The sequence below is a fragment of the Diadema antillarum genome, unplaced genomic scaffold (genome assembly GCF_040938485.1).
Source record: "Diadema antillarum isolate AM-2024a unplaced genomic scaffold, OU_Dant_1.0 seq00000546_RagTag, whole genome shotgun sequence".
Taxonomy (NCBI): Eukaryota; Metazoa; Echinodermata; class Echinoidea; order Diadematoida; family Diadematidae; genus Diadema; species Diadema antillarum.
Genome location: NW_027271492.1, coordinates 751,824 through 823,912, shown reverse-complemented (window position 1 = coordinate 823,912; position 72,089 = coordinate 751,824). Strand labels below are relative to the sequence as shown.

At 38.8% G+C, this 72,089-nt stretch overlaps 3 protein-coding genes across 3 annotated transcripts in view; 1 reads left to right on the top strand and 2 right to left on the bottom strand.

Annotated features, from left to right (window-relative positions):
- LOC139734722 (aminoacyl tRNA synthase complex-interacting multifunctional protein 2-like) overlaps positions 1-4,873 on the top strand; it is a 7,791-nt gene extending 2,918 nt beyond the window's left edge. The window contains exons 3-4 of the mRNA XM_071645515.1: positions 2,140-2,377; positions 4,210-4,873. Coding sequence (XP_071501616.1) covers positions 2,140-2,377; positions 4,210-4,607 — 636 coding nt within the window. The 3' untranslated portion in view covers positions 4,608-4,873. The remainder of the gene's footprint in view (positions 1-2,139; positions 2,378-4,209) is intronic.
- Positions 4,874-19,170: 14,297 nt separating this feature from the next.
- Positions 19,171-28,256, bottom strand: LOC139734721 (phosphoribosyl pyrophosphate synthase-associated protein 2-like). The gene is made up of 8 exons (XM_071645514.1): positions 28,210-28,256; positions 25,895-25,961; positions 24,303-24,475; positions 23,828-23,943; positions 22,350-22,554; positions 21,726-21,796; positions 20,811-20,957; positions 19,171-19,842 (listed from the first exon to the last, which is right to left on the bottom strand). The coding sequence occupies exons 1-8, from the start codon at positions 28,244-28,246 to the stop codon at positions 19,684-19,686; spliced, it is 975 nt and encodes a 324-aa protein (XP_071501615.1). The 5' UTR covers positions 28,247-28,256; the 3' UTR covers positions 19,171-19,683.
- Positions 28,257-67,628: 39,372 nt separating this feature from the next.
- Positions 67,629-72,089, bottom strand: part of LOC139734720 (uncharacterized) — a 4,591-nt gene continuing 130 nt past the window's right edge. The window contains exons 1-2 of the mRNA XM_071645513.1: positions 71,616-72,089; positions 67,629-70,331 (exon numbers count right to left, since the gene is read on the bottom strand). The exon at positions 71,616-72,089 is cut by the window's right edge and continues 130 nt beyond it. Of these exons, the coding sequence (XP_071501614.1) occupies positions 69,256-70,131 (876 nt within the window). The 5' untranslated portion in view covers positions 70,132-70,331; positions 71,616-72,089 and the 3' untranslated portion in view covers positions 67,629-69,255. The remainder of the gene's footprint in view (positions 70,332-71,615) is intronic.

Sequence of the window (72,089 nt, the reverse complement as noted above, 5' to 3'; positions counted from 1 at the left end):
TACTGTTACCCCCATGAAACCTGTGTCTAAGTACAGTATGACTTTGTCTAGTAATATCTGTTTTGCTTTATTCATATTGAAAAATTTTGCCCTAATTCACGCAGAAAATCCGAAGTACGAACGGAACGGATGCTTGCGAAGGTGAATGAGTGTGCAGCGCTTGGCTAGTCGACACATTACAATGGGGGTGGCAGCGCTGTGCGTAATTTCCCGCGTAGTGTGTTTGTGCAGGTGACAGAAATCGGGTTAAATCTACAGAACATGAGATGTAGTCTAGGACCTTATCATTCCTTGACAACATTATTTCAGTTGATTAACTGTGTACAATATGTGTATATGCAAGCACCCGGTTGCAGACAGCATGTGGCAAGCGACCGTAACAATCATTTACGTTATTACAATTTTGTACTACCTGCGAAGGAAATGCACCAGTCAGATTAGAACCATCATCAAAAAATGAGACGGAATGTGGAATGTATTACTTGGTTGTTTCTGCTCCTAAACATACCAGGTAACAGTTATGTTGTTCATAAGGCTGCTACATATCTAAATAATGTCTCACATACAAAAGCATATGGATAATAGATTGTAAATGATATTTGGTGAGAAACAAAAGCTTGAAATCACAGGAATTCACACTGCTGATGACGGCAGACAGTGAAGGTCAACAACTCAAATTTTTGTTAGTAGTCTGTCATGTGATAGTTCTGCATAGATTGTACATGTTCCCTATGGCAGCAATTGTGACTGGGTAGTCTAACTTTACTGCAAAAGTGTGTCAGGACTGCTCAAACAATGAACAAGATTCTTATATCACAAAAATGGGCAGAATGTCTTCTTTCTGAAACCGTCCCGCCCCAAGTTTGTGTGACCTTCTGTTCCTGAGATATCTCATATGGAAGAAATGCAAGGCGGCAAAATATGCTTGAATTCGCCAAATTTGGACTGTTCGCCATAGACAAATGTGACCCGCTACAACAAAATGATCGTAAAGTCGGGCGAGGTCAATTATTTGAAAATTGCATGATATAATTCCCTAATCTTTCTGCTTTAAATTGATATATAACACATTTTATAAAAATAGTCGGCTGCGGAGATATCGATGTTTAAAAGAGAGCATGTCGAGACGTCTGAAAAATCACTGTTTCGAGAAAAGCGCCCTGAAAGTCTTCCTTTCGACGCAATCGCGATCAAGGGACACGCAAGTCAGTTTTCACCTCTGGACAATCGAAGGTAAGCCCTAGCAACCCCCGAAGAGTTCATTCAAGCACATCAGCGTTGGCGGTCTCCTCACCAACCAATCAGTGACCAGCATGTGAGAAGCGGCTGAGCATCGCCCACACGCACCAGTCGACTGGGCAGTGTGCGAGTTTCACGCTTCGGTTAGCAGCAAGCAGCAAACTGACTAATGAGATCACTCTGGTCGTTGTTAGGGGCGGAACCTATCTGTGGCGCTCAATCCAAATTTTCGAACCAGTTTCCGCTTCGTTGAAACGCCAAAAAACATGGCTCAGAAAAATGCTATTTTTGGTCTTTCCTTTGATCATTTTGCTTCAAACTTTCGACAGATGATAGAAGACATGTTATACTCCAATAATATATCAAAATCAGAAAATCGTAAGTTTTGACCAATTTTAATGCTCTGACTTCAAACTCGATTTTCACGGCTTTGACCGTGCGCGACTTTAGGACCTTTTTGTTGTAGCGGGTCACAAATCTACTCATAAAGTACTTTTTGATGAAAAGTGCATCACTGCTACAAATGTTACAATAATGACATATAACATAAATAATTCCAGAAGTGTACACTTTCAGAATCCAGATTTTGTGGAAAGATGAGTCAATTTTTTACCCATTTTACGTGCTGTAGCGTTTGCGTGGAAGCGCTTTTTTGCAGATGCCGGAAAGTTAACAATATGTTAAATATAGACATGATGATTACAGCAATAAGAAAAAATATACACAGCTCCCTGAATTGCATTAGAGATATTATCTTGACCATTGTAGGGTCATAGAGGGGACCTAACTTTTGGTCCTGTGATTGAATAGTAAGGGTTTAACTTAGTCTGAGTATTTTGTCATTATTTCATTAGAAGCATTGTTACCATGAATTGGTAAGTTTTTTGTCAATTTTTACAGAACTCTGGCTGTCTTTGTGATGTGGTCATCTATGCCAATCCCAACAACCCACCCTATTCACTGCTGGTTCTCTACGAGCTACTGAAGCAGCAGTACCGGTGTATGACTAGGGTCCATGCACACTCCTCTGTTTCATCAGTCCCAGAGAAGCTGCTCAGATACTTCGAAGAAAATGGTATCCATGCAGCCAGCAATAGAGGGGACAACCAGTTGTCTCTCACGCTGATCTGGAAAAATGGTGAGCTAGTGTGATTAGAACTCTCCTGTTCCTTTAAGTACACCTGAAACAATAGAATGTGTTTGGCATAGAATTTTGAATTACAGAAAAAAAAATGGTCTAAATTGAGAAAAAAGTGAAGAGAAGACAAAGAGATGTGAAGAATGAAGATAATTTTACAGTTAGTTGCGGTGTATTATGAAGATTTATTAAGCAGCAAAAACAGACTATTTTCTGCCTTTTAATGTGTAAACTTTTTGAAAGATATGGAAGCACATATAAATGGGAACCTCTATTAATGCTCATGTTAGCATAAAGTTCTGATTTCGTTGAGTAAAAGACATCTTCATCCATTTCATTTTAAGATTGATCACTCTTGTTGAATAATATACATCTCTAGAGAATAAAGCTTCTTTCATGCATCACTTCTCTCAATTTCTTAGTTAATCGTTTGTTTGTTTGTTTTTTTATGTTCTCCCACTAGATTTAATCGAATTATTGCAGTGATTTAACAATATTAAGTACATTCTCTTGTGTGTCATGTAATTGTGCTTATTTCTATGGTCTCTCTGACCGCACAACTTATACAGGACAGTAACAGTGTAGTGCCAGATCCCAAATCACACTTTCAGACCTCCCAACCATTGAGATTTTAGAAGAAAGAATCTGAATTTTGACCACTTCCAGCTCTTGGTTCAAGGAAGTTTCCCATTCTTATGCCTCCGCCACGAAGTGTCGCCGGAGGCATTATGTTTTCGGGTTGTCCATCCGTCCGTCTGTCCGTCCGTCCGTCCGTAATCAATTTTGTGGACAGCGTATCTAAAAAAAACCGTTAGAGGTATCCTAATGAAACTTGGCATGTATATGTATGAGGTGGCGAAGTTGTGCCTTTCAACTTTTAGGTGCTCAAGGTCAAAGGTCAAGGTCAAATGCTCAAAATTTCACTATTTCCCCTGTATCTCTGTAATGGCTGGAGGTATTTTCTTGAAACTTGGTGTATACATGAACTGCCAAATAAAGATTCCCTCGAGAGAGTTTTGGGTCATGAGGTTGAAGGTCAAGGGTCAAAGGTCAAGTGAAAATGTTAAAATTTCACTTTTTTCTCCATATCTCAAATATTTTAAGGTATTTTCATGGAACTTAGTATATCTATATGCATGTACTGACTGACAGTGATCATGTAGGGAATTTATAGGTCATGGGTCAAAGGTCAGGGGTCAAAGGTCGAGGTCAACTCATCAAATTGTCATTATTGCCCTCTTACTTATGCAATGCCTGTAGGATTTTTTCTTGAAACTTAGTGTATGCATGTATTACCCAATACAGATTCTCTTGGAAGTTTCTTGTCAAAAGGTCAAAGGCCACAAGGTCAAAGGTCAAGTGAAAGTGCTAAATTTCACTTCTTCTTTAAACTTATAAAAGCGCGGTCAAAAGTTGGGTACAAATCCCGAAATACCTGCACTCTTATTAGACAGTATAGCCATTCATCCAAATAAACCTAGTTCAAGGAAAGTGAACAATCAGTGCATTTGTGACAAACCTGTCATTTTTAATATTTTGCCAGTTATGTGAAACTGTCATCACACATTATCAAGACATTGTGCTATAGGCCTATTCGGAGAACCATGCATTATGACGGAGGCATACCAGTCGCCATAGCGACATTTCTAGTTTTTTTCATATTAATTATGCCACACATGTTGTGTGAACTACTTTATCTTTCTACTTTTGAGCCAAATCATCCGTATTTTTAAGTCAGAAAGGTTGAGAAATCTGCACGTTATGAGCTCTCATGTACTGTTGAGTGAAGTCATAATGGTTTCATTTCTTTTATTACTAATGTGCTTGACCAGTCACCCATGGTCCAGAGATGAAGGTCAAGGCCAGTAGTCAGACCCCTATTCAGGGAGAGGTCAACATCCTCCGCTACCTGTCACGACTCTTGACCCCCACCTATGACGCTGCCGACATCACCACGGTAACCAGCATCGACGGCTTCCTGGATCTCACCAGCTCCACCATCCTCAAGGGTAGCTCCAAGGAGAAGGCAGCCGCCGTGCGGACGCTAAATTCAACTCTTGGAAAGCGCACATGGCTGGTGGGGGAATCCCCAACGATTGCCGACATCGCCGTATGGAGTGCCCTACACCAGACAGGGCAGAACAGCGGGGCTCCCTCTAATGTCCAGAAATGGCTCAAAGCTTGCGCGGCACAATCTCAATTCAGGACTGCTGTTAGCTCTGTAGCATGATGTGCAGGTGATGCAGATAGTTTAGTGTCAAATCACCAGTTGCTTGCTGATCAGTACAGACAGAAACTGTTTACAGGAATGCTAACAACCCATTAGTGTAGAAGATTGTATCAGTCTCGTAGTCTGCTGACAAAGGGTGCTGACCTCTGTGTGTTCTATTCAGAGACAATACTCCAATTTACATTGCACAAAAGTGATGAGAATGGTGAAATATGATTTTAAAAGTGTTCTTCTCCTACTCTTCTGCTGAAACTGCTTGCCTCCATGGTTAGGCCATTTTTTGGATGAGTTATTCTAATTGATTTTTTTTTTCAAATGCTGATCACCATGATATGAATCGAGATACTGTTGCTATAAAGACAAGTATGTCGCTCATCTGGTGTAAAAGGAGAGATGGGAGAGTGAAAGATACCTACCAGGCTTGATTATTGCTTGTCTGCAAATTCAAAGGAACAAAGACACACAAGTGTGAGCATTTTTACTTGTACAGTGGACTCCCAATATAACAAAATCCTGGGGACAGGCAATTTTCTTTCCCTATGTATTGAAATTTCGTTATGACTGAACAAATAAACAATAAAAAAAAAATAGGGAAGATAATGTTGTGGCCCAAATTTTTATTTTGTTGTAACTGGAATTTCATTATAACTATGTTCTTTATAATGGGATTGCACTGTATTTCGTTATAACATTATTTGAATTATGAAACATGCATCTACCATGTAAATCAAACACAATGATAGTGAATTGACTATGGCTTGTGCATATGCTCAACACAACTTAATAGAAAGTGTTGTGCTTGAGTGTATCTCGCTTATGTGGTAATATAACTCGTCTGAATGGCTGCCAGTCCTAAGATGGCTAGATAACTGAGGTTGTACTGTACTTGAAGAAATAACATGGATAAATGCCTAATACTGTGAAGAAAAGATAGGGTTGTCAGTCAGTGATGTACTGTAAAGGAGAAGGATTTTAAAGGTGCATGGTCCAGGTGTTTTAGTCAAATGCGTACGCGGGTGCACAGCGCAAGTTTTCTATAGAGACCTACGCTATTGACTCCTCTTAAGCGCTTACGCTGTGGCCCACTTCCCCGAGTCCAAAGAAGTCCGATCCACTGTAGTCAGTGGTCCGATCACAGTTCGGCTCATGATTCGGCTGAGGGGGATGACAGTTTTAGCAAACTTCTTTAATGATGTCATAATAAGAAGCACATATGCACGCACCCTGGCATTACTACAGACTGCGTGATGCGCAGAGAAGACATTGAAGGCAACGTTACTTGGCAACGCCAACGCGCTTTTCTCTTGATGACAGCTCAACTTCGGCAATCTTCGTATCGATGCTAGCGGTGATCGGCAGTGTCATCAACAGCGCCCTCTACACTACCGGGACTATGCACCTTTAACATAGTCCTCATGGCTGTGTAGGGCTGCTTAACCTGTTGAACACTAGTCCCAAGTATACTCTGGCAGGTGTCAGTAGAAAATGTATGTTATGGCAAAATCAGCTTGTCCTCAACAGGTTGAGGTGTAACTCCCTCACATAAAGGCAGAGTGTTTGTGATACAGCATATTCAAACACAAAGATACATACACTTGCCACACATACACACACACACACACACACACACACACACACACACCCCAGTGTAGTGAGTCTGAGATCACATTACTAGGATCGTTGTGTTTGCTCATTCTTGGAACATTGCCTGAATAATGCTGTAGAACTATATGGTCACAAATTGGTATTATTCTTAAGTGGGGGTATTCATGGAGAGTGTCTGCAATCAAAAATCCTGTTGTGGTTTCAGATTTAACCAAATGTGTGTGAATTTTGTGAAAGATTTCTGGAGCAGCAAGAAATTGCAGACATTCAGAATTTGACTTCAGCCTTCACCACTCACCTACTCAATCCAATATTATAGTTATGACTATGACTGTCTCGTCGTGTCTTTTTCCTTTACATTGTACTACCTTTGATTCAGTTTCATCTTATTTATGGAATTATCAAAATGAGGAAAATTTGTCATTGCACATGCCCTTTTGACATTTGATGCCAAAACCTTTAGCTAGTTAGGTCATTTTTGTGTGGCCATGCACTGATACTGCAATTAATTGTCAAGCCATTGTGTTTTAAAGGGATGGATATGTACAACTGAACACATAGCTATATAATGCCTCCAGCACTCCTGTACTAGATCAAAATAAATGGAAAATTGAATTGCATAGTCTCTAGAGGGTGAATTACATGTTTTGTGCATTTTTCCTTCAATTTCTCCTGATTCTTTGCTCTTATTTGTAGCACTGTATAAAAAGGGTTCAGTAGATTGGATTGTAATCCCCTTGATATACGTTTGTTTTATTTTAGAGATGTAGTACTCATGACATTGTTACTACAGTGGACTCCCATTATAACAAAGTCCTTGGTACCAGCAGTTTTATTTCGTTATATCAAAATTTCGTTATAACCAAACAAATTAACAATAAAAAACATAGAGTGGGTAATGTTGTAGCCTGAATTTTTGCTTTGTTGTAACCGTAATTTCATTATAACTGTGTTCATTATAACAGGAGTGCTCTGTACAAAGTTGGTGCCCTGCATGCTGACAGCACCTGTTAACATATTATTCTGCTCCCTATTTTCTTGATGAATTTTTTTAAACATTTATTTATTTGTATTATTAATTAATTTTGTTTTTAAAGGGAGGGATATCTTAAATGACATTTCATTTAGAGTGGCAAGTTTGATATCCTCTACTGTAAAAGTGGATATTTTCGCGCGACTAATTTTTCGCGCTCAGCCAGATAAGAAGAGTTTCGCGTGTTTTTAATTCCGCGGTATCAAGACATCAACTACAGAAACATATGGCAAGCAAAAATATTCGTGTGCTTTTATTTTCGCGCTAGTTTCTGATTGCGCGAAATGTGCGAAAATTTCAACACCGCGAAAATTTCCACTTTTGCAGTATTAGAAATATCAAACTCACAAATGTTTGTTCCATCGTCATAATTTGATGTTCACTTTGGAAAAGGTGTTGACATCATAATAAATGTACCTTGCCAATCCCAGAATCAGTCACAAGAATAAAAAGGAATATCCCTGGATCACACTCTCATTTTTCTTCTTTGCTAAACTAGGAGGCATCTGCTAGTTTAATTGCCGTCTTCCAGTAACATTACATGGATGTTGCATGAAGTAGATGTTCGGCGAGGTGATATTGACCCCAGATAGTCGAGATACTACCCCTGATTGCACAGATAGGTCCCTAGTGTGCTGTGCTGGGAATAATACTATAACAATGCTGTAGACATACTGCCTTTCCTGAAGCATGTGTGATAGTTAGCAGAAGTGTAGCTGTAATGTACTTTTTCTACTAGATAAATTCAGCTTTTATTCAGTTATGAATGCAATGTATGAATAACACTGGATTGTTTGTGATTATATTTGTAGACTAGTTGGGTTGATGGTACAATGTATGATGGCTTCATATAGAGTGGTCAAGAACGTGACTCACTTGTAACTTATATATTTCTTTTGTTTTTGCCCGGTATCTTGGATAGAATAACTTTGTTAACTTTTCGATCTCTGCTATGTTCACAAATGACCTACAGTTTTTTAACAATGAATTACTAGTACAATTAGTATGGTACTTTAGCAGTAAAGCTGTTTCAAATTTGTTTGTGCTACCACGATAAGCTGCTGCTGAAGTAAATTGATGTGGTTTTTAGTCTTTAATGAAAAGGACCAAGACCTTTCACACATTACGCACGGTCAGACTGGCAAAAGATTGAGAAGTTTAAGATCACCAGTGAGACGGCAAACTTCCTGCGACATTTCCCACGAAACTTCTCGCAAAACTTCCACTCCAACTAGGGAAATTTCCCCCGTGTCACCCAAGGAAAGTGTGAGTGGACTTCAACTTCTCGATCTTTTGCTAGTCTGAGCCCGCCTATGGTCATTTTCGTTTTGCATCTCTTTTCATCTGTAGGCCTGTTGTTTGCTTCTTCTCTCAATATCTCCCAAACTCCCCTTTGCTGTTATACAGCTTCCTATGAGGAAGACTATTTGTACATGGAGCAGATTTATCATGTCAAAAAATTACAAATTAATAAAGTGACCTTGAGAACTCCTGTTGATGTACTATGTTGTGATTTTATTTCTTTGTATGTGGTTGTCTCTGATTGAAATGCAATGAGTGATGCTTCCACATTTTTTCTTTCACTCTTTGTTTTGAACTGATTGAACTATACAAAGGCAGTCTGAAGCATTAATGATATTCTGTTGCTGCTCTTCAATTGGGATATGAATAACTTGAAAAAAAAAAATCATAATTCCAGCAAGAAGAAAGCACAGTGAAAACAATATTTCATATTCACAAAATGATGCACATATACATCTGTATTTCTCTTTTGAGAACAAAGGGTGCTTGTCTGTGGTGAATTTATGAGGATTTTACACTAGCTGTCAAACAGTACTGCACACAAATCAAAATATGTCACAAACCACAGGTACAATTGTACATGTATCATCCCATACCCATACATGTATCATCCCATACCCACTGGCATTTATACATTATAAGAATCCATGGCAACAACACAAAATATTACAGGAAAACTCCAAGGAAATACATATAAACAAACATGAATCTGCTCTTAACTGACACGCCGTTATAAGGTGTGCTCTCGTGATGAACACCAGAAATATTGACCAAGCTGTAAATTGTATGCTGAAAATTGTACCTGTTAGTAATCTAAAACATAAAACCCAGTAACTTATGAAATTATCATCACATATGTTAAAGACACCTACCAGTGTAACCTGGTATTCACATACATGTGGTCATGAGAAAAGCTCAGAGATTGTATAACTCGTAAACATAATGGTATATTACAATATTGGGATGAAGAATGTGATAGGTTAAAACAAATCTTGCCAAGGCAATATGAAACACAAGCGTAAACAAATGAGAGTACGAGCACAGTGAACTGACAATTCTGTGTTCATAGACATCTGTCCACCCCAGATCATAGACTAGTCACGGCAATGTGCATTTACTTGATAAGGGATGAATTCTACTCTGTTCCAACAAACTATGCACTAGTCGTGGGTATAGCAGACAGATTCATATTTCAGAAGTGCTAGTACATATCTGTAAAGAACATCTGATAAGGTGAAGTGATTGTGAGTTTTATGTGACATAAAGGCATCTTGGTGCTTTACATGTATTGTGGTTGACAGAGAAAGAAGAGTGGTTTGTGGCTGTTATTGTGGATGTAACTTTTATCACAACCTCCTGGGTGATTAATATGATGACTGTTTTAACTCCTGACTTTTACAGCATTAATTTTGTTGCATGGTTATAGTGCCATAGATGATGTACAATGATGCTGTAAAATATTGAAGAAAACAAAGACACATTTTGATGCTGTTTCTGGGGTGGATTCAGGAATCCATAGAGAGAGGGGGGGGGGGGGGGGAGGGGGCGAACACGCCTCCTCCATTATTTTTTCTTTTTATTTCTGTTGTTTTATCCCCCCCCCCCCCCCCAAAAAAAAAGGGGGGGGGGGGTATGTGCCCAGAAACTAGTAATGTCATAATGCCTCCAGTGACACTTAGTGGCAGAGGCATAAAAGAGACACAAACTGTGGAGGTGGAAAGACTATGAAAAATAAGTCTAATTCTTTAGGGTTTTTGCAGAGCAATATGTCCAGAAGTTCTTAGTGGCAAAATGCTGGCATTCAACTATCAGCAACATGCTGGAGTGACATAATAGAAACATATTTCTGTCCTATTAAAAAAAAAGTACAAAAAGCTCTTTGTCAATGCATCACATAACAGAGATTGCCAAGTCACTTGTGTTAAGACTTGCAGAATGGACAACTGCAATTCACTGAAAAAAATTCTAAACGAAGAAAACATATAATCACACAAAGCTGGAAGCCACAGTCTCATATTTCTGTCCAATTTGCCCTTTTTGTTTCGCTAGTTATAATTCTCACAAAACATTCCGATACATGCTATGCAGAATCAGCCGACATTTACATCCTAAACGAACATATTCAAGGTCTTCCCACATATCAGTACATCATAAATAGTATTGTTGTGCCCAGAGTTAGGCAAAAATATCATTCTATATACATGCACACTATTCCATGTCCAGTGATATATTGAGCAGACCAGATGACCAGTGAAGGACAAGTGGTCAAGCACTGTCTGGCCAGCCCATTACTGGATTATGGAAACAGGCAGGTTGCAAGTTTTATGTTTTATGACTAAAGATCATGAATGTTTGCTGATCAGTCAAGATATATGATGAAAGAGGGACTGATTGATTTTGCCGACAGGACAAGAATATTTGAAGACAATAATGCCATTCAGACGAAGGCTGTTTTGGTCAGAGTAACTTTGGAGGAAGGATCGGAGGAAGGTCGCAGGAAAGGTCGGAGTAGTGCCCGTCTGAACAAGGTCGGAGTAACTTCATCCAGTCGGGGGAACTTACCACGACCTCTTCCTAAGACCTACCACGGCTAGCTGGTTGCGGACAAGCCCTCGCCCTCTATGACCTTACAAACCTTGCGACCCAAGTAAAAATTCTGGGGTCAAATCGCAATGTTGACATTTTGCGAGTACACGTGCATGTGCAGTACAATTCTAACCTAGCCGAACGTGACAAAGAAGCTAGTGCTGAGAAATTTTCATCAACAAGAATGGAGAAGGCAAATGCCGCAGGTAAAAAATGGGCGAACTGGGGAGAAAAGGAGACAAAGGCTTCGATAGCAGTGTGGAGAGAGTCCGAAATACGGGCCAAAATGGAGGAAAAATCAACAAAACGGAAGGAGGTATGGGAAGAGATGGCAGTGAGGCTGCAAGACTTGGGATTTCTGGCGAGGACGGCCAATCACATTTACGTAAAAGTGAAAGAGCTGAAGAAAAATTATAAGGTGGTGATTGATGGTATGGGGAGATCAGGGGCCAGTGATCCAGATCTTACTAGGTTCCCATACTACTAAGAAATACATGATATCATGGGGCATCAGCCCGTCATCAACCCACTAGCTACCACTTCCGGAAGTTACACCGACCCTCCGCGAGAAGGCAAGACGATGCTCCCAAGGAGTCAAATGATGATCTGTTTTCAGAGATTGAAGCCCTGAAAGAAGAACTAAGGGACCTGGAAGCGCAACAGATACCATCTTTCAGCACTGTCCCACTACTGCAACAAAACTTGTGTGATGGGAGTGCATCGTTTATTGCTTGGCGCAACCAATTGGAGAGCCTATCTGCATCAAGTAGATGAGGAGAGGAGAAGAAGTGACTACGACTGATATCAACTGTTGCAAGTTGAGGCATCGGAATACATTTTCAACCTGCCGGACTTTGCCAAACTCTCATTTGGACAGTTGATGAACAGTCTGGAGAGACGATTTGGAGACAATCGTTGATCTGCTTCCTTTCTCGCTCTGTTGGAAGCAAGGAAGCTGGGGAAATCAGAGTCAATCACAGGGTATGTCACAGACATAAGAACCCTCACCAACAAAGGCTATCCGACTGCCGATTCGGTGACAAGAGAGATAACATTTCATCAGGGGACTGGGCAGTTAACAACTCATGTTAACTGTCAGGATGCGGGAGCCAACAAAAGATTAGTATTATTTGTGAGGCTGATCATGTCATATTTTGCAAATTTGCAGAAGCCTGAACAAGTTGAGTGTACTTAAGTCAAGAAAGAAAATATTGTAACTTGTAGTGGTAGAAAAATTAAGCATCCAGTGATACTCGATCTATAGTAGTTGTATGTTACGATTGTTTGGTCGTATGGTTCATACGATTAGTTAAGCTTGCTTACCAATTTGTATATCACTGTATATATGTTTAGTAGGTATAGACTATTTCATATACATCATTGTAATATATCACAAACATGTATTCTTTGTTATTGTAATGACCATATCTTGTATTTATGTGTTGTACTCTCATACCCCGGAATGGGGTTGGAAGAGTCAATAAAATCTATCTATCTACACCCCTGAAAGAAGTGAGAGAGATTGTTGAGATGTATCAAAGCTTGAAGGAGGAGGAGGCATGCCAAACAACAGGAGCAAGAGTTAGGCATAGAAAGGTAGTGACAGAAGAGAGACTCCAGGAATTTAAAGACAAGTTAACTTCACAGGTTTTGAAAAAAGTGGACAATCTGGCATCTACCTTGTCTTCAATATCCATGAACATGGGAGGACAAGGAGGCTAGGGCAGGTACCGTGCTCGTGGACATGGCCAAGGTCATGGACGTGGTTTTGGATATTATCAAAATCAAGATATCACTGCACTACGGAGTGCAGCCAGCCAGAAAGAGCCAAACGATGGTGAGCAGAAGCAACACCGAGCCTCATTGACATCGGAAAACTAGTGATGACCGAGTTTTCCGGCCTTACGCTAGTCACACCAGTATTAGAGATTGAAGTGAAAAAGAGTGGAGCAGTTGCAATGTCTTCATCCATGAAAGGGAAAGTAAATGAAGAGTGCTAATTTGCTGATTGACAAAGGTTCTGCAGTAACAATAATTTCTGAGTCTCTGTACAAAAGAATTCCCAGTGATTATCGACCTCCACTCACCAAACCTTCAGACAAAACCGTACTGAAGACCACAGATGAAAATGTAACGAGTGTTCTCGGACAAACAACCTTTCATTTCGACATTGCTGGAAAAGAGTTCACATGGGATGAATATGTAGCAATAATTAACGATGATGCAATAATAGCATTAATCGGATTTGATTTTTGGTATCATTTTGACTGTGTTGTGGAAGCTTGATGAGGATTGAAAAATGGATTGCTGGAAAGATATGAGCTTGATAACAGCACTCCAATTATTGCTGCTAGATGTGTGACACTAAAATCTTCAGTTGTTGTTCTGCAAACAGTGAAATTGTGATAGCTGGAATTGTCAAAAAGGACACAGAGGATAATAACAGTGATATCATTATCAAGCTCTTGCCTGCTGGACTTAGGATCAATAGAATCAGTGTTGGCTGCTGCCATGTTGTGTAATAAAGACCAGGTAAAATCAAATGTTCCATTACGACTAATGAGCATGCCATCTTAGAGTGCTTTATTGTGGAAAGACCAAACTATTGCTTATGCCAGTGATGTGATCGACTTACAGGAAATTGATTATTGTGAAGATAGCTCAAGCATGCTCATTCATCGCATTAGTGGTGCAAACGTCATGAAAGCAGCGTAGCCAAAGCCCACCCCCATCGAAAAGACAGATGATACTCCAATACAAATGCACAGAGCTCTGAATGAACTTTATGAACAAAGTTCTTCAGGACTCAATCATTCAAGAAAACATAAAACTCTCAACATGCCCATTTCTATAATCCAGTAACTGTAAAGGGCTGGCCAGACAGTGGTTGACAACTCAGCCTCTTCTGGTCCGCTCAATATATCACTGGACATGGAATAATGTGCATGTATACAGAATGTGTTTTTGCTAAACTCTGGGCACAGTCACAGTTTCTTTACCCACGGAATACAAGGCTGGCCTTCAATTATTTGACAGATAACTGCACTGAACTGAACCGACACAACATGCAACATCATACCTGCATGGCGTGTTTTAAATCACATTACAGTCAGGTCTGCCATCAGTGTCCACACACAGGAAATATGTTAAGCGGCCTTCAAAGACAGCTGGATGCTCTGAATCCATGCTTTTTAACTCATGCTGTATCTTACAGGGAATCAAATTTACTGGTCGCTGTAGAAAGGGGACCCTTACAGAGACGCGGCCAACAAGATAGATTTGACCGTATCTTAAAAAAGCCAAGCACATCTGTAACCAATACCATCAAAATTAAATATGTTCGGCAATGTACGTTTTGGCGAAACACATTTTGTAAAGTGATCACTAATAGTAATCATAAGCTGAACCACTTCCACTTATTGCATTGCTAAAATACTTTTCTTTGCACCTTAACAACAGCTGGTGCAAATGAATGAAGCAGTTTACATAGCAAAATGGTGAGAAAAACAAGTAGTACCAAAAACACACTTAAAAGGTATTTTTCAGACTTGAAAAAAAAAAATCAGCATATGAAGGGGAAAGAAGCGGAATATATGTCGTACAAGAGAATCATATTTCTAACACAAATCAACAAAATGTTTAGAAATATAATTTATCCATTCTGACTTTCATGCCATTTTCCCAATGTCAGAAATTAACAGCTATGTTTGAATAACCACCAACCCCCCTAAAAACAACAAAGCAACAAACCCTTCATAAATAACAATAAAACATGTTACATTGTAAAATTTAAATTGAACAAATATCACACAGAGGAATGAGTATAGTAGGAAAGGTATCACACATAAAAGCAAATAAGCCACTCCCTCATAAAGGTTTATCTTTTTTAAGTACACAGCTGCAAATACAGTCTATAGCTAATTCTCAATATCCCCCCCCCCCAAAAAAAAGGAAATCCAGCATCCCCCCCCCCCCCATTCTGGTAATTCACTACAAGTTACAATGGTTTTACACCTTAATACATTACATCTAAGCAACACGCATTGACTACCAGTGTAATTTCAGCCTAATACACAGTCATTTATATGCAAAAACAGGAAAAGATAATAACAGAATGTTTCTACTGGATCAAGTAATCACCTGCCATACACTCCACTTTCTTTTGTTTCGTTTTTTGATTTGCTGAATCGTGGAAACAATAGTGCTCACATATACCAATCATCCACAAACTTGAGCAAATATAATTAAGCCTGTATAGCAGCTACTTGAGGGAAACATTGAGGTAGCCTATACTGTTATTATGTTGGTGGTCATTGAGATTTTATAAAATAATTTCTGTCACATGCATGTATCTTGAAATATGTCATGGCAATCTGTCAAAAGAGATTACTGTACTGTTTCATCTCAGAAATAATAAATGCAAAAAACAACAATCACAAACAAACAACAAAACAAAACTGTCATAATTTCGGGTTTGCTTTATACCAGGTGAATGATTTCTTTGGCCCATAAAAAGGCCTTTATGGTAGTTTTGTAAATATCAATTTACAAGCATCAGACAGTCAGGGCCAGTCTGTAACCATTATGCACTGTGCTATACTGTAAATGCCATATATTAAGTGCATCTAAACTTTTACAAATCTGGACTTTTCAATGATTTTGCAAGTGGTTAAATTCGCGATCTTAGAGTACTGTACTGAACGGAGAAATGTATATGTGCATGTCACATTCATATCAGGATCAGAGTCAATATTTTCATGTGTCTTTAAATTTGCGAATAGCACTTGACTTGCAAAATTCGCAAAATAAAAACCTCACGAAATACTCGGCGTATACAGTACTGCCTACCAGAGACCTATTTGGTGGCCACTGATAAGTACCTCCCATACAACACAAATTTCTCTAGGGAGGAGTTTGCAATACAATGGACTCCCGTTGTAACAAGGTCCTCGGGACGGGCAATTTTCTTTTGTTTTATCAAAATTTTGTTATAACTGAACAAATAAACAATAAAATACATACAGTGGGTAATGTTGCGGCCTGAATTTTTACCTCGTTGTAACCAGAATTTTGTTATAACCATGTTCGTTATAACGGGAGTGCACTGTAGTTACATAAAATCCAGTCACAAAAGACGGGTTATCACTAGGGTTAAAACACATTGGCCAGTTTCATTTACTCATTCCTATGGAAGATAAGTGCACCTGTTAGCTTTTTGTTATGTCCATGCATTAAACCACACTTTGCCAAATTCTTTTCTTAATATGCAATTAAATTCCCCTCCCTCACACACAAAGGGGGGGGGGGGGGACTTTGGCTGCATTGAAAGGTAGACAAACTGGGCAAGATGTAACAATGCAACATTCTCACTAAAGAAAAAGCAATTGTGACCCAAGCAAAGTATATGGACAACTTTGGTATATAATATATGATACTAGCTCTTTTGGCAATTAGTTCCAGGACAATCAATGAATGAAAGTAAAATAAAAGTTACAGCAAGAAATAGCTTTGGTGAATACATGCAGCAAATACTGTTCAAAATTATCTTAAAGATACACCTACAGACACTGCAAATGCCTGTAAACTTTGACCATAAGCTGCACAAGATAAATGGTATGGCGATACACCATTGTAAATAGCTGTCAGTTTCAAAGCGCACATTTTCTTGCTTGTTTGCTTGTTACCTCCGCCAAGGGAGGAGGTTATGTTTTCGTTACCGTAGGTTTGTGTGTTCGTTCGTTCGTTCGTTAGTTAGTTAGTTTGTCCGTGTGCAAAATAACTCCAAAAGTAGTTAGCGGATTTGGATGAAACTTGCAGGAAAGGTTGAGAATGACACAAGTACCAAACGATTAACTTTTGGTAGTGATCCGAGAATTTTTGGGGGATTTATGAAGGATTTTTGATATTTTGGCAGGTAAGGTCAATGAACTTGGGAGTTCAGGCTGCACGTATTTGAGGTTTGCATGCGCGCACTTAAGTGCGTGCTCTAGTTTTTGCTAGGGCGAGGCGCGCCGTGCAGCTGAGGGTTTATGAAGTAACAAAGGCTTCTATATTGGGAAATCGGGTGACTTTCAGCACACTATAAACACTTTCAGCATGGTGCCTAATTACGTATGGGTGGAAATCACTGATATCTCTGTGGAAGAACAAGATCAGTGGTGGAAATGAGCTGCATGCTTGGCGGAGGTCTGCGCTCTTAGAGTGCTTCTCTAGTTTGTTTTGTGCTGATTATTCAATTCAAATCAACTTTTTAGTAAAGTTTTCTTTCATTAACCATTAACATACTTTTAAATTGGATTATATTGTAATATGGAGGTAATACCTACAAATAAAGGAACAATAGAGCACATGAGGCCTCAAATCATTATGTGCTGCCTCAACACAGCCTCTTCTTGGCAATATCTGCCAAAATGTTTTAAAAAAAAGAAAACTTAGCACAAACACATGGAAAAGTAAACAAATAACCCCCAAACCTAGTACCTCCAGCTTTGTCTAGGGAGGGTTGAGTTATAATAAATAATAATCATAATGCCACATTAGCAAGTATACAGAATTCTCTGAATTCTGACTAAATGCTATTAAACTTTTTCATCAAACTATGTTATTATAGAAATCACATTAACAATGCAATGCTCACATGTCAATTAAATTCTTCATGAGGACAGTGAAACGTCTAACACAATGAATGAATGAACATGAGGAAGGACATAGAAATTGATGAAAATCAATTACAAAGTAGATTTTAGTTCAGCTTAGTTTGTGGGCTATGTACCCACACAGACAGCTTTGATGTATATATACGGGTCTAGGGCAATTACCCCCTGGGCAATTACCCCGCACCCTTCCCCTGGCCCTAATCCTAATCCTAATCCTGAACCTAATCCTATCCCTAACTCAAACTCCTAACCCTAACCCTAACCCTAACCCTAATCGTTACTCTAAGCTTACCACTAACCAGTATTTAGCCGGGGGGTAATTGCCCTCTCGGGGTAATTGCCCGGATACGATATATACATATGAGTACAAGCAAAGGGAATAAGTTTGGATTATGTAGATGAGCAGCACAGTCACTCACCTCAGTATCAACTGATATTGACTATCAAGACACAAACACAGATCATGTGTATAAGGACTCTTGAGAATAGTGCAGCAGCTGGCCAAAATGTTCTGCAGATTGTCACATGATATGAATAAAATTATGAAAATTCATTCATGTGCCACTCTGTAATCAACATACGTGCACCACATCACTTCTAAATATGTGGGATCAGGATGCAGACATAGGGGAAGTCCCATTCACTTACTGCACTATGAATCTTACATTCACTCAATTCTCCCTATTGCATATAGCTCTCCGAATCTGAACGCGTGTGGCGCTTCAATTTTTTTATCTTCAATTCTTGGGAAAGAAACGTTCTGTTATGAACGTGCAATGTGTAAATGTACACTTTTATGCACATGGAAAGCTGAAGTAACTACTAGTGTTCATATATCGTATCAAATTCTGTATTATAATCTCGCGAATAAAAGAATTATTTTCTAATCTAAGCTACACAGAAATTCTCCGAAATTGGTCATCAGGTCGATCCATGTATGCTTCTGCATGACGAGTTCTTTGTGTTTTGAATGTACGATCAAAGATACTACTCTACATAGTCTCGTAGGATCTTGATGGTACGATTTTCCATAACATCAAAACCAAAAGTACACGTCCCAGAAGCAATCAATTAGATATCGGTAACGCCATGTGATATTTGCTTGATATCGGCTATATGCAATAGGGAGAATTGTGACTTGATGTCGGGCATTTCAAGAAAGCTGTGTTGACAAATCAGAAGTACATATTTAGTCATAGATAACAGAGTGACCCTACACAAATACTCAAAATACTGTATTTTATTTTCAGAAATAGACTCTTTTTCTATATTTGACAAGTTTGAATCTGTATGTGTCTTAAGGCCACCAAAGTAATACAAAGTATCACACAACTTCAAGCAGCCTCCAAAGTGGTATTTCTCTTGATTTGCTATTCCTCCTTTAAGAATGTCGGTTCTGATTCTGGCAAAACATATAGACTTGATGGAATGAAAGATTAATACACATCTGCTGGCACACAAAAGTCTTGAAGTTAATTGAAGGGTTATCAAACCCTGTCAAACCATCCAACATCACTATGTAATGGCGTGTCATGGCTAACATAAAGAAAAAGCATGCAGATTATCTCTGCAAGTAATACAAGGCATGAGCAATTGTATGGTGTCCAAACTTCATGATGCTGCTACAGACAAGAACAAAGACAGCTTTCTGGTTTGCTGAAATTGAAATCGAACTCCACAAAGAAATACTGACTTTTCGCCATGCTATTTCACATGAGGGCATTTTCCTACATATACAAGCACACCACTGCTACCATGGCAACACATGGCTATTTCCAGCATTATGTAACAAGCACACAGGGGTCGACCGTTCCTTCACTGAATTCACAACTGAAACAAAACACGCACAAATATTTCCAGACACACGAAGAGCGGAAATTATCACCCTTCTCCATCAATCCTCCAGTGGGATGTTCCTGAAGAGGTAGGACATCGATTCGCCATAGTGTATTCTGCGGATGGATTCAGAGAGGAGCAGGGAGATGTCGACAGTCCGTAGCTTGTTGCACTGCAGCCTCTGCAGGTCATGTGACACTGTGTTTGTGACAATCACCTGCAGAAAAAAATATAAAATAAAACAAAACTTCCATGTTATCTTTGTTTATTTCTCCTTCTTTTTTTTTTCAATCTCTTTGCACAATTTTATTCCACAGGCACATATACACCAATACACTAACACACACTTTTTTGTTTGTTTTTGTCAATCGTTTATTTTTCTTTCTTTTTAATATATATGAACAGTAATATACAAGACACACACACACTCACGCACACACATACACACACGCACGCACACTCACAGACCAGAGAGTTTTGTTTTGTTTTTGTCAGAAATTACAACACCTTCATATATGAGTTTGTTATAGGTTTACCACTCTTCACTTGTTAGTAGACATCACTAGATGAAATTATTTCAAACTATGCAACATCTCTGGTACTTATACATGTTTTAAAGTCATGTAATAAATTATCATAATGAATAGACTTCTCTGCTGATAATAGTGACTGAACTCAATCCATTTTTAAAATTCTTTCATCAATAAAGTACATACTGTGAGTATAATGGTATACAAACATGGAAGTAATAAATGGGGGCAAGAAATGCGTTTCTGAATCATTTAATACTTGCGTGCATTTCCACCACAATGCAAGAGTGTTTTCACCCCAAACCAGGCAATAACACTCTCTTGCAAGCTCTACCAATTTACACTAAAACTACTCTGAAGATGGCTATTTTTTTACCATTACAACAGCACTGGTGACTCTTGAGATAAAACCTGCTATCTAGTATAGGGAAATGACCAAAAATGCATATAATCTAACATTTCAAGGGGTCTTAGACTTAAACTTGCCTCCACGATAGAAGATTACCTTTCTGGGCAATGACAATCACTAACGTGTAACTTGAATCGAGTTTAGCAGCAAGACTCAAAGAATGTTTTCAAGGAAAAATAAGCTCACTTCCACTACAATCTATTTCTTTTAGAATCCACATTGCTGCGAATGCACTTTGTGTCTTACCTCATCTATACACGAATCCTCTATGATCTTAGGTGTGTCAGACGACAGTAGGCCGTGTGTAGCCACGATGTAGATTTTGTAAGCCCCTCGCTCCTTGAGAACCTCTGCTGCAGCCACAAATGATTCGGCTTCATCGATCATGTCATCCTGTTCGACAAAACAACACCATGTCTCTTTGATATTGTCTATTACTCAATTAAAAGTAAGCATACATCATCTCTTTCTTAATCTATTATTTTTTTAGTTTATTTTAGAAAATATCATGTATAGATAATGACATATGATGAGTGAATGCACTATGAGTGCAAGTCACAAAAAAACAATTTCACTTGCTATTTTTCTCTTGAATTGTTCACAATCACCCCAAAATATATGGCCAAAACCAAGTTCTTACTATCCCTTTGTGGTTAACAATTTATGCCGATTACAATCATTTGAGGCACAATGTTTGACAAAAATGGCCAAAAAAAATCAACTCTCAAGACAAGGAGAAACTGTACATGTGTCGTTCACAGTAGTTAAATTTTGAGCGGGAATTTACAAGCCTGTGATTTTGATGATTTTAGGTTATATATCAACTTATATTTCTGAATCTTAGAGGGAAGAATGGCATGTCACTTTTCGCTTCAAGATGAGCCCCAAGTATCAAGAGGCACACTCTCTTCTAGCTATGATAACTAGCACTGACTCAACAAGAAAATAAATGAGTGGGAATGTGTAGACAGCAGTACTGCTGCTGAAGGCACCACCTAGGCTGAAGACTTGTTCGCTATGCTGCTTTAACATTTAGGATTTTTGACTGGCAGAAATAAAACATGGGTCTAATTACTCTAGCAATTTTGGTCAACTATGGTATACATCACAATTGTAGTTTTTCTGTATATCTTTCTCATTCTGTCTTTCATTGTCACTCACCACAATGATAGCAATTCTTCCTCCTACGTCTCCAACGACATTTATGGGTGGTTTTTCCTTTGGTGTGAACACTGCCAGAAAATATTCGAGATAATTATTGCATTAATTGAGCACAGACAAAATTATTCATGAACACATCAACATCTTCATCAATAATTGGCGCTACCAAACTTGGTATATCAAAAAACTTATGTACAGTAAAATAAAAGACCAAACACCAAACTAGTTTTGGTTTAAAGTTCTTTAATTACATTTTTTTGTTCAAATGGTAAATTCACTTCAAAATATAAAACAAAATAAATTCAAAACCTTTTTTTAGACAAAAGAAAACTAGTAATGTCACTATGGCAGCTGGTATGCCTCCTTCATATCACATTATTTGTTATATCTTATATGCTTAATGTTTGTATGCAAAAGAAACAGAAATCAAATCATATCAAAGTCAAGATGAAACAGCTATCTGTGGTGAAAATATCATTGTAATAACAGTATAAAAATCAATCAATTCAAATCATGTCAAAATCTAGAGGAGGCTAGCCTTGGTAAAAAATATCCTAGAATGCAACGATTGCATTAAAGCATCTACACGTAACTAAGAAATAGCCAAGCAGTCCTATAACTCACAAGGTAGCATCCCAAGGCTCTGGCCAGAGTAGACCGCTGGGACTGGTGGAGGGGAGTGACGTCCATCCACACGCTCTGATTCCGACTCCTTCTGCTCTCCATGGATAACAGCGAGCCCCAGCCTCAGTCTCTCGGCGTACGATGTCGCCCTCTTGGCCGAACCGGGGTTGCGCGCCACGATCACTCCGTTACGCCAGTCGGGGATCTGAAATGCCACCATTCACACATCAAAATCATACAGGATCCAACGAGCTATCAGGGAGATACTCCGTATGTTACATGCATCTCAATATGGGCAAAAAATAAATGCGATATTGAAGAGGCTATTATTCTCTTGTCAGGACATGAAGAGACCTTAATTTTTCGAGAGCCTCTTGAAGAATCAAGGAGACCTTGGAGGCTCAGCATATATTTGGCAGGATTTACTTTTATGCAATTTTTATATTACACTGGATGGCAATGAATGGGATACCAGGGATTATCATCTATATAGGACGTTTTAGCTGCGCATTAAAAACGCATATTTTTGTCTGCTCAATTTTTACCGTTCAGAACGAGGGCATATTGAACGAAATGCACAGGCCAAAGCATTAATTCCCCATAGAATACCATTGTTACCGGCCGTTCAAGAATACAACGTATTTAGTCCCGTGTGTTGCGTGAGCACTTGCTGAGTGTGCAAACGCTTGCTACTAGTGCGCAAAATTTTGTTACAATTCACAAGCGCGCAAACATCTTGCTAGTTGCTTGCTTCATACACAGTTTTAGGGGCTTCCCCTTTTCAGCGCTAAGATGGGACTGCTGAGTCAACTTCAAAGATGAGTAAACGTAGGCCTATGGTATTTTTGTGCAGTTCATTCTTTCTCTACATGATTGTATATGATAATAATTATATCGGATGGCATTAATTCATGGAATACCAGGTAACATCGCACTCGTTAGGGCCAATATTGCACTCATCTTCGATTCGTGCCACATTGGCCCTAACTCGTGCGATATTCCCTTGTATCCCATTCATAGCAATCCAATAAAATATAAATATTGCACGAGTTAGGGCCAATAATGCAAGAATCAAAGATGAGTCAATATTGGCCCTAACGAGTGCAATATGCCCTGGTATTCCATGAATTAAAGCCATCCAATATAATTAGATTCATCTGTAATCACTATCTATAATTGGCATAAACTGTGAAGAAGTATCCGACTTCTACAAGTTAAGACTGCACTGAAAAGGACCGACTCACACTGTACTTGTGTGTGTCGCAAGATGTATGTGCACTTGTGAATTGTAACAATTATGAGTTGGCACACTCAGTACACACCAAGTGTTCATGCAATCGTTTTATGTTGAGCAAATATGCGAAGGTTTTCATTGTGTGAAAATGTCCACTTTTACAGTATCGTGCCCATCCTCTGACATACTCTCGCATTAGGAGAGTCTACAACCATCAGTCCTACAGTCCAGCCAATCAACTTACATGCTCCTGGATGTATTGCACCAGGAAGGGCGAGGCTCTGAGGTTGTCCACGGGGACGTCAAAGAAGCCCTGAATCTCTTTGTGGTGGAGGTCCATGGTAATCACATGTGTGACACCTGCAGGTAACAAACAGTGATATGTAACTAATCTTACTCATGGTCCATACTGCTCAATCACATGGTTTCTGCAAACTTAGGTTGAGGACTTTAATACTAGGAGATGCTATACTCTTGCACATCAAATCTTGGAACTCAGCAATTTAATATTCACCTCATACAATCACAATGGAGAGAGATTAATAGAACATCTTCAAAATTTATTTTTGCAAAACTGCTAAGGCCACAGAGGAATGCTTACTCAAGATTTCCGCTCTTGACTGTACATATTGATACAGATTTTCATTAATTTCTTACAACGTATGACTGATTAGGACTGCCTATTTTGACGTTAGGTCCCAGCCATGCCACAAACTCACCAGATTTGCAGAGCATTGTGGCCAGCAGCTTGGCAACGATGGAGCCCCTCTTCCGCATCTGGCTCTGCTTGCTGTACGGAAGGTACGGAATGACGGCCACGATGGACCGCGCGGACGATGTCTTGCAGGCATACACCATGATCAGCAGCTCCATGATGGCAGTGTTCACATCCCTGAATAGAGATGTTGAGGGTGCACATGGTGGTGGTTGGTGGTAGAAGTGGTTGTTATGGCAATGCAGATGCGGGGTGGTGGTGGTGGTGGTGGTAGGTGTCATGGCAGGGAATAAGAGGAGGGTGGATTGGGTGAAGAGAAAGAATGAAATTCATATGTGAAACTTTTCTCATGGCCACTGTTAATCACACAAGACTATTTCAAGCTTCGGATAATTCTGAACCTAATAGTAGTTCCTTAATGTGCATCATTTCAGGCTCTGAAGGCAATATGAGCCTTTGAAGAATTTTACTACCAATACAAGTTTGCATCCTTCCATGCACTTGCAGAGGTTTAAGACGTCTCCAAGGAATGTGACACTTAAACATTGGTCTTTAAAAACATGTCACTCCCCTTTGATGAATGTATCATCTCAACAAACTACCCAAATACTTATGTTTCTCTACTATTAAATGTTCGAGGCTGCATCAACAAAAAAAATCTTGACGTTAGATTATACATTCCAGGTGAGAGATTCCCATAGTGTTGAGGTAATGACATGCCTACCATGCCAACCTTTGGCTGCTTATTCACACGATATCATAGTATGTCAACACTTGTCCTTGCTTCTGTGTAGAAGCACTTTTCTTGCTGTGCTTTCCGCACACATCATACAATATTGATGTTTCACTGAACTCAATATATGTTTTAATCTTTCTATCTCTTTCCCTGTTACTCTGCATGTATGTTTGCAAACCTTGTTTCTAGTTTGGGTGAATCATGGACATGTTTTGATACTTTGGGCCTGGAGCTACCAAATGTTTGTGGTGTCATTTTTCGTGCAATACTTGTAAAATCACAACCAGCAGGCAGCAACATCAGAGCATATGTTATACACGCAGCCTTGGTATAACCTCGTAGAATAGCCATACATGGAAATATAGAAATACAAGTTTTCCTTTCATTTCAACCATAAGCATGGTATAAAAGAAATGTATATCATATATTATAATGACAAAATAAAACATAGTATTATATCATCATTCTTTGTTGTATCATTAGCTACATAACTGATTTGCATCAATGCAATTTTTATAACGAACATAGAATAGAACATTTTCTGTGTAGAATCAAATATATTTACCAAGGTAATGTGACATGTCAATAAACTATATGAATACAAATGTACCTCATGTAAAAATAACATTAACTACACTGGTCTCGTTTTAGTGACACTGGATCATCAAGAAAGGGTGAGACAAAACACTTATTTGTAAAATGGAAGAAATCACTGCCCCCTTCATATATTCATAAAATAAGTTCTCATTAATCTCAAGACTGATGAAACATGACTCTGTAATACACATTATAAAGTACACGTTAAAGAAGTTAATCTTCCATAAATAAGTTGATAAAATAGCGACCACTGTGATACTCACTTCGCCCCAGTTTGAAGGATGAAGACATCTTTCCCTCTAACAGACTCCTGGATCTGCACTTTGGTTTCTGTTGGATTAGAAGAAAGGGAAAGTTCTCCAAATGTTATTACATGTATGACAAGTGCTACACAAGAACATTGAGGACAACTTCGAGTGTCAGTGACTATGCAATGAAAATGAGGAACTTGAAAGCTCGATCGATTGATTTATGGATAGATTGATTGATTGATTGATGGCAGTGCTTGTGTGTGGTGATGAACTTGTTTGGTGAAATAACTACGTGCTCTGTATCAGTGCAAAAATACAATGACAACCTTTAAAAAAAAATGTTAAGCATCATGATTTATTTGTACTTGAATACACTCCAATAAATAACTGCATGAGTGGCACATTCAACACTTCTCTTATATCAAGGTGACGACATATGCCTGTAGACCTGTCAAAATGCTGCTTGGTTGTAATAATATAATTTACCTAGAAATGACAAAAAATGTGAATTATTAGCCCAAAACATTCTCCGGAAATACTACAATCTCAGAATTTACCTCATCAAGGTACTCAAGTAACTTTGTCATTTTTTTAATGATCAATAATTCATTATCAACAAATTAGGCACCACCAATCTTCTGCACTAGAGTGCATTGCAGAGCTGTGTAGGCAGCAGTGCAGATTGTTGAAAAATATTATTACTACCTGACATGATTAATTATCACATGATGTTCTACCTATCTGCTACTTAATGGGGAGGGCATTTCAGGAATTAAAACTGTGTAATGCGATCAAAATACTTTTAAACCTTTGGTCTCAATATACTCCCAAACAACTCAATATACTCGCAAATTACATCAGCCGGACAAGTTACTACTGAGCGGAACCTTTTGATGTATTGCAAGCAAATTCTGAATGGTCGAAGATTAGTTCTGAGCCCTTCTCTGAACTTTGTTTTGGCTTTGATGCTTGCCTGTAAAACACTGTCAAGCAGAGTTAGGCATTACAGTCCAGTATAATAATAAAACTGTTGCAAAATGGAATTCCAGAAGCAAGCTCTCAAATTCTAAATGGTGGAAGATTAGTTCTGAGCCCTTCTCCGAACTTTGTTTTGGCTTTGACGCTTGCCTGTAAAACACTGACAAGCAGAGTTAGGCATTACAGTCCAAGAATAATAATAAAACTGTTGCAAAGTGGAATTCCAATAGCAAGCTCTGCTGACCCAACTCAAAGCAACAAAAGACTAGAAATGTCGCTATGGCGACTGGTATGCCTCCGCCATAATGCATGGTTCTCCGAATAGGTCTATAGCACAATGTCTTGACAATGTGTGATGACAGTTTCACATAATTGGCAAAATATCAAAATGGCAGGTTTGTCAAAAATGCAGAGAGTGTTCACTTTCCTTGAACTAGGTTTATTTGGATGAATGGCTATACTGTCTAAGAGTGCAGGTATTTGGGGATTTGAGGATTTGCACCCAACTTTTGACCCTTTTTTGATTTAAAGAAGAAGTGAAATTTAGCACTTTCACTTGACCTTTGACCTTTTGGCAAGAAACTTCCAAGAGAATTTGTATTGGATAATACATGTATACACTAAGTTTCAAAAAAAAAAATCTTGGCAGGCATTGCATAGCTAAGAAAGAAATGATGACATTTTGATGAGTTGACCTTGACCTTTGACCCCTGACCCCTAAATTCCCTACATGATCACTGCCAGTCAGTACATGCATATATACTAAGTTCCATGAAGATACATTGAAATATATTTGTGAGATATGGAGAAAAAAGGGAAATTTTAACATTTTCACTTGACCTTTGACCCTTGACCTCTTGACCCAAAGCTCTCTCTGGGGAATCTTTATTCGGTAGTTCATGTATGCACCAAGTTTCAAGAAAATACCTCCAGACATTGCATAGATATAGGGGAAATAGTGAGATTTTGAGTATTTGACCTTGACCTTTGACCTTGATGATGTGCGCATTCAAAAGTTGATAAGCACAACTTCGCCAACTCATACATATACATGCCAAGTTTCATTAGGATACCTCTAACAGTTTCTTAGAATCGCTGTCCACAAAAATGATTACGTATGGAAGGACGGACGGACAGACGGACAACCCGAAAACATAATGCCTCCGGCGACACCTTGTGTCGGAGGCATAAAAAGTGCCCTAAAAAAAAAAAAAAAAAAAAAAAAAAATTGATTACTTCATCTACAGAGGAAAAGCACAATGGTAACAAGTGCTTAGCCAGCTTCATCACTGCCACAGTTCATAATTTTGACAGAAAACATGTTTCATACAAAAGCAATGGAATCTCACCTTTGTTGTCTTGTGTATAAACATCAACTTGTGCCATTTCCACTCCAAGACGCCTGAGAAACAAACAAAAGACAAACAAACTTTCACAGTTCTTTGCTACCATGAGAGCTGGCAGTACCAATGCTGTTGTTCTATTGAGTGCAATGCACAGCACGATTGGAATTTTACCTTTACTTTTTCCAATATTACTTTATAAATACAAGTTAATGGTTCAATATTTATACCCATCCACATACAGGCCCATATTCACTCACCAAGATAGTTTTAATCAAAACCATGGTTTGAATTTAGTTCATAAATGGACTAAAATAGGTATGAAATAGGTATACCAGTACCTTACACACATGGTAGCAAGGTACGGTCCTTAGTTGATGGCTGTTGAGTGTTGGCGCATGTGATTTGTCACTCACATTTACACAGAACGAAATTTACATGAACCACAATCTAAATTTAAACCAACTTCATGCCAAGAAGTCGGTCATTCTATTGCAGAATCTTGTGGATTGAATTAATGCCTTGTTTGATCGAATGTCCTAAAATTTGGCCTGTGTGACCACTATCACAGATAGATATACATGTGATGCAAAACACTTTTTGTCAGTTTCAATCCTACTTGGAAGCAAATTAATCTGTGTCCACACCGCACTGACATTTAGTCATGTCTGGATGTGATGCTGATGACAGTGATGTCCGGTCAACATTCTGAAGATTATGAAGGTCTGTATCGAGGAATGCACTCATAACAGTGCCTAGTAAATATTGTAAATCTGTGGTGAAGTAAATTTCAAATTATTATAGACAGGATAATCTGTCTGGTTTTTTTTTTTTTTTTTTTTAATTCTTATGGCTATTCCGTGCAGTCAGATTGACAGTCTTCATGGAACATATCCTCAATCACAAAAAGCTGATCTTTTGCAACTTTTCAGTTGAATAAATTGTAAGAGTCGGGAATCATGAACTTCCCCACTACAATCAGGCTTTTAAAAGTCCTACTACAAGCTACAATTTGTATAGGTAGGGGCAGTGATTTTCCGTTTCAAAAAATTGCCTTTTCCGTTTCAGAAATTCATGAATTCCGTTTCAACATGGTGAAAAAACGGAAATTCCGTTTTCCCATATGAATTGTACATACAAAAAAATGCAAATTCCGTTTACATGTATTTGCATGCAAAAATGAAGAAAAATTAAATGATTGCTATTTGAAGTTTGTGTACCTGTGTAATCGTGTATACATTCATACATGTTATGCATAGTGTATACCTGATGATTTCCAACCTCTGTACATACCACACACCCATGAAGACAAATGAAATGAAACATCAGTATGACAATTTATTTATTTCGACTGTCAAAACATGCACAGGGCTGTCACTTAACTTTTTTCCTTGGTTGCCAGCCGGGCAACCTATAGAGTTTTTTAGGTTGCCAAATGGCGGTTTAACAAATAGGTTGCCACAGTGATAATGTTCGAAGAGTATTGCATAATGTGTAAATCTGCAAGGTTAATTATGGCGATGATAAAGAGGGCTGTTTACACTGCTGTCTACAAATTAGAAAAAAATATACAAAGTAAAATAAGTCTCTGAGTCTCAGCTAGTGACTTTATGCTAGTCAAGTGTTTTTATTCCTTTGATTAGAAGCTGCAAACAGAATACATGATGATCAGTTTAATAAGCAGTGTTGATAAAAACTTCAGCACTAAAAGAACGATCAATCTACCTGAATCTTTCTTCAGTCAATACATTGTAATCCAGTTAATCATGCCGTGGGACAGTACATATTGGTGTATCACTATCAAAGCCTGGCCTGCAGTATCAACAACTATCATTATGAATGTCCTCTTTCTTGACTTGCTAGTCAAGTGACTTTACAGTGTACAACTGTCTAGTCAAGTCTTTATATTCCTTCAGAAGGTCTAAACAGATGAAAAATTTCAGCACTAAAGGAACAATCAATTTATCTTTCTTCAGTCAATAATTCAGACAAGAAACTAGCACTCATTTCACTCTGATCTTTCCCCATTCTGACCTCGGTCCCCCCCCCCCACCCCCCCCACCCCCCCCCCCCAAAAAAAAACGAGGAAAACACACACACATTGCAACGCAACAAAAACCTCTCCCCTACACCTTCCCGATTTCCGTGTTTCTGTCAGGTGAAACGACATGTTCAAATACAAAAATAAAACAACAGTAGATATTGATTGAAACTCAACACCCATTCATGCCAGCCAGGCCAGGCTGCCATAAACTTCAAAGCACATTATTCCGACAGCTGGCTGGTTGACAGAAGAATTTGCGCGCGCGTGTCAATTTCTTGACTGGAGAGAGGGTCTGGGAACAGCCCCTTTCCCTGTTCATCTCCAACACCCCAGACAGTTCATGACCTCCAAGAATGCGCCAGTACGCGCGGTTTCTTCTGTTGATTGGTCTCTCTCTCTCCACCCCACCCATGCCAGTCTGGCATGGCACCTTGGCATCGTGGGATTTTTCTTTTTTCTGCGTGAACTTGGAGTTCTATCACTCTTCTCTCCTGAATCATGCATTGTGCGCTGTGCTCTACACACGACATAGCAGGCAGGCATAGCAAGTCACCACTCCACTCACCTGCTGACAGCTTACCGCGAGCAGAAAACAGTTAGACAGTTAGACAGTTTCTTCTGTTGCCGCTACTTTTACTGCCAAAATACTGGCTTTATCATCACACATTATTCGGCGAGACACACGTTGTGTTTTGGAATATAAATGGACTTTCTTCTATGGTTATGATTGTTGGTGTTGGATCAAACTGAGTAAGTGTTCAACAGTTATTGAAATCGTGACATCGCTAGATCTAACGCCGTGAGACATCGCTAGAACTTACAACTAAACACAACTTGGCTTAGAAACTCAGTTTCCGCAGTCTGTGAATATCGTGGACATGTAATAATGATTAATTCACAGCTTCTGTTGGATTTATTTTTACTTTTATGTGTTTTATTTTGTTAAAAAGTGATTTTCCGTGATTTTCCGTGTAGAATATTTTTTCCGTTTCAAAAGGCCGTTTCCGCGTTTTCCGTCCGTTTTCCGCGATCGCGGAAAATCACTGTCCCTAAAAATGTACTGAGTGGATGAGAACTTGTCCTTTCTGATGAGATGGGGGGGGGGGAAGAAGGGAGGGGAAGCTGTTTGTAGAATGTAGTATCCAAATGATATTTCATCTATAGATCCAAAACTTCCAAGTATTCTCTTCTGAAAATGGTGAGAAGAAGTAATTCAGGAAATTAAACAAGAAAGGGGAAAAATGTTATCCTTGGAAAACTTTGAAATGCTAACTGTTTACAGAGGACTTGACTATTAAAAGCACATTCCTATTCCCGGTTTAGTTGATCAAACCAGTGGAGACTCTTGACAGATACAATGCAAGAAGCCAAACTCTGGCGTGTGTCATTGCCTCAATAAACCTGAATGTGTAAAGTGACAGGGAAGTGAACGATTGAATCAGAGCAGAATAGGGAAGAAAGGTCAGTGAATGAGGAGCAGACCTTTGCTCATTTAATGTGAATGTCTCCAGACGTTCTGCTTAAGGCTGTCTTTACAAGCACATGGCAGACTTGCCGTACCAGATCGTCAAGTCAAGGCCTGGCAACACAATGAAAGAGATGTTTAGAAAAGGAAGAGGTGGCGAAATTGACCATTTGCTCAAAGGAAATGACCACTTGAGTGGTCGTCAACGGTCACCTCCTTTTGTTGTATCTAATCGTCATGAATGTTCATTGTTACGGCGCCCTCCACGTGTCTCCGACGACGAAGGCGATGACACGTGAGGACACGCCCTTTGTCGCTAGCTGACAAACAGGTGCTAACAAGTTCTGAAGGCGAGCCAAGAGCCTGGCAGATTTGCCGCGAAGCAACGCTCAATGGGGGAGGATGGAATAAAAACATTGCAGCAGGGCAAAATTGGCATTGTGACTGATAGTGTTGCCAATTTAAATCAAGCCCTGCTTGTCTGTAGAAAAGTCTGCTGAAAAGTTAAGATGAGAAAATGTCTGTAAACTATTCTTCTCCTGTTTTTTGTAGGGGGGGGGGGGCATCCACAATATCTGTACTTTTCACTGCATTCAAAGTGACCTAATGAGACAAAATAAAAGTCACGTGGTCCTCAAACATATATATGTTTTGATACTGGGAATCCAATTTGCAGGAATTGATTGTAGCTATGGCAGGCTAACCTCAGTCTCGGACAACTTTTCCATATGATGTCTTGAACAAAAAAAAAAGGAAATGTCCGTTGACATCTGCATAGTCTGAAATCAAAATATACACATTGGCATTTGAATATGTCTGTAGATTAGATTATGTGACGTAGTGAAATGATAAAAGGCCTGAGCTACAGTTGTAGATGATGAAAGCACTGACTTGTTGTACTAAACCTGATCATCACCAATGGCAAGTCCATCATTTGTACTTTTACTATGGAGTTTTGAGACAGATAGCTTGAGTAGATGAAGCATGTACTGCAAGTGAGTGATGTCGATTCACGACGTACACCTGTCATTCATTAGTTCTTCATAGATGCCAAGTTCAAAAAGTTTTTATGAGTGAGATTTTCATGACTCAGCGTCTCGGCGCACGCGCATGTGCGTGAGCAAGGGAGCGAAGCGACTGAGCGAGGGGAGGGTGTGGGAGGGGGTGTCCACCCTCCCAAGGTAGGGAGCTTTGTCAATTTTTAGCTCTTAATGGTGCAAGCTGGTGCATACTTAAGTATTTTTTACTTATTTTGAAAGACAAAAGGGAAATATGCCTTCAATTGCAACTCTCACGTTAATCCTTTAAGCTATGCTTCCGATGCGTGAGAAAAATGGGTGCCATGCGTGAGATCGTGAGACGGACCCTAAATGCTTGAGTCTCACGCAGAATGCGTGAGACTTGGTAGCTCTGGTTCTTAGCATACAATGTAGATGATGAGAATTATGTAAAAAGATGCAAATACGACAGAATATTTAGTTGGGGGATTTCCAAGCCTTCCTTTTTACATAATATTTTGTTTATGTTGATTTCTTTTTTTTTGTAATGATTATGGTCATTGTGATAGGGTACTTCCTGTTTTTGACCCAAATAGTGGTCATCTCTTACTCAATTCATCAGTGTTGGTTATTGAGTTTTGACTGGACAGAGTTTCTCCCCTCTCCCCTGAGAATGGGGTCAGTGTACCCACCACTGTCTAATTATCTTCAAATTAATAGCATTACTTGAACTAATATGGATTCTTCCTGTTTTCAACTACTTTGTATCTGTCTCAATTTGGGAACTTTCCTCAGCTCCACTTAGTGTTATGCCTATGGCAATAAGAATCAGCCTTTCCCCCATAGATTGTGTTCATTATTTACAAAAGTCACTGTAATTGATATCTCCTCGTACACTTTCTTCAAAGTAAATTGTGCCAGAATACTTGCAAGAAAGTAATGAAGTGCTCTGGTTGTTTTTTTATCCCTTTGACCCTTTGCTGATGGGAAGGTGATGGGTCCTGTATAAAAAGGTCTAAGGATAATTTTTACTTTCAGACTGAGTGGGATGAACACTACACCCACTGTGATTTTGAAATGATTGACAGTTCACTTCTGACAAGGATTCACATTGATTACTTAGACTAATGAAGATATCTTCATTTCCTGTCTAAAAAACCAACCTAGTTTGTGTAACACATCATTTCTTGGCTGTGATCAGAATCAGAATTGAATTGTGCTGTGGTGGTGCATTGTTTGTGTGACATACACAGGTATGATATGAATGGGAATGACAGCTGTTCTGTCCTGTCTGTATAATAAACCTGAAGAGGTTTTTTATTTCTTTTTTAATTATGATTTTATCTCATTTTGTTATTATGCAGTTAAATCCTTAAATCCTCCATTGGCAGGGCTGCTGGAAGTGCCTTCTTGGCCAATTGGCATGGATTTTAGGGAACTTGTTACCAATGAATACAGATTGCTTAATACCCTTTAATCTTCATTGTGTCACAGTTACCTTCTTATTGGACTGAGGCACAATGTTATGCTTGAGTGGGCTGGCTGTAAACTTATGATTCCAATTTCAGGTCAAATTTGGTACGAGTGGCTTAAAGGGGATGGCTAGTAACTGATCAGTGGGAATCAGTGGGAATGCTGAGGGATGATTGTTCCAATCCTTGTGGGATTCATTTAAGAGTACATTATATATCTATTCTTGTATGAAAATTATTTGCTTCAGAATGGTCTCATATTCAAGTAATGTGCAGTTTAATGTTTCTAGGTAAGCGTCCCTGGTCAGTAACGGGGCATTAATCTGCACATTACTTGAATATCAGACCGTTCTGAAGCAAATAATTTTCACACAACAGTAGATATATAATGTTCTCTTAAATGAATCCCACAAGGATGGGAACAATCATCCCTCAGCATTCCCACTGATTCCCACTGATCGGTTACTAGCCATCCCCTTTAAGTGAGAGTCTGGAAGTAACTACACATGTGTACATAATACAGTGTAGTATTTTGGTATTGAACACGAGAAATAGTGCAGTCTGGAGGTAGGTGTGTGGTGTAGAGGGTTATTGTGTCCAAGGCTGCTTGTTTAAAATCATAATAGACAAGCATTGTGATACTGACAACATACAGGTGTGTAGGTGTATGTACAGTTTGTACATGGTGTATGTGCAAGCTTTAATTTTTTTTTCTTCTTTGCAACAAGGAAAACTGTTTGTGACTGTGATTGCAACTGTTCACAAACCCTGGCGAAGCCTGAAATTTGCTACTCATGCAAACATATTTGCAAACATTTGCCGCTCAGTGAGATACCCCCTTTTAGTAGGGATAGGTCAGTTTTGTAGACCTTGAATGAAAAAAACAAAACAAAACCCAAGGGAATGAATGGCATCAGCCTTTTAATAGATGACTAGTACCCTAGCTGACTAGATGTTCCTCTTGGGCAAGTTAGGTAGGAGGAAGTACTTTATCACCGTAAGAATGTTACTATGCCTAACACCCTCTCATTTCTTCTTGTGCCTAGTTTTGGCAAGTGTGAATTTTGTAGCATCGATGAAGTAAGTGGAAAGGTGCTGGAATCTGCCTTTCATGACAGTTGTCGTTTTGCAGGCACCTTTTTCGGGAACATTATGTCAAAAGTGATAAAAACGTGGAATAGTGATGCCGCGGAGTGCAGGTGGGATGACACGAGTGACCATGGTGACTCAAATCAAATTGAAAGTGTCAGAAAGGGTTGAAAATGTTCTTTTTGTGTGTGTGTGTGTGTGTGTAGTGATCACAGTTTCTGTGCTGTTAGCAGTGTATGAAGAAGTGCAGTGTGACACATCGCGAGAATGGTCCAGAGGGGATCGTATGGCACACACGTTGCCTGGTAGTGGGCCAAATCTCAGCCTCATGGGGTGGACATGTTCTATTAGAGAGTACGATATCGCGCAGCCAGCTGCCAATCATCGGGGCTTACGGTGTGATAGTAGTCATGATTTTACAGATGTCTTGGCAGCAGTTCAGGAAAATCAATTTCATACAGAAACATAGAGGATATTATGGATACAGAGTATCCATGCCTGATGATGAAAAAAAAAAAGGAAGAGAGAGAGAAAGAGAAGGTCAGTTTCTTTTAGATGCATATCCCAGGCCTGGTCATTGAATGCATACAAATCAAGTACTTGCTACAAATGTTAGCTGTTGATTTCAAGAAGAGAGCTTTGGTAGAAGCTTTCCAAACTTTAGATAAATTTGTACATCACTGATGAATCTATTACTATAAATTGGGGTGGTGACTTGGCTCATTACGTAGGTAGCACATCTGCCTCCCAGTCCAACTGTCACTGGTTTGATTCTTGAGTCTAGCCGAGCAATGTTGTGTTATCATACCGTCAACTGTAGCAAGAAGCAAAGCACTCTATCCCAGGGATAGGACTTGAAATGGAGGTCCCATGTGTAAGTTAGTCACAACTTGGACATTTGAAAGATCCCACTTCATCCATTCTTTGCAAAGAGCAGGGTGCTAATCCAGTAAAGTGGCCACCTATACTGCACCTACCCACACAAGAAAAATGGTTGAATGGTGGTTTGGCTCAGGTGACCACCCATAGTCAGCTAAACTGTATCAACTAGGCACTTCATGACATACAAAGAAGAAGGTCATTTGGAATTACATGTTTCTGGTTATCACTACCCTGAATGGTCATCTACACTCTATCTGCCAGCTGACTGCTGGGCAATATAGCCCAAAATAGTGACTGCACCTTTGACCAATCAGAATCAAGGATTCATAAGATGAGGCTTATAGCAGAAATTGTCAGGGAAATATACAGTGTTCACCAAATCACAGAAACATTGTTTAAGGGGCAGGATGGGTTCATGGCCAAAGGTCAAAGGTTAACCTCCCTCTTTTTGATAATAACTTGATGCTTCAGGCCAATGAATTTGTATGCAGCATCCTTCTGTTCTTGATGGCCAGAATTGATGTTAAAACTTTTAACTGATCATCCCTGCCGCCAGGTGTGAAGTGAAGTGGGCACCATCTGCCTCCGCCACCGTATCACTCCCCAGGGTGTGTGGGGACAGTTTCTGATTCACGTCTCCATGATGGGTGGAGAAAAACAAGCTATTTTGGTTTGGCGTTGCTGTAGGCAAATGAACTGATATTACATCTACACTGTACTCGTTGACATAATCTGTTACTCTCCAAGTCGATACACATGAGCAAGTGGCTAAATATACACTGGGCCAGGCCTGCACAAATGTTGTGGAAATCTCAGCTTTTGCTATTTTATCTTTTTTAACTTTTTATCCGATAATACATCATTGTAAAACTGTTTATAAATGGGTCATCATTGAGTTTCTTGTGATACGTCAATACCATGGTATTTTGGAGGCATACCAATCAAAAATATGTTTTCTTCTTATATTACCGTACAGTACTCACGGGTCTAGCAATTACGATGCAGTGTTCAGCTGCTCTTCAGGAATAGACCAAAAGAAATAAGAGCAAAACGTTGATGTGATTTTATAAGTTCATTTGATGAAAGAAAAAAAAGGGAAAATGTGACCTTTTTTATCATTCTTAATGTTCACTTATTTGGTGACATGGTGGTATGTGATTATGCTGATAACCGATAAGGTTCTGTGGAAGCTACATTGCTGTAGGTTGCCACGATACTGTAAAACGAGAAATTTTTGCGAGCATGAAATTTTTGCAAAGCTTCAAATGTAAGATTCACAAAAATAAAATGCACACAAACATTCTTGTCTAAACTATGCATTGGAAATGCCAGAAGCAATTTGCAAAAGTTGCATGCTGCGAAAAAGCAGTCGACTCCAATTTGTGAAAATTTCATGCCGCAAATATTTCTGGTTTTACAACAGTTTTCATAATCCCCATTTGTCACATGAAATGATGTGATTTTCTCCATGATAGATGGTAGGTTAGTTTAGATCTAAAATGTAGACCTGTACAACGTCGACAGACAAATGCAGAGATACAGTAGATGCACATTGTATAATAACTTTTTAGATGGATGTATGAAAGTAAAGAGAGATATATGAGAAAGGGAAGGGAGAAGGTTAGGGGGAAGGGGGGAGAGCTGAAGAAAAGCTGATCTTGTGCGATGGAAATCTCTTTAGAAGTAGCCATACTTTTATGTGGCATGTTTTTCTCATTTCCGCTTCCTCTCCATTAAACACGTAGGGCTGTGACTGGCTGTCCCCGCTCATAACAACAGTTGTGCTATCCAATCAACGCACATCCCATACAAATGTGCTACGCATCCGATGCCTTTTACATACCATTTCAGAGCACTATATATCAAAGGAGGATCATAAAGTGGATGTAATTTTGATAATTTTGTTTCCACATAATCAATGTGTTTCAATACTTTGTACGAATATCAAGTTGATGGTGATCCTTTGATCCTGGACGTAACAAATTAGAGCTGCAAGCTTTGATTGCGGGTTGTGAGTTTACCAACATTTTAGTCTTTGGTCTAGGCAGGAAAACTTTTGTTTTTTGCCAATCTTTATTTATTTATTTATTTATTTATTTATTTATTCGTTTATCTATTTATTTATTTATTTATATTTATTTATTCATTATCATTATTATTATTATTATTATTATTATTATTATTATTATTATTATTTTAATTTTATTTTTTTTTTTTGGGGGGGGGGTAGGGTTGTTTTTGTGACTTGGTAATATCTTATAGTTATACACAGTTGGCCAAGCATGGTATTGGAACTGGATGAGTGTGAAACCTAGCTCTAGACATGTTTGCAAGCAAGTTATTTGTCCAGTCTGAAAGGGGTCACAGTGACTACATTTACCATTGTGATTCTTTTAAGTTTTGTCTTACGAACATTAGTCTATTCATACTGAGACCCCCACAAAGATGTCCATCCACCCAAATACTACAAACAAGAACAGCAAAATACAGTGAATTCCAACTCTACCAAATGTCATGCATACCAACACTGCCAGTGTCACACACACACAAAACAAAACAGCAACAAAAACCAGAATATATCGCCAGTACTGTCACGATAAGTAGGTCATGTACATATATAATCCATGAAAAATTAAAGAGATTAGCCCTTTTTTTTCAAATGGGAATGATTGTCTTGCTGTTTGCCTGCATGACTTCTTGCCAGCTGCAGTCATAAATCAGGCTAGATTTCAGGATTAAACAGGAACTTGTTAGCACAGTGTAGCCAGACATGACAGCTTGGGTCATACCTACCACATACACTATACCTGATGGAAATGGTGGTGTAGATGGTGGATTTGAAAAACCTACTTTAAAAAACAAAAAACAAAAAAACAACAACAAAAAGCAAAAAGCAAAAAGAAAGAAAGAACAAGAAATAGTGGACTTGCCAGTGCTTCATAATCTTACTTTGTATGTGTGTTGGGTGTGTGTGTGTGTGTGTGGGGTGGGGGGGGGGGGGAGAGGCAGCAGGTGTGAGAATATTGTAAGATATGAGCTGGTCAAATGTGAAATTAATTCGAATTACCTCAAGATTATTTTTCTTCGTTTATGTTGATGCTGTGGTCAGGAAAAGAAGGAGAAAGTATACCGTGTCATTTTATTAGTACTTTTCTGAAAACTGCAGATTCTCAGCTTTCATAATAGCATGAAATACAAGTGTCAGTATGAAAATTTAGCCCAAGTGAACACTATTTCTGGATCAGACCCTAATGTGGTGTCTTTTCCCCACATTTGTGTTACTGTGTGTTATGCGTGTATGTGCGTGGTCTGGAATCTTTATTGGTGTATTAGTATTTTGTTACATTTTGTATTTGTAATGTGTGCTGACCCAGAATATTTTGTCATTTTGTGTTTATCAACCAATCGTAGGAAAGTTTTGGACATTTCTCCAGCAGCTGTCCTGTAGCTTTAACTTTCCGTGGGCTGTGCGAAACAAGGCAGGCAGATTAACCAAACGTGTGCCCGTGATGCGTTACCATGGACGCAACCCAATTATTTTGAGATGCTTGGTGGGGTAATCCCGCCTGTCAGCATCTGGTACGACTTCAATATTGTCATGCCAGTGCAAGCGAGGAAGTTGGTTTCCCCCTTGATCCGAAAACAGCTCCACTCTTCCGAGGAGCGAAGGTTTGAAGAGGAGATCCCAAGGGAATTATCTTGCAGGGATTATAGAGAAAAGTTGCGCAGACGGAGTGCTTCCTCCCGTAAAACATCCGGATCCTCTTCCAGCGATATATAATACTTGTTTTCCTCTGCCTACTCTGTGAGTTACTTGTAGTACAGAATAGATCAATATTTTTTTTTCTCCCGCTGGATCTTTAAGAACAATTTTGATGAACCATTTCCCCCGTGAACTTGTGAAGCTCAGTATGTTCTTGTAAGACCTCTAAGCATGTCAGAGCAAACTCTGTGTACATGTACTTGTTTCATCCTTGCTTAAGGGGATCGTATAGTTTTGGTTGAGACCTAATTTCAGGTTTCTAACATTTTTTGGTGAGATAATGAGAAACCTCTTATGAAATGTGAAAGAGCATGTAATTCTATGAGGAATTCAATGTTTATTTGATGAAAATTGGTTTTGAAATGGCTGAGATATCCAAAAAAGATGATTCTAATAAAGTGTGGGACCCACACTTTATCACGATCGCTTTGTTTTACTTTGTTTTTGGATGTTTCAGTCATTCCAAACCCGATTTTCTTCAAATAAACTTTGAATTCCTCTTAAAATGGTAAGTTCTGTACTATATCATAAGTGTTTTCTTGCTATCTCACAAAAAGTTAAAGGACAAGTTCACCTTCATAAACATAAGGATTGAGAGAATGTAGCAATATTAGTAGAACACATCATTGAAAGTTTGAGGAAAATCGGACAATCCGTTCAAAAGTTATGCATTTTTGAAGTTTTTGTGCAGTCACCGCTGGATGAGAAGACTACTGCAATGTGTGAATAACTTAGATGTCACATGCGTACAACATATATACGAAAAATATAAAGAGAATTTCACAAAATTTCATCTGTTGAAAAAAGTACACATTCCCCCGACTCGTTATCGACAAATGTTATGGGTAGTATTATTCCCCCTGCCTTTAGAAAGAGGCAAGTCAAGTGCTCTTTTATTATGCGAAAAAAGTGAAAATATGTTGAATTTTCTTTACATTTTCTTTATACTGTTGTATGCATATGACTCACAAGCTGTAGTAGTCTCCTCATCCAGCGGTTCCAACACAAAAATTTTAAAAATTCATAACTTTTGCATCGATTGTCCAATTTTCCTCAAACTTTCACTGATGTGTTCTACTAATATTGTTGCATTCTCTCAATCCTTATGTTTATGAAGGTGAACTTGTCCTTTAAAGTCCAATTCTCATCTCCACCAATACTGTACCATCCCTTTAAAGGCATAATTTACCATTTGCAGATGAAACAAAAACCCAGCATTAGTGCTTCATAATAGTTCTAAAATGTGAGTTTGGGATAGAAACAAGCACTGTAAATATTTGAATCCATATAATTGATATTAAGAATTGTTAAATACGCAAAATGTGAACAATAGTTATAATAAAGATGCTTTCAGACTATAAAACCGTCTACAGTTATGGTTTAATGAGAAAAATACTGATATCTGTTATATTTTAGGCTTTACTGCAAAAAGTTTTAGGCCTATATTGTAGGATGTTTTGTGATGAAACAGACCTACACATACACTGTATACATCAAATGTGATTTTATATGTGGAACATTTTTAAAATCACTGTTCCCAAAGGTAAAGTGCACCTTTAACCCCTTGAGTGCTTTGAGTGCTGATTGACACAGAAAACCCCATAGCATTGTACACACTGTCTAAAAAGTCCCTGCCACAGAAAGAGTTAACCCTGTCCTATTTTAGGGGCAATTAACCTGTTGAAGACTAGTCCCGAGTATACTGGGCAGGTGTCTATGGGAAATGCGTGTTGTAGCAAAATCAGTCTGTCCTCAACGGGTTAAGATAGTCGCTCACAATCAAAATGATGGAATTTTCAAACAATGGTGTTACGAGGGGATTGTAAAGGAATTTGTTCTTGTTCAATCTGCATCCTGCCTGTGAAAAATGATTTCATTGCAGTCTATGTTGAAATTGGTGAAAATGGCACAATAGAAGACATTATTATAGAAATTTATCTTGTTTGTGGGGGTGGGGAGGGGGAGGGGGCGGGGTTGGGGGTGGGGGAGAGATTGGTGTGTAAATTGCAAGCATGCTGTGACACCAGTCACTGAAGTGGTCACAATGCTACCCAGACCAGTTTAGCCCTGTGACCAATAAAAAGTTGTCCTGGGGTTTTGTTGAATTGGCAGGGGCTGTGTTTATCAGCTTCCACATGTTTGAAACACATTTCATTAATACCTAATATCAAAATGTATTTGTAAATGCCTTTCGGATTGCATTTCTTGAGTTGTTGCGTTTATCAGCTCTGTCCTTCTGTTCTATGTGTTTATCAGCTAAGCAGAAATTGTAGAAATGCGGTTCTAGCTCAGATGTGTTTGCAATAGCACTTTTTCAGCATTTCATATACGCGTTTCTGGCTCAAATGTATTTGTGATTTCACTTTTTTCACCATTTCAGAAATGCATTTCTAAAGACTTAATCAAAACAGCTTTACATTTATTAATTGCCCCAAACTCCCTGAAAGTTTTTTTTTTTTTTTTTTTTTTCAAACCTGCGTGCATTGATCACAGGTATCAAATATTGGATGACATTTCTCATGTGAAAGATACCTCTAGAAACATACCAGAATATGACTGCAACACCTGTGTGATGTTTCATAATGTTGGTAAAGTCGATGTTGGTGATGATTTGGCCACATCTGTTCAGATGGAGGACCAGGTGGTCAGTTGAGAGGAATTTTCCGTGGAAAGTGAGACCGCGATGGGGCACATGTGGTCATCCAGTTCCTCGTACCGCTGGCACCGGGTACTATCGTCCTGCCACAGGTGTGACTGCTAGTGGCCTGGGCTTTGGTTCTGGCTCGACCCCTTCCTTCAAATTTATAGTCAAAATTTGATTCCAAATGTGAGGAGAGAAAGTCCACTTGAATTGGCTTGCTGTTTTGTTTTGTTTTGTTTTGTTGTTGTTTTTTGTGCCTCAGAATGAGCGTGTTTCTACTGAGAACACCTCACATCCCTGGCATTGCCACGAATTTTGTCCAACGCAGCACCTCGTATTTTACGACCACTCGAGCTGTTTCTACTGAGCGATAAAATACGAGGTGATGCAAAGGTGACGTGCAAATGCGGCGATTCCGGAAGTCAGGTATTTTTAAGTCACAGATTTTGGTCACGCGCGCACTGCCTGTTAATACGATCCGAACCCTGCCTGCTTTGCTACAACTGCGTCGGCTATTTTTTGATTAGCCATTCTCTTCGTCTTCCCATCCAATATACCCCGAACTAACATACTGGTATCCTGCCACTGACTGATGAGAAATCTTTGGAGATCGAGGGTCCAGTTGAGATTTCTCAAGGCTGCGACATACTAATGTGGTACTCTCGCGATTCGAGACAATATAAAATGAAATAACGCGGTGTAAAATCAAGTAAGTGATGAGGGCTTAGTAATGCAATAAGTTAGGCGAACAATAGACGATGAATGCCACAATTCACATGTAACGTAACGTATAGGGCCTATAACACACACACAAGCGAGTTGGTACAAACAAAGCATGATTCGAACACAGTCGCTGTGTGTACACACGTATTTTGTACACATGTGTCGAAGGAGTGTGTGCGATCAGGGAGGTGAGACACCTCCCTGGTGCGATGAACCGATTGAAAAGCGCGGGGAAAAATGCTAGACGTCCGATACACCACGAATTTCGCTACCCAGTGTGTTTCTACTGAGAATCGTCCTTCGCGTCACCACGCATCGACCACCTCAATAGATGGACGACGGAGCACCTCGCATCAGCTGGCATCGGCCACTACCCGATCTGTTTCTACTGAGGAAAAATTTGAGGTGTCGCCACGCATCGGCCGGTATCGGCCGGCATCGGCCGGTATCACCACACATCGGCTGGCATCACCTCGAATTATCGTCGCTCAGTAGAAACACGCTCATAGACAGTAATGTTTGCAGCTGGTGTATCTGGAACTGTATTTATCTTGTTACACTGTGTCATATGCTTATAAAGATATCATATGTTATATAGTTGTTTTTTTTTTCAATGGGAAAGACAGTGATAAAGTAATCAAACTTGTTCAAATCACGGTTATTTTCTTTATACACCATATTTTTGGGGAGCATGACATTTCGCAGATTAGTACTTGTGAGAGGATTTTGAAAGTGGTTGAATTCATGGCAAAGAACTGTACAGCAACTTGTCAATCTTTACCACTACAGCAACTTTATAAAGCACATGTTTTATCCCTTGTCAAGAGAAAAGTTACTGATTTTCCATCTTGAAGAAAATATACACTGTAGGCCTATTTCCCTTATAAATGGCAATATCTGCAAAATGTCAATTTTACAAACGTACATCAACTTTTAAAATTTGTCAAAAATTAAAACTGTACAAAACACCAAGCATTGGATCAGTGTGAACCAAAGTTTAGCAGTTTAAAGGAAATTTTGAATGAATACAAACTTCACTGATGTGTGCATGTAATAGGGGGCATATGGTTTCCAGAAGGACTTGTCAAGCTATAAAAAGGTGAGATGAATTATAATGTTGATTTGTTGGTTGTCCAAATGAGTTGTATGAATAACTCTTCCCTCTATTCAGATCACTTCTTTCAGAACAACAAAACTGTGTAGGGGATTTCCCAAATCTGTTCTTCTTCTGCAAGATATATATCCTTTTTCTCTTTTTCTTTCTTTATTTGTTTTTTTTTTCACTTCAGATGTGAGACCGTAAACTTGACTTTGAAGTGCCAGATGTGACACATACTCCATATTTTTTTTTCATACATGTGTGAAATAATGAGGAAATGAAATGAGTGCATTTTGCTTTCATTGGATTTGGCACCCTTCCATGGCAGACAGAGGTCGAACACGCCCGAGTGAACTTTTGCAACTCTGCAGCAGCATTCCCGCTGAGGATCAGTAATTGATTACATCCTCTCATACCAGAGGTCTGTAAGAAAGAAAAAGAAAATATAATATAAATATATCCTGATTGTATGTCTTGTTTGTTCGACAAAGTTCGGATGGGATGTCGTACGGCAGTCGCGAAGACGCTGATTGGAATTGACGTGCTGATGTGCGTTTCAGCGACACCTGCGACATCATTCCACGAGCAATCTAATGGGAAGGGGAATATTTCTTTTCCCCGATTAGACAGCTCGCTGACAGCAGTATCAGGGGGCGGATGTCATCATCTTGGTTGTCATGGCAACCCCAGCATGCACTTGTGTCATTGAAAAGGATTATTCATTAGGCATGGAATGTTGCCTTGTTTCCTTTTTTTTTTTTAACAGGGGTGGGGTGAGGTATAAGGGAGCGACCGGAGGTAGATATATGGGACTTGTTTCTCTGCGTGATCTTTAATAGAGAGTTCATTCATTACTTAGAGTTTCCTACTTCCTTTTTATAATTTTCCATTCTCTTCAATGTTTTCTTCTCTGCTTGTACATTTGTATTGCTTCGATTCTATTAAGTCAAATCTAATAGCTTTTGGTTGAAATGTTGTGTTTTTTCTCTCTCTCTGAAAATAATACAGCTGTAGCTGTTTGGTCGAACAAATATATAGCAGTGCCTCATGTTTGTACATGTGTGTTTCTGCTCCTTAATAAAAACATTTTTTTTTCCTCTCTCTAAATATCTTCCTTTCTCGATGATTTCACTCATTCTCTCTTTCTGTTGATATGTGCCCCTGTCTCTCTGTCTTGTGTTTAAAGGTGCATGGTCCCGGTGTTTTAGTCAATGCGTACGCGGGCGCACGGTGCAAGTTTCCTATAGAGACCTACGCTATCAACTCCTCTTTAGCGCTTACGCTTTGGCCCACTTCCCCGAGTCCGAAGAAGTCCGATCCACTGTAGTCAGTGGTCCGATCACAGTTCGGCTCATGATTCGGCTGAGGGAGATGACAGCTTTAGCAAAATTCTTTTGTGATGTCATAATAACAAGCGCACATGCACCCTGGCATTCCTACAGACTGCGCGATGCGCAGAGAAGACAACAAAGGCAACGTTACTTAGCAACACCTACGCACTTTACTCTTGATGACAGCTCAACTTCGGTAATCTTCGTATCAATGCTAACGGTGATCGGCAGTATCATCAACAGCGCCCTCTACACTACCGGGACTATGCCCCTTTAACTTTTTTTAAAATCTTCCTTTCTTTGTCATCCTCTCTGTTTCTCCCTTCATATTCATCTGCATATCTTGCCTTTTTGCCTCTCTCTCTCTCTTTTCCTTTTCTCTCCCCCTTCGATTTTCTCTTTCTTGCTATTGCCACCCTTATAGTAAGCAAATAATCAACGTTGGTGAAGGTGATGGGACAAACAATCACTTCCAAGGCGATCTGGATGTAGCTATCTTTCCAAAGCGCAGCTGAGGAAAGATAGCTTACACATTCAGATCGCCGAGGAAGTGATAGTTTGTCTCATTGCCTGAAACTAAAAGTTGATTATTTGCTTTATATTCCACATCTACGGTCCTAGGAATTCCCATTTTATTCCACATCTGAAACCATTTTAGCTGTGTTTAGGTATCCGTAGGGCTTAGGCTACGTGTGCGCGTAGATGACAAACCAATGAATTTCCTGTGCGCACCGCGCGGCACCGAAGTGAAAGTGCGTTGCACTGTGTACTATCAAGTGACCTAGGTCACATGATAGTCCACAGTGCAACGCACTTTTATTTCGCGCGTACTCATCTTACGTTAGGACTGTGTGGACTGTGTGGAGATCAGCGAAACAAAAGGGACTATCAACATAGAGCGTAACGAACTTTTCTTCTCAGGTGATGTGATGGGCAAAACTACGCTTCATCACGGGATCAGCTCTGGACCAATCCTATTGCAACATTCTTAGTATGTGGAATATAATCCCTCCTATTTCTAATCTCGCCTGCTTTCTTCCTCCAACATGTTTCTCCGGGTAGCAATGATTACACCCACATGGTTATTGAAGTCTGGCATTATTGCAGAATGTTTGTGCACCAGGCCTCTGATCATAACATGTGGGCTACAACATGCAGACCTTTTGGAATATATGGCGCCCCGGATTCAGACATTAACATCCTTCTTCTGTCCATGTGACAAATGTTTTGTTATCTATTTGTTTTTCGTTTGTCTGTTCTGTGTTTTCCTTTGTAAATCTTGGTGCAGAAAGGGACTAACTTCTAAGTACATGTACTTTCTCTTTATATTAGAACACAGTGGCAGAATTAGGCCCTGTGGTTCGGCAGTTGAATATCATATTGAAGCCCCCTTAGGCCTTACTTGCAATGCCCAGAGCTCTGTCTCTGTCTGTGTATAGTCTGAGGTCAGTTAACTGTAAAATCTGTTATTTTCACGTACAGATATTTTGCGAATGAGGAGGGCTACATTTCTGCGAGACATTGTTTATAAAATGTAATTTGACACCAATGCCATTGTTTGCTCCATCACTTTTGCTGTACATGATGATGTTTTTGTGTGTTGTTGACCTGGGGAGGGGGTGGGGAGATTGGGAATTTGGGGGTTCGGGGGAAATGAATGTGTATTTTCCTGATTCACTCCCAATATTATGACCATTCATCAAGCATTGAAATATTGTGAAATATTTTTGTCATGAGTCACTGGGTATAGCAGTCGGGCCACATGTGTTGTACATATTTGTCACACCTCAGCTGGGTGTGTTTGTGCAAATATATTTTGTTGAAACCATTGCAATGAGCTTACAGAGTGCTCAAACACTGAGATTTTTATTGAGGATTTGTCATCAATTTTCCCTTTTTATTCATCAATACCCCATGCACAAAGCATTCTACTTCCCTGAGTGACCCCTGCTTATACAATGATTGTCTCGGAAAGACGGTGCTCGTGTTCATTCACACACTGTTCGAAGTGGTGGGGCAGCCCAGGGTTGTTGAACAGTGCTCAGGTTCTTGACATTACACTAGCTTTTACTCACATGTGATTCTACATGTTGATGTTGCATTGGACTCCAAAGTATATCACGCTAGGCTGTATCACCAAGGAGGTACTAGGCAGTACCTTCTTGGTATCACTACACTATGTACATTTATACTTTAAATACTAGAAAGGTTAACTGCAAAACATATTTTCGCGGCATGAAATTTTCGCGAATTGGAGCGGACAGCCTTTTTCGCGAGTTGCCTCTAACATTCAATGCATAATAGTGTAGACAAGAACTCTTGCGTGCATTTTTGTTTTGCGAATCTTAGCTCTCGCTAAATTCGCAAAATTAAAATGCACGCGAAGATTCCTCATTTTGCAGTATGTAGGAAGATGGGGGGGGGGGGGGGCAGATATATTCCCTATTCTACTATGATTTAATTAATTTTCACAGTGTCAATTACTCTCTTGTGTCACACGCTCAATGCCTGCCTGTCACAGCAGGGGGAGTGAACCTCACAAATAATGTGGTGTATAAAAAAGAGGGGCAACAGTATAGCTGCCCCTTCCTCCTGGAATACGGAATACAGTAAATCATGGCATTAACCCATTGAGGACAGATTGATTTTGATAACCCGTTGAGGACAGACTTATTTTGCTATAGCAGGCATTTCCCATAGACCCCTGCCCGAGCATTATCGGAACTCGTCTTCAACAGATTTAAAAAAACACAAAACAAAACAGGTTTGAACTCCCCCAAGTCTGAGGTGCACTCGCAGAAGTGAAAATTTTGTGTGAATGTGGTGCACTCTAGCTCCCTCCATTGTGCTACCGCGGTAGGTCTACACAAGTTTACGCACAATGGAATGCCACGCTCTTGAAGTTTTGTTATTATCTATTCACCTGTTAAAAGACTTCTCAGTGAGGGAGAATGCTCAAATAATGATGAAGATCTTACCATTTTAGTATCTCTTTATTCAAGTGAGGATCAGAAAGTTACCTACCCACTGGGCAAGTGCTACTGGGGATAGGCTTTAGCCTGATAATTACTTCAAAGAAAGCTCTATTAAGTGCATTTATCTGTCGCTGAGCTTAGGTAACTTTACGGTGTGTAATTACTGGGACTTTGTGTAAAGCTGACTCGCGTTTCTTTCCTGTGAAGGGGAAAAAAGGTAGTCTGGAGTTTTATCATTTGAATCCCAGCGTTGTTAAGGAGGAGTACCATAAAGACCCCTGAAATGGGCTGTCAAAGACAACTGTGTTGCTTCAATGACCGTGGAGTCCCAGGTTTGAGGACCAATTTTATAACACCTTACATTTCTGAGACTGGGTTTAAGATGTTTAGGGAGTCAGAAACTGATTTCTTTGTTTCTCTTGGGTCAGTTATACTAGGATAGGAAGCATCATTATGACATCATAAAACAACTGTTCAGATACTCCCCCAATCGTAGGTGGATACATACAATGTAGCAGCCCTCTTAAGAGGTTTATTATGCATTCTTGTTGTCCATAGTGCGATTATTCAGCTCATGGCCCAAGCATCTTTGATAAGATTAAACTTTTGCATTCTATATATAAAGCCATTTCTGTCACAGTGTAAAAAAAAAAGACAGCGAGAATTTGGATCAGGACAACACTTGACTGATCATCCGACAGTTAATCATCAAAATAAAGGGATTTTCATCAAAATTTGACCTATAAGGTCATGTCAGCCTGGCGATGATATATTGTGACAAGTAGAAAGCATACGGTAGGGAAAAAATATATGAGTGAGAGAGAGAGGGAGAGAAAGAGAAGGCAGTCTGTCTAAACATTGTAATTATTCTAAATGGTAGGGCGTGTGCTTAGGAAATGATGAATTTACACACAGCCACCTGCAGTGACGTTCTGTCCTTTAAAGAGTTGTATGTTTGTTCTTTCCTAGCAATGTGAGCTTTTAGTTTCTCAGATTCTTAAATATGATATCTAGAAACGTCAGACTAGATTAAAGATTTACCTATAGGTATACCAGTAATGATGATGATAATAATAACAATATTAATAATAATAATAATAATAATAATAATAATAATAATAATAATAATAATATTGATAATAATAATAATGATAATACAAATCAATCAGCTGAAGTATTCTAGTGTTTTCTTCCTGAACAACCATTCTTTGAAAATAAATTGTTTATGAATACTGATTTCATTTCTTTCAATGGAAAGGTACATTGATGAACAAGAAAAAAAATAATAGTTCTTCATATCTGATATGGATGGTAAATCTATCTTTGTTTTGTTTGTGGTCATGTTTTGCTCTTCTGGCAATAGGAGCTTGGGACATACAAGGATGCTAAAGCATGAATGTAAGGTGTTGATTAAATGAAGTGGCTTGGCGGGTCATTTGACTTTGATGAAAGAGTGGTGAAAAGGTGTTAATTTGGAAATTGTGGGCTTGGGATTTGTGATTCACAAGGTAGAAATTGCTAAATCACTTTCCAACATTGACTCCCTGAACCTGGTAATATGACACCTGCAAAATCACTCTCAGAATGTTACCCCATTGACAGTCTCTGAATTACAGATTTTAGGAGATAAAGGTTAAAGGGATGGTTTAGTCATAGTTGGGATGGGGATTCAGGTTGACTTTTAACTTTTTGGGGAGAGATTAGAAACCACATAGATATAGATATTAAAGAGCATACAACTCTAAGAGAAATTAAAAGTTTATTTGACATGGCTGAGATGTCTAAAAAAATAAAATAAGAAAGTGAAACTAGAGTTGTCCTAATAACAGTTTTACTCCACCTTTAATTACAACCACTTTGTTTTTAGATGTCTCAGCCATTTAGAGACAGATTTTCATCAAATAACTTTGAAGTCCTCTTAGAATTATATGCTCTTTAGTACTTCATTGTTGTTTCTAATTATCTTGCCATGAGTTAATGCCAGAATCCCCATCTCAACTAAAACTATACCATTCCTTTCAAGGGTCATTGAAATTAAATGAACGTAAGCAATATTAATAAAGTGAGAAATCAAATTAAACTTTGTTGAATGAAACAGAGCAGAGTACCAGTACACTAATCAGACAGAGAGAGAAGATTGGAGGAAAAAACCTGATTTTGTGTAAAAATGTTCACTTTGTGCATATAAATCCTGTAGGTGTGAATTATTTTCTAATACTTCTTTGTTTTTGTTTTGACGTCAATATCATATCAAAATACTGCCTCAACATTCATAGACATTCCCCCCCCCCCAATTTCTTGTTGCTTGTAGATGACAAGAGTACTTTGAGCAGAATACAAGGCATTTAAAAGAATTTCACGGAAATCACATGCATCAGAAAGTATTAATTCCTTCTTCCAAATCCATGCTATATTAATAGCATACAAGCGTGTCAACAGCCGTGTAGACCATTAGACAATTAGGCTGGAGTCCCAAAATTGGTGTGGGAGTTGTATGAGACAAATAAAGGTCATGATTTCGAAGTATAAGAGGCTGTTTGTTACGAGTGTGTTTTGCCTGCTCCTGTTATACCTTGGAGGGCTCTGTGACGCGGCAGGTTTCTCCGCCTCTGCATGTTTCTAGAAAAGTAATTTTATTCAATCATCATGGAGGCGCTCTCTTGATAACAAGATTTACACTAGGTCAAGTACTTTTCTTTTAGATTTTTGAGGTTTGGATATTTGTTGAGGAAATCATGTTTGTTACAAAAAGAACAAGTCAGAAAAGCAACCAGAGAAAAAAATCATTTGTGCAGGAGGAAGTGTATTCCAAAATCAGATTTGAAAATCATTTTTGGAATCAGATTGAAAGAGGCTGTTTAAAATTGACTTCCAGTCAAGGCTACACTTTTAGCTTCAGTTTTGCTTGATTTCGGACATCTTCATTGTACATTTGCAGGTAGAACTTTTTTAACGTATAAAATGTGATGAAGTAAATGACGTTTTAATAGCTAGGCCTTGTATTCCCTTGTGTCGTGGTGCTCTGCATACATGTAACATACTCTTCGTTGTGTAAACTTGTCTTGAGAGTTATATATGTTTTATTGATGGGCCATTGGGTTTGATATTAAAAAAAGTGCTAGGCAAGGAAACAATGTTCAGTGAAAGAATGGCACAAGTAGCTCTGTGAACATCATAAGACATGCATTCAGAAAAGGCAACAAGAAATGAGATGCATTTCTTGTTTGAAACACTTTGATGCATGATATCAGAACTCTTTGATTTGGAGAGAATGGTTGAATTTCTGTAGCTGTGCCCTTTTATGTAAAAAAACCTTCGAATCCATGTTACTAGAGGAGAGTTCAGTTGCCTTAGCAAGTGGGCTTGTGTTTCATGAAATGGATAAAAGCAGCCATTGTGTGAGTAGCATAGTGAGGTAAAACTCATAAACTGGAAAGAAAGAATCACAATTTTTCTTATTTGACACATCTAATGTATTGACTTCAGTGTATTTTACCCTTTTCATCTCAGGATGTGAAGTGTGCTGTGCTTCATTTTTTTTTGAATTTCTATGTGTAGTTGTGATACACAGGTGTACATGCTTCAGTTTCATGTACAGTAGATTTGAACAAGCAAACAAACAAACAAACAAACAAACAAACAAACTAACTAGCAAATAATCAGACAGAAGTGTTTTGACTTTATTTGATAGAGAAAAAAAAAATGAGATTGACATTCATGGTGTGACATTTTACAGTGTCTATTACAAGCTTGTCACAGTTGAAATGTGGCATTCTTACAGGAAAGAATTCTGTACAGTGTAAAACTAGATTAATTTTCAGCATATACAGAAGACACAATCGCCAACTCACTGTTTCTTTTTTTTTTTTTTTGGTCACAAGATCGACTCAGATCATGAGGGCATATTGATAAAAAGAGGAAATTGGGGAAACAAAGGGTGCAGCTTTTATCATCTCACTTCTGGTGCAGAATTAAGGTTTCCAAACAACATTCAGGGAGATTTGGGCAGTTGATGAACACAAAGCTTTTTTTTGTTTTGTTTTGTTTTGTTAGAAACACATTTCTGAAATGCTGAAAAAAAGTGTAATCACAAACATGTTTGAGCCAGAAACACTTTTCTGTAGAATTGATAAACGCAAAGTTGTGGTCTGCCCACACCGACCATTGCCAACAGCACAATGTAGCTGCACAGTGACAAGGCCTCCCAATCGACGCACAGCAGAGTTGATAAATGCAACGACTTGAGAAATGCGATCCAAAAGGCGTTGGCAAATGTGCTTTGATTAGTGGGTATTGAAATGCGTTTCAAACATGGGAAATGCAGCCAAAGACACTGCTTCATCTAGAAGTGATTCCAAGAAGGGGTTACTGCAATTCAACAAAGTCTTGAGCTGAGGCTAAGCAAAGCAGGGACAAGAAGAACAGACAAGTTAAGGGGCACCAAGGCCATCGATCATTTTCTGATGATTCAACTGCTAGATATGCCTCCTCCTCTCTTTACTCTGCTGATACAGAATGTTTTCCAATGCTTAGCCATAGGCCGGGGATATACGGTCTCCACTGGCCCCTGCAAGAGAAGAAGAAGAAAAAAATACATAGGCATGTATATGTTTGATATAAAACGTGCACTACTCGCAGTCAAACCTTAGCGGCAAACTGTGATGTCAGCAAGATCCCAGCTCCAGTCCCAGACAGCTTTCAGTTGCCAAGTTTACTGGCCGTGCAAAGGGGGTGATGTTGACCCCGTTCGGCCACGTGACGAGGAAACTCTTCACTGTGAAGTGAAAGGCACAGATAACAGAAAAAAAAGAATGGAAGACTTTTCTAGGAGAAAGCCCCATAGTGTGCGGGGGTCTTGCTAGCTTTAATAACCATTGGAGATGGACTGATTTTCCTATTACGTGCATTTCCCATTTACCCCAACCCAAACTATAATCAGGACTTGTTTTCAGCGAGTAAGGGGGAAAGTACATTGTATGCCTATGTTTTTATCTTTAAGGAATTTGCTCATAGAAAAATAGGAAGTATTAGTAGAGTCAACCTTGCTTTTCTAAGTTAATCTCGCATAAGTCAAATAATTGCCTGTTAAAGTCGAAGGTCTTTTCAAGTCCTCTTCTCTGTATATTCTATTGCTTTTCATCCCTCATAAGTCAAATTTTCTCTAAGTTGAAGCTTTTTTTTTTGCAGTCGAAATACAATTGTAGATTCGATTTAGGTAAGTTTGACTGTATGTTCCTTTAATGTATAAAAACACGGATTCGAAAATGGTAGAAAGGTTGTTTTTTTATTTCTCTCTTTTGTTTTGTGTATGTGTGTAATTATTCAGTCATTTTAATATGCTATACTGGCATGTCATGTGATTGTTTGCATGTTGCAGAGAGGAGAGGTTCTGGAAAGAAAGAAGAGAGATGGAAGAAAGACAGGATTAGGTAGGAAGGAATGGGAAAATGAAAATGAAATGAGAAGGAAAGAGAAGGAAGGATGAAGAGATGGAAAAATATAGAATAGGCCTACAGCATAAGCAAGAGCAGAGTTGTTAAATGGTAGGAGAGGGAGTCATATCAAAGAGAGAGAAAAGAAAGAGATAGATAAAGGCGTCGCTGGAACAAAGAACTGAGGCGTGATGAAGTGAGCAATTATTAATGGAGAGGTGATGCTCCCCCCTCGTTCAAGGTTAACAGAGATACCCGGGACAGAGACAACTGCGCATTCCTGTCTCCGCTTACATCTGTTATAATTTGTAGGTCACTTCCAGTGCGCAGCATCCTTTGAACTGGTTTCCTGGCTTCTGTGTAGACTCAAAGCTACAAGGCGATTGTACTGTAGACAGTAAGACACCATATGTATTATACAGCCATGAGCATCTTTAAAAGACCACTTCAGCTAGACCTTGTTTAAATAATTATGTTATTTGCCAATTAATGTGCACAGTGCTATTTGCGTTGTGATTATTAAACTTTGGGTGATATCAGCTGTCTTGAATTTACAAGTGCTTTGGTGTCAGCTGCTCATGAATCTACAGAAAAGGAAAAATTTATAATAATCTGACCAGTACAGAATGTAATTTCCTAATGTATTAGACAAAGAGAAATTTGAGACAGACAGGCAGAGAGAAAATGAAGCATTCTTTTTCTTTCAAAGATATTCAGTGATCCTATCAAAGGCCTAAACTAATTCTTTGCATTCAAACTCATGGACCTCAATTATTCGTCATTGCACTTTTTGACTACATTGTCTTCAATCAAGAAATCATGTTAGTTTGCTTGAGGGAACGGGGAAAACAGATCAATGTCTTTTATTTTATAGAGTTAAGTGTTCAATACCTCACAGTCATCTAAACAGTACAAAAACAAAAGTCCTAATCAAGCACATCTAAATGTATTAGTGGAACAGCGTTAGATACATATCACAAAGGAAAACAAAAGTATCAAACCTAAATGGGCAGGAAAGGTTGAAATGATGTAGAGCTAAACATATAAGTGTATCCATTGATATTCTTTGCAGTGATTCAAGTCTTGAGAAATTCAGGCTACCATTCAATGACCCATGATAAGTAACAGGTCAATTTCATCTCCATAGGACAGGCTGTATGCAGCATGCTGGGGCTGTAGGTTACAAAACAAAGTCAAAACAAAGGCTGATAAATTGAAGAAGAAAAAAGATATAAGTTGTCTGTCATCTTCAATGGGTCAACATTTTGCCCACTTTTCTTTGAGCGGAGGAGGGTCAACTTCCACTCGCTGTCTTCAAACAGTATCCATAGGAACACAGCAGGTCTCTGTGACTTGAATAGCTCCGTTTCTTCCTTGTCTCACTTTGTTTTGTTTTGTTGGTTTTTTTTTTCATTCTTTGTCTTTTTTTCTGGTCTGTTTTAAAAAGGAACCAGCAAAATTTTTGTGAGGGAGATAGTCAGTGCAAACATGACTGATTGGGCAAATATTTGTCCCCAATTTGCATATGAAAATAATGAAGAATGTTCTTCTTCCGAGTTGTAGATCCCTGGGAAAAATGGTGCTGTTACATGTGCCTTTATCAGCTTGTGTCAGATCATCCCAGAAGTGAGATTTACAAGTAAAAGGAGACAGTGAGAGAGAAAGAGACAGAAAGAGAGAGAGAGAAAGAGACAGAAAGAGAGAGAGAGAAAAAAAAAACTTTTGAGAATATGCAAACAAGAAAATTCAATGTTGCTTTAATGGCATTGAGGCATATTGGTAAAATACAGTGTAACTCCATTTACAATACATTTGATGTGAGAATGAGACTGTTTGCACAGAATTTTAACCAATCAGTGAAGTATTTAAATACTTGTGCATATTTTTTTTGCTATGATTGCAAATGTGGACCAGCCATTCATGGAAATTCCTGATAAATTAAGTGAATTTTACATGAAAAACCCTTTGCAAGAGAATTAGTATCAGATGAAAGAATACTTGGCAGTGTTTTGAGGCAAACCGGTTTCCAAAAACTTGTTCCATGATGCGTAGGTCCTACTTTAAGCATTAATACGGAATACAGCACGTAGTTCAGTAATACTAAATCACAAAGATACTGAGAAGTTAGTGTTTTTTTATCTCTAACAGTGTTTAAACCCATTGTGTGTCTGATATGTCCTTGGCTCTGAGTACCAATTGGCACAGCAAACCCCATTGTATTCTACACGTTGTTCACAGTCCCTAGTGCAGAAAGGGTTAAGTTTAAACCACCAGGATCGCTATCCTCATGGTGTTCATCCAGATCCTTTCTGAATGGTAGAGTAATCTGCTGATTAAACATCGATGACAAAAGTTCGGTCTGCACCTGCTCACATTTCCATTGAACTTTGCTCATCATTTTCTATGTACATTCATGACAGATATTCATTCCTGGCCAAATTATACTTCCGATGTCTCTGCAAACTCCCAGTTTTGCCAGTTTTCATACTTCTATTCTCATGCGCCAGCGGATGATGGGTGTGGAATGTTGCCACCTGAGGAGCCTGAGAAAATAAACGCCGCTCGGACGTCACGGACCGGTCCCTCCTTGAGAAAAGGGTGGCATTGAAGTTCAAATACGGACGGCAAATTTGTCCAGAAAATATTGCTTTTGACACCAGCGCCCGTGCAAGAGATAGGTGCTTGTAAAGTTGAATAGGGTGCTATTGTGATGGCTGCGCGTGTTTTCAAGGTGCCTTTATTGATGCACATAGAATGCCGAAATCAATGGCACATATCGATGTATGGCTGGTATATGATATATTTTGTACAAAGCATTCCAGAGCAGTGGCACTAGTGGTAGGAATCCTAATCCAACCTCTATTGACATCCATCGTCAGCAGAAATTTCTGGGAACTTGCTGTATCATGGCCTGTGAAGACAATTCTAGAAGTCATATCTGAGAAGTTATGGAATATCTCCTTTTGTAATCTGGAAAGGATAATGCAGTTTCACAGCAGCCCAGCCATCAAATCTTGCTCAATACCAGGCTTATTTTTGTGATCAAAATATTAAAGTTTATTGTATTAAACAGACGCATTTTGACAGAGATATTCTGAATCAGTATGTGGAAAATCATGCACATTAATCTTAAACACTTTTTTTTTCGCTGTTAAAGGGATTTCACATATTTTGCCCAACCACACAGAGATTCCTGAGGTATTTTATATCATAGCTTCATCTGGCGACCGCATATGATATCTTGACTGATTAAGAGGTAACTCTGATTAAAGAAATGTCTTTCATCCTGCTTCTTTTACAATGTATAGACTATCTCCCTTTTGCATCTTATAAGAAGGGCAGCTTTGATTACACCATGTAAGGCATGAGTCAGATATAGAGACCTTTAAATCAGAATAGTCCAAGCCTTTCAAGAATTTATTGGGGGTAAAACATGTTGTGATTGGGACAGGAAGTTTTAGCTCAGACATTTCCTAAATGTAATGAACTAATGATTCAAGAATGTTTTATATGAGGGAAAGCAAATAATGTTGAGACCAGGTTTTTTTCTCCATCAGTCTGTCAACGCTCATTAATCGGCGTCAGACATTATGGAGAGAGATCCACCACCTCAACAGATGCTTGTCACGCCGTGTTTGGTGGGGAGCGCTTTGATTGAACGCTGCAGACACGCCCCCATTATCAAATGAGGCAGGCGATGTTGGAAAACACTTTCTCCTCACAACCTGGAGAGATTTGTGATTTGGGGTGGACGGGTCTTCAAGTCGACAGTGTGGAGGCGATCCATGGGGGGGGGGGGGGGGGGTGGGATGGGGAGTTTTATAATGATGATATCGTATTTGTAACCCGCGGAATTTACGGACCCGATTTCCGAGGCGATGCACATTATAATCCAAGCCACAGATTTGCGGTGGGTATAACATGTTCTCACCTTTGATCTGTGCCAGTTTAAGAGTCTGTTGGTGAAATGACATGTCACTTGATATGAAATGTAGCTTCTCATAAAATATGATGGTCTCTATATTCATTCCACGTGCATGAATCTTGTTTCCTGGTTAAAGGCATTATTTACCATTTAGGCCTATGCAGATGAAACAAAAACCCAGCATTAGTGCTTTAAAATAGTTCTAAAATGTGAGTTAAGGATAGAAACAACCACTGTAAAATTTTGAATTGGTAAATTGATGTTAAGTATTTTCAAATATGCAAAATGTCAACAATAGTTGGAATAAAAGTGTTTCCAGACTAAACAGTCTACAGTTATGATTTATTGAGAAAAATACAGATATCTCCTTATATACCATTCCAATAAACGAAATTCGCAGACCCGATTTCTAAGATGTGCATAGTGATTCTAGTCACAAATGGGTGGGGGGTATAACATGTTTTCACCTCCAACCTGTGACAGGTTGAGAGTCTGTTGGTGAAATGACAATATATGTCACTTGATATGAAATGTAGCTTCTCATAAAATATGATGGTCTCTGTATTTATGCCAGGTGCATAAATCTTATTTCCTTGTTAAAGCATTATCTACCATGTGCAGAAGGAACAAAAAACTTGCTTTAGTGCTTCAAAATAGTTCTAAAATATGGGTTAGGGATAGAAAGAAGCAATGTAAAAATGTTAATTGGTATAATCAATGTTATGTATTGTTAAATATTCGAAATGTGAACAGTGCAGTATTTTTTTTCTAGAATAAATCATCTACAGTTATGGTTTATTGAGAAAAATAGTGATAAAATATCTCCTTATATTGTGGGCTTTATTGCAAAATGTTTATGTGGTTAGGATGTTTTGAGATACAACTGACCTACACATATCATCAAATTTGATAACTCAAACATTTTTTTAAATCACTGCTCCCAATGCTAACCAATTCCTTCAAGAGGAAAAGAACAACAGCATCAATATATGACTGTATTTCCAAAAATAGTTCATTTTGATTGAACTTAGAATTATAGGATTGTAATCTATTTAGCTTGTAATCATAGAGTAGCCAAAGATGATATAGTATGTGATGGTTGTAGAAAATGAGAGAATATGAGCTGTCTCAGTCAAAATGATTAAAGTGATAGAACTTAAAATTTTCATTTTTTTTTTTCATAAACCATGATGATGTACTTCATTTTATAAATGATTTACACATTAACTTTTCACATATTTCCAAGCAAGGTAGGTTCCTCACTTGGGTAAATCTCCTGAAATGTTCTTGATGTTTAGTATGTCCGTATGTTCAGCAATGTGCCACAGTCACTCATGGATATCGGCTGAGAGAAAAATGAACCATGTATGGAGCATGATTTCCCTGTAATTTATGGCTTCCTCATGTAATGCTGCAAAAGAAGAATTCATTTCCAGCCAAGTGATAGACCATGATGCCAGTGAACTCAATTCAGCCCCAAGATGCTAATAGTACCGCAGGGACAAATGTATAAAATCTTCTTGGGAAAAAATGCATACAGCACTTTTGCGAACTGAACTCTGAAGGTCTCCAAGGTTTTCTTCTTTCTTTTGTGCAAGGATACACGTGGGTAGTGAATGCGCATGATTTGATCCCATGGTAATATGAATGCTGCAGGCTGCTCATGATGACACCAATGCTGTATAAACTGCATGTCAACGAGCCTCTATAGTGCTCTGTCAGAATGCAGTGGCATTTTTATTTGATCATCATTCCCCATCAAGGCTGGATTACAAATACTTTGGAACAATTCCTGCATTGAAAAAAAAAAGAAAAAGAAAAATCTTGATGGGCCATACAGATCAAATAATGGCAGGATGAATCGTCATTGTTCATTTGCATTACATGTTCTCTGTTCGGTAGCTGAAGGGTTGTTTGGACAAAGGTCTGTAGTGAATGAGGAACAAACAAGGTTTGATGTGACGTTTCTCCGTAGAATATGGCGCATCTCAGCAGGAGACAGATGCAAGGAGGCCCAGTGCCGTTTCAAACTTGCAAAAGAACTCGTTTGTGAGTCATGTCTCTGACAGATATCCTAAAAGCGTGTAAAGATTGTGCAGCGTGAAGATTCTGAATCAAGTGAGTTTTCTCGCCAACTGCTATAAGTGCTAACTGCCAAATTCGTACCATATAACAACTGCACTATAGTTTCTGCACACTATCCATCAAATATGCAGTTTGCTTTCAACTGAAGGAGAATGTATGCACCATTAAGTTAGCCGCATTCACACATGCCCAAAATTAATGGTATTTAAAAATAAGTTTCTTGAGCATGACGCGAAAACTGTAAATTTGTGTGTGTGTGTGGACACGAAAAATCTTAATGATAGCAATCTGCGAAATCAGTCCTCTTTGATATTTGAAAAAACAGAAAGACAGTAGTGATGATTTGCCTACCACAGTGTGTGTGTGTACAGAGTGTACATGTTGATATGCCAGTTTGATATGTATGCTCAGATGAATGAAGCTTGGTTAGAACCTCAGAGCAAAATTCACAAAGAACAAGTGGTTATTGCTGATACATGATTTGCATACATATGGCAGAAAAATTTGCCACAAATATGCTGACGATCAGTTTTTTGCCTTTCCACTTAAAAATATTTTTTTTGCAATGCGCCGAACATTCGGCTGTTCTCAAGTGTCTGTATGACATTCAAAATGCAATGTGTGAAATCACTTTCCGAGGTCCGTGTCATCTGCAAACTTGCGCCAGTCCGGCAATAAATGTGATCAATCTTCGCACCACACTTGGATAATATCCAAAATGTTTCGCTTTGACATTTGGAAGAACCATTTCCTCTGTTTATATTTCTGCTGTAAAAGTAAAAGGAAAGAGAGAGTGTTTTCCTTCTTGTTTATGTTCATGGAATTGTCACGTAATGGACTGTACAGAATTGGAGTTGAATTAAACAAAAAAGTACAAAGTGGCTGCACCTAACTTCTATGTAATGCCAAGAAACACACACAGGTAGATTAAAAACAACGAGAAAAGTGCATTTGGGGACACCTTACTTTTCTATTGTCTTACTAACCCAGGTGACATTGTGATTCAGAAACTGTACTTTTTAAATTCATTTTACTGTATCCAATATACATGTAGCCTGACTTGTTGTAGCCTTTTGGCAAGGCCTCATGGCTGAAAAAGAGACTAACTTGCGAGAGAACGGATGAACGCCAGACCGAGCGGCGCAGCCGCGAGGCCTTTTGAAACCTGACATGAATTTCTTATCTTGAGCCTTGTTTCTCGCCGATTCTGCTACCCTATAGGGTAACGGCCAATCAGCGACCGCATCGCTCACCACGCCGTCGCAGCTAATGAATACGCATAAGTATGCATGTCGGCGGCTCGCTCATCCGTAGCTGCCTGCATTGCCAGCGCAGCGTTGAAACGTCCTCATTAGCATACCAACTGTGATCTGACTCATGAATATATGAATAATTCATATTTGCCTTCGTCGGGAGGCGGTAGGGAAAAAACAAACCTCAGGTTTCAAAAGGCCTCGTGGCTGCGCCACTCGGTCTTGCGTTCACCTGTTTCTCGCAGTGCTCGGTGTGGCGAGTTAGTCTCAATCTTCAGCCATGAGGCCTTGTCAAAAGGCTAGACTTGTTAAGGAGATTCCTTGGAATGTTGTGTGAGAATGAGGAGCTGCCTGGTATGATTTCCTGGAAATATTTCCAGCCATTCCTCCGAGATCTCATGCATCCTCATGGAGGGAATCAAGGGCAGTGTTTGAATTTCCCTTCTGAAAAGTCATGTCAGAAGACACATGAGTACTTTTTAAATATGCATTTCTCCAAGTGTATTGAAAGTGACAAAATATGAAGTCTTATCATATTGAAGGATTTTTAAACCTGCTTTATTTTGTTGCTGTCAGCTTTATTCTGGTATTACAAATTGGCCGATATTAAAAATACCTTTCACCTGTCATCTTTCACTCTCCATTGCTAGTGAATGATATGTGATGAATCTTGTTTTTTTTTAATGCTCCTGTTCATTTTTATTATTGTTATTGTTATTTTTTGCTGTACAAATAATAGCCATACAGTATAATGTGAGATAGAAGTTTAACTGATCACTTGGATCTAGGAAGGACAATATCTTCTTATTTTTAGTGAATGCCTAAAATAATATTATCTAGTAGATAAAAATATTTAAAAACACCTTATATCAAATCCATCACTTGAAAACCCCATGGAGTAATGTACCCCCTCCCCCCACCACCACCTGAAGAAAAAGGGGGGGGGGGGTGGGGAGGGGTCAATTGCAACATGTTTGAACAGACCAACATTGTTGTTTCAAGGCATGATGCTATTCAAGATGCAATGTGCTATACAAGTGTATATCAGAGATGATGGATAAGAGCTTAAGTGAATAAGTGCTGCATAATCTCTGGACACGCAGGGAGAAACCTTTATAACTGAAGGGATGAAAACCGAAAAAATAGGGAAAAAAATTAAGGACATTTCATGATCACATTCTATCCCCCCCCCCCCCCCCCCCTTTCCTGCTCCTCATCACAGTTTGAGTCATGGCTTCGTTGCTCCTTACTGAGACGGATGCAGCAGGTGGACATGTGTCAGTTCAACATGATGACAGAACACTTTCTCTGTTTCTATCTCCTTCCATCTACTCTTTTCTCTCTCCCCCAGGGGGTGGTGCTTACAACCTACATATATCTTTCAACAGGCACACTTTTCAGTGTCAATGTGGCATCATGCTCTTCTTGGAAAGAAAAGAAAAAACAAAACAAAAACAAAAACAAAATCAAAACCAAGAAATATAGAAAAGTGTTTGCATTGGATGATTTTTCTCTTTGTCTGTCAGTTTGAATAGAATTGTGCTGACCAATACACAAAAGAAAAGTTGTTTTACTATCTTTCTTTGTGGCCAACTCAATATTTGGTTGCCTCCTGGCCACTTTTATGACTTTTCATTTTGAATGCATATTAACCCGTTGAGGACGGACAGATTTTGCTACAATACGCATTTCCCATAGACACCTGTCCGAGTATACTCGGGACTCGTCCTCAATGGGTTAATGGACTAATACAAGTATGATTATGATAACTTTCCAATTTGTTGGTCGCTTTGAATATTTATATAACTGTTCCAAACAGTTATTTCATGATGGTTCTTGGAGTCGAATTCAATTTTGATCACCTGATAACTTTCTTGAGATGTTACCACAAAGAAGAAAGAAACTGACGGCACTAAATTGCAAAGAATATGGTAGTAACTAGTATTAACAGTGGATAAGTGTGAAAGACCAGTGATCTTATCTTAATATATTATGGCCTCTAGAGTTTTTGGTTATTGAAAAAAATGGTTATTTAAAAAAAAAACATTAAACCATGTAATTGTAAGCCAAAAAGGGCTCAAGTGGTCATATAAAAGTTTAAATGATCTGGCTTAAAAAGTGTGCATGATTTATCAGTCTTCAACGTGAAAAATAAAACCACCAACAAGAGAGAACAAAATGGCTGGTACTACCATCTTGCCTATTCAAATGGTAATGATGTAAATTCTGTAAAGTTGAAATAAAATGGAAAGCTTTCAAATCCACAAAGAGCAGATGATGTGATGAAGAGGCTAACTGAGTTTGTGATTAGGTTTCACAATAACCACAATGTTGTTTTTAGTTTGTGTCCTGTCATATTCCTTAGTCCCACAAATAAATATTTCTGTCTGTAGGCTCCCTATAAATGGACCAATCCTTGCGTAAGTACAAAATAGATACAAAAAACAGATTTGTAAACCATTTCCACAAGGAGAAACAGTGACAGAAGCTCTGAACATATTGTGCTATACATTGAATGAAGTAGACTTTATTGGAAATAGCTGCTGAATCGTCTGAGGATATTTATACTTTACTGACAACAATAATAACTCTGAAATAGGCGAGCACATGGACTCCGCAAGTCCTCAGTTTCAGCTCATACACATAATGAAAAGTAAATCTTTATGATGAGGTACCATTTAGCAACACAATTACAACAACAATTATAATAATAATCTCTAGCACTTTTTTCTCCTATTACATGTAAGCTACATAGGACAAATTCAAGGAAATTGATGGAGCAGAATAACATCTGTTACAAATGCTCAAACAAAAGAGAGACTGTGAGTCATGCAAAACAAAATGAAACATGAAACAAAAAGAAAGTAACGCAAATGCTGGCATGACTTGAAAAAGAGTAATTTTACTCCTTTGCCGTAGTGCATATTGCAAAGCTTCATAAATATCACCTCACTTTTTTTGCACCAGCAATACATTTTGCTCACATTGTCAAGTAGTATTTTCCCAGGTTAGATCTCATGAGTAGTGGTGACATAGATTGTCTTTTTGAATTTTTCCAACTCTATAGTGCAAGAGTATTAGTGAATTATGTTTAAAATGAAAATGGGCTAGCAAAAATCATATCATCATCTATATAAAGCAGTCTGGACTTCTGCTTTATTGAATTAGGTCTTGACATGATCTAATCTCTTCTTTGAATATGTAGTTTTATTCCTGGGCAAGTCATAGATATGACCTGAATTGGTACAATTGTCATTCTGTTTTTCTTCTTTTAATAGTCATGTGTCCCCTTTCCATTGTTTTAACAGTATGGTGCCAGCAAGCCTGTGATTTGGCAAGTTATGACTTTGAGTGGAAATGTCTTGCTTGTCGCAAAATAGACACAAGAGAGCGTATTTTCCTTCAGTGGGGCATTGCTCATTGGAATTGAAGGACACAGATTAAGGGAGTTTGAATTGATGACTAAAGGAATCACTCCTCATTATAAAACAAAGAATATGATGAAATGGATGTTACTAATGGTGTTTTTCACGTGAGAGAAATACATTTACAGACATAATAACAGGAAAAGGCTTGTCAATCTTGTCTGGGGATCAATTATTTGCCTCCTTCAAATCCAAACAATAGACCTCTGATGTGTTGACAAATTTACATCATTCCTCTATCAAAACTGAAGTGCCTCAACATGTGATATGAATAATGCAAAGTAATCTCTTTAAACTACTCAGATGGAAAGCAAGTAGAACAGTCATGTATTCTTTGTTGCAGAGGTGGTGACATGCATCTTCATACCACCTCAAACTTCGTGATGACGTGGTATGTAGAAAGAAATGGATGAGACAAGGAAACTGAGACATTTTCTCTTTGTAATAGTTATTCAAAATGAATCACTGGGGCATGTATTTTCAGACAAGAAAGGAAGAAAACAACTGACTCTTGGAGACAGAAATATGAATATAACAGATCATGTAAATTTAATATAATAGGTCATTATGACTTCATTGTTATGAAAACATATTTTTTTAGATGAATAATAAACTTGTGATCACTCATCTTGCTCTTTTAAATCCAATTATCCTTGCCCATTTCCTCAGAAGCGGATGCAATTCATAGTTTTCTGTTGTTTTATTATATTGTTTGTTGGCTACCATGGCTTATGCTATTTAGTTTTTCAAATGTTACACATCTCTGTCTTTGTCATTTGGGACCCCTCACCATGTTGTCCCAATAAAGTCGCAGACTTAAAACTGAAAAGTCTCCAAAATAAGGCAATCTGACCGACAAACAAAATCTTGAATATTTGCTCAAAAGCTAAGGAGTTTTGTAATTTAGCTGCATCCTGTCCAGTCTCCAAAAGTCTGAGAACATTTTGTAAATTGAGAAACATTTTTGTTTGTCTGAGAATATTTTGTAAAATGAAAAACATATTTGTTTGTCATAGAGCATTTTGTATAATGTAAAACATTTTCGTTTTTACTCGCATGGCATTTGTCATGGAGCCATTGTGTTTAAATCTAAGTAAAGTCTTTCAAGACTGATAGAAACTTTTTTTTTAATCATTTCTCTGGTGAGTTTGTGAGACAAAAGATATCTTCTTGGAGAGCTCAGAGTTTCAGGAGTTTTAAAAGTACTAAGATACGAAAGTCAATTGGTGGTAACTTTACGAGGCTTCAATGGTGAAGTGTCACATTCAACAAATTTGTTAAAAAGCATCCTCATATTCATTTGTTACATTACATACTTGATAGCCTGCTCAAACCTAGCAAGTTCTTTCACAATTGATAAAATTATTTTATTACATTTTTAACCCATCGACGAGGAGCTGATTCTGTTTTCATGCACATTACCCAGACACCTGCTCAAGTGTACTTGACTGACGCTAGTCTTCAACAGGTTTAAAGAGATTGAGAAAAAGCAACTTGAAATCTGTCTGTTTCAATTTTTATTGACATATTTTTCAAGATGAGATATCCATTCAGAATCAGTGTCTATGTGTATGCTTTATATGAATATCTTTTTGATCTTTGAAACACACTTTATTTGAACATCAATACTTTTAAATATAATTTGCATTAAATAAATTGCGATATCCATTTTTCTATTTTTTGGCGCAAACTGTTTTATGATTGTGCACAGAATAAAATCAAACATGCTGCTACTCCTTGACTATACAAGACTTTATATGATCTCTAGACCTTTGTCTGAATTTAGTGCTCTTATCAGCTGACTTGCATAAAGGAGGTATACATGTATATATACTGAAATTTGATTCACCATTGCAGATACATGGATGTGAGAGTTCAGAGTTTAATCTGATCTCAGTCTTCTTTTTTTATTCTCCCCAAATTTCTCTTTTCATACCCTTTTGTTGCAGTTCCAATGCATCAGAAAGTACTTTAGACTTCTTTTTTTTCATGGGTTTAGGATTTTTTTTTTCTCTGCAAGTACTCTCATACCCCTGATATCAAATGATAATGTAACCTGCACCAATCATCATGAGTTACATAATAGGCGTTTTCACATCAGCCTGATAAAAATCCAAGCTCGAGATATTTTTCGCGATTGCGAATTAGCACGCTATTTCATTTCTTATTCACATCAGCCCGAAGAGAATTAGCCCAAATTTTTTTCGAGCTAATTCGACAGCTGAGTATGTGCAAACAGAATCAGTAATGTGTGTGCCCTGTGTGCAGTTTGCCTTGATCGATGGGGTCACACACGCTAGGCATGATGGGATGTATCGCGCTAATTTCTCGAGTCGTTTTCACATTATCAAATAGCGCGCTACTATCCCGCTCTTTCAGAAATTTCCCGAGTTGGACTTGAGAAATATTCTTGATGAGAGCGATACAATTAGCGCGCTAATTTGTGTTCACATTAGCAAATAGCGCGCTATTTCGCTATCGGGATAATTTCCCAAGTCAGAAAATAGCGCACTATATCGAAACATCGGGCTGATTTGAAAATGCCTACTGTTACAGTTAGGTATGTACAGAAAACAAAGTTGAAAGGGATTGTTGAATTTTAGATGATTGCATTTGCGTATAATCGGCATAGAGCACTTTGGCGAGCACGAGTGGCATATCTGCCTTTCAGAGAAAAAGGTATGTTTGTAGCAACAGGAAGTTTAAATGAATTCAAGCATCAATTAGCACATCTAATGGTGTCTAAGCATGGCACTACTGTATGAATGAGACTTGAGAATACAAAAAAAAAAAACCAAAACAAAAAACAAAATTGGCCTTTGCTCTTCTACAAGTACCACTTTGTATTGCAGTGGATGTTTTCTCTTCACTTGTGCTCAAATGTAGAATTTCAAGCAGATCTTATAGTCAAGAAGATAACAGGGTCGACATGATGTCATGGCGCTTTCTTCCCTTGTTTTGGTATCTTTTTCTCTCTCTCTTTGGAAATAAACTTGAGTTGTTCCATGAAATAATACACCAGGTTATATAGGGCTATTGAGCATGGAAAATGGAACACAAAATAGAAGGCCTTGACATAAATTTGTGTTTAAATGTTGATGTTAAAGGAGAATATAGAACCGTACATTTATCCAGGTTTCCATTACAGCACCTCTCTTTATGGAAAGAGTACAATTGAGTGCCACGGACTACATAATGAAGAAATTAACTGCTGTATTGAGTCTTTCATTACAGGTTTGTTCCTGGCAAAGGCCACTGTGAATTTTTACAGTATATATCATTTTGTTTCTCAAATACTCAAGATCTAATATGAATGAGTTGCTGAGAATAAATTAAGTACAATCTTCAATATTCATCACAATACAGAAAACGAACAGCATATAGTCTAACTCAACTTCCTTGCCCCCCAAAAATAAATATCTGCCATAGTCATTTAATACTTTCACAATGTACATGTAAGTTGAGAACAGAAGTTTACATGGACGCAGAGTGCCAGAATAACTTTTAATTACTAAAACAACGCCTTTGATACATTCAAGACGGACATGATTGTACATAGTCCTACAGTATGTAAAGTGTGTGTACAGTATTGTACGAAATTCTTACGAAATCACGACTCAAAGTGTAATCACTTTGCTAACTGGCCTCTTTGGATACACCCTTGTTGACACTTACATTCCAGAAGACGTGTCAGATGATACACTCTAGAAGCTTCTGTTGTCATTCTTCTAAATCATGAAAGAGGTTGATATAGGCCTATATTTAAAAGGTTCAAAACATGCCTGCGATTTGTCATTTCCTCAACTTTGATCAATTTGAATACATAATTTAGCCAAGAATAATTTGTCAACATTGATGGTAATGATACCTGAAATGTAAATTGCGATGAAGTGAGGAAGAGTTTGCATCCACACGTTGCTGTTTTTACCAGAGAGACCAGTTTGTGACAAAAAACTTGGATTTTAAAACTATTCCTTCAAAAAGCATTGGAGATTTGATAAGAACGCTGGCAACACTAAGTGTACACATCCCTCACTCGATGCTATCTCCATGCTGTCAGTTCCATGTCAACAATTATGTGACCTTGAACATTCTGTTTACCGTCCCCTCCATTTATCGGAGGCAGTCTTCTCTTCATTCACAAAGCCTGCTGTCAAATACATAACAAGGCACACAACAATGTCCGCTGCTGTTCTTTCCTACAGCTTATGTGTCCTCGGAGGAAAAGAACCCCCACACATTCCAAGCGCAACTCTCTTCTTTTCAATTTCTCGCTTGTCAAAACTTCACCAACTGCTCTGAGAAACCATCGGTGAAGATCGAGTCCATTGATCATATTTGCCAAGTGTCTGTTGGGGGTTTCTCAGCCAATCGATTGATGCAGAAGCATATATTCAAAAATTTGCTGTACCCAGTCTTAGTCACTAGATAGTCATTCATAGTCCCTGTCTCATACCTTGAACAATAAATATCCAGAGAAGGTTGTGTACCTGTTGCTGTTACTGCTGACTTCATTGTCAGCGTCGAGCTGTAACCAAATCTGGTCACCTGTCTCCACCTCCAAGATGACGCTGTTGCTTGTCGAGTCGAAGGCATCCCGGTTGTCATAGTCATGGACGGACACCTGCATCTTGCCGTTGAGCATGAGTTTGACGTAGGGGTTCTTGTGCGTGGATGCCATGTGGATGTTAAAGATAAAGAAGTAGGCCCCCGCGGCAGGGACTGTGTAGACTCCGGTATAGGCGTCAAAGTGGTTGCCATAGTTTGTGAAGACGTGCTCGAATGTGACAATAATGTCAGACTCTGCTGGTGCTGTTAGGGTGGTGAGTCGAGCTGCGGAGAAAGCACTTTTCATAACCTCCTGCTCCTGGTTTCCAGATCCCGGTGGTCCCCTGGGCCCGACACGCCCCTGCAAGCCAGGGACTCCGGGACGACCAGGGGTACCTGATGATCCCTTCAGACCGGGCAGTCCCTGGGATCCCATGTCACCCTTTGGGCCATGCACGCCGGGATTCCCATCATGGCCCGAGATGCCGTGATTTCCGGGCACGCCAGGGATTCCTGGAGCCCCTGCCACACCTGGTGGGCCGGGTGGCCCAGGCATGCCCATGCCCATGCCTGGACCCCGGCAGCAGCTAACGCACTGCTCCTCTGACGTAGAATCTGCAGGCTGCTCTGTGGTGGCGGGGTTGGAATTTGACAGCCGCTGTGAGCGCAGTCTCCCATAGTAGTCATCTGCTGCACCAGAGGCAGTATGCTGGGCCATCAAACTTGAAAGGATGACTACGGCGGCAAATAAGTACACTGTGTGGGATATGAAACCCATGGCGCTTCCACTATCTCGTTCAGGGATTCAAAAAGAATATAGATGACTCTGTTAATGAGAACCACAACTGCTGCCCACTGCTCTAGACCAATTCCTCTAGTGAAGAAGTATGCCTCAGATGTTCCTGGGTTAAATCCTCAATATATGATTCCGAGAAAATCTGTTACCATGGCAAGGGATGATACCCTGTCGATCCTTTCCTGAAAAGATACAAAGAAAAAAAAAAACCCAAAAAATGATAATTGGCCACTGATGTGCACACTTATAGTTGGTGGATAACAGTGCAAGGTTGACAACATTTATACACATGCATGTTTTTCTTTTGCATATTTGAATCATAAATTGTGTAGTTAGCTTGCAAAAATGCGTAGTTTTCTGACTTATTGACATTGGTCTGATCTCTTACAAGTGAAATTACACTCCACCAAGAGCAGTATAAACATACAAATGTATTTAGAGAAACTGTTATCATGGGATATCAACAACAATCAAACAAACGTGCACTGGTTATTTTGACCGAGTAGTCCAAGCATTACGCGAAAATAATGTCCTTACTTATCAGGCATTGGTATGTTACAAAATATACAAAAATATGTAACATACCAGAGAAAACATGGAATCTTGGTGTGGTAAGAAGAAAATAGCTATCAAAAGGGGCCCTGTGCATTTCTTTACTTTGTTAGCACTTCGGTTACAGAAAATCTGGAGCCTGTATTCTGTGACCCACTTAACGGAAGCCCTCCAAGATTTCACAAAATTCCTGCTCTAAATACCATTTGAGATCAGAAGCATGCTACTCTGACTTCAGTGAATGTCCATGCTGAATGTGAGAAGTCAAGTGATTACTTGTTTCCTCGTTGAATACACAAGACATTTCCAACCTTGGAATCGGTGAGGGAAAAAAGGAAGAAGAATGGATAATAGTTTCTCTTCTTTTCTAGGTCCCATCATGACCATGAGTGCATTGTTGCCATGTGTTTACTCTGCGAGTTGTCTTCGCAAGTTGCAGCACGCCTACTTTTGTTCAAAATGCCCCGTCGTGCTCTGCTAGTGAATGTTGAGTTGTTCGTAGAAATATGCCTCTCTTTTTAAAAAGAGAGAGAGACACACACACACACTCAAATACCCCCAAAACATGCTGGTGTAGTGTGTGCTGTGAAACCCTCAAAATGAACCATTGCCGGTTGCTTTTGCACAAACTGACACTATACTTCGTCAGCCAAACCAGACAATTGTCCAACAATGCCCCCAAAACACACACAGTAGCAGGTTAATCAGACTGTCATAGTATGAAATAATAATACAAACAAACACAAAAATCATACGACAAGACACAACAATGCCTTTCATTGCTGGTGAATAGTTAGAAAAAAAAAGACATGAAAAACATTTAAAAACATATTGTAATTTGCTTTATACCACTAAAAGAAAAGAAGAAGAAAAAGGAGATGGTAGTCTTTATTCTGTGCCTTTCTCTATCATACCTTGGTAAGTAGATGCCAATCGCCAACTCAGCGATGTACAGTAATAGTTCCAAGACACTTGGGTAGTTTTCCAACTCAAAGTTTAGAACTCTATTGATGTATCTGTTAGGCCTAGATTGGTCTGCTCCACTATGACACTGACACGCTGGCAGCTGGGGTGATGAAAAAAAAATCCTCTTCAAGAATCAAAATGTTATTGAAGGGGTGCTCCTCGTTCCGTTCGTCCCCAAGCAATCAGAAGCTGAATTGCACGGTACCTGTCCTCCCAAAAACCTCTCCAATTGTCTAACTGCTGTATGTCACCGGTGGTGATCCCAGTAGTGAGGTTCATATGTAAGAACTAGTTCCTCACAGTTAGTGGTCCTCTCAAGTGCCCACCGAATAAATTGTATATGATGTGAAACCCTTCACTTTTTTTCCCTCCGGTGAAGAATCTGTATTAATCAGTCCAGCACGTAGATAACAGAGTATTCA

Bases quoted from the DNA above. Each gene is read 5' to 3' on its own strand.
- LOC139734721 (XM_071645514.1), bottom strand. From the start codon at position 28,246: ATGGCACAAGTTGATGTTTATACACAAGACAACAAAG. The intron at 22,555-23,827 runs GTAAGTTGATTG...GTGGCATTTCAG, and splicing joins TGCAATACATCCAGGAGCAT to ATCCCCGACTGGCGTAACGG. The intron at 19,843-20,810 runs GTAAGACACAAA...TTTTTTCTGCAG, and splicing joins AGGATTCGTGTATAGATGAG to GTGATTGTCACAAACACAGT.